This window comes from Labeo rohita, chromosome 21 (assembly GCF_022985175.1).
Source record: "Labeo rohita strain BAU-BD-2019 chromosome 21, IGBB_LRoh.1.0, whole genome shotgun sequence".
NCBI lineage: Eukaryota > Metazoa > Chordata > Actinopteri > Cypriniformes > Cyprinidae > Labeo > Labeo rohita.
In genome coordinates, this window is record NC_066889.1 from 8160408 (window position 1) to 8218175 (window position 57768).

Sequence of the window (57768 nt, forward strand, 5' to 3'; positions counted from 1 at the left end):
GACTCTCCATAGGCGCAATGGTTTGTATACTCTCCACACTGTATTTTCTATCCCCTTATCCTAACCCTACCCCTAAACCTAACCCTTACAGAAAACTTTCTGCATTTTTACTTTCTCAAAAAAAAAAAAACTCATTCTGTATGATTTATAAGCTTTTGTAAACATGGGGACCTCAAGCCAGTCCCCACAATGTCAAAAATTTCAGGTTTGACTATCCTTGTGGGGACATTTGGTCCCCACAATGTAGCAAAAACAAGTACACACACACACACACACACACACACACACACAAAACATCAAACTACACCTGTAAATGCAATAATTAATTAAATTGACTATTACAACATTTAAAAAGCCTTTTGTAAAAAGTTTAATGTAATGATTAGCTGTATACCATGTATTTACATTATAATTTCTGTAATACATATTCATGGTCATTAAAGTTATTTGTCTTGCTCTGTTGATCTCTGTATTTAATATTACATTTAAAGTATTTAGTACAGTACATGCGGCAAATATCCTTAAAAGCTGCATGCAAATATCCATAATATCACTGACATAAATATACATGCTGTAATCTGACCTGTTATTTGTTATTTGTAGAGAGCATTTTATTAATGTTATATTCATATTTCTCTGGGTGCTGTGAGTTCTTCCTTCCTGCAAAATAATTCAACACAAAAGCATTTACTCAAAACTCGAGTAAACGCGCTTTACAATCAACAATAAACAAAATACATAAAAACAGGACAAATATATTAAACAAATCAGAATACACATCATTCTCCATTAACAATCATGCTGTCTGAAGTGTGGAAATACATATGTGCAAACCAGCAGTCTTTTATTTATTTATTGTATAAGTGGCTCTTGCTATTTTATAGCACTTGCTATTTAATTCTGTATATTATTATTTTTAAGAAAATATGTAGTTGTTTAATTGTATTGCCTATACCTAATTATTGTCCTAGCCAACTCCTAACCCTAAACATACCCATTGGTATCACTCTTGAAATATTTAACCTAATTTATTTCAATATTTTCTGGTTTGCAGTTAAAACAGATCACAGTTCCACATCAATGTGAATCATTTCAAAAACTCACCAGCTCTTCTTGCACAGATGATCTGAAGAAGAATCACAGTAGGAGCAGCAAATGCTGCAGTCTCAAGAATAATCAAAATCTCTACAGGAAACATGTGTGAACAGATGAGAGACACAATCAAGGAAACATTTTGGCAAAGCACAGCAGATTAACTGTTTCAGCATTAATGAACTGCATACAAAGACGTGTCGTACCTCTGAATAATGATCCATCAGTCCAACTGACTTCAGTTGATCCTTTAAACATAACATACAGAACATAACATCTTAATAATTTACATCACATAAATGATAGGGTAAACATACCTATTAAACTTATGTACCCATTAAGCACATATGTATAACTTATTTTCCAACTTGAGGTCTTAACCAATTGATGTGTTTGTTACTACAAACGGCCTGTAATTTCAAGTCAGACCATTACACACTGAGATATGATTATCCATGTGTTCACACTGTCTGGCATTTTGAAAGCTGTTTGAAAACTCTCACCAAAAGAAGAGCCCTTTAAATTTGCATTTTTTAGATGTTTAAGCCTTTATTTTTAACCTATATTTATACTGTAAAATTAAGAGATTAATGTGTAGACTTTTGCATGTTATAATCTGGAATTTGGATGTGGAAAATAATTACAGTTAGATTTGAAAGATATTTTTGGCAACATATCGCAGATGCTATATAATACAGTTATCTGACTGACTATATAAAACTGTGTGCTACACTAATAAATTACATCACAGGCATTACTGGCTTGTACTTTTAAATCCATAATAGTATAAATGTGCAGTTTATTGCTGGTCTGTGGTCTAAATAATACGCTACTGTAGTGTTGGGTTCTATCATCAGCCTGCAAGATCACCTATACATGACATTATCATCCTAATTTATTTAATTATTTACATACTTAGTTTCATTGCCCAAAACCAACTCCAGCATAAGTCTAAAGGACGCCTAATGTTTTTAATATGACTTACTTTAACATGACAACAATTGAATAAAGACATTGTAAGTTTCTAATTATAATGCTTTTTAAAACACGTCTATGGTGCGGCTCTTACACAGAGCAGATCGCAGCACATCTAGTCAATGCTTGTGTTTACACCGTGCTGCCGCTCAGTGAAGCGTCTCAGAAGCTGCTCTCCACGCTGCATCGCTAAAGTTAGACTTATCCTCCACCTCGTCCCTACACCCACCCCAAAACCATTCAAATTTCTGTAGGCAGGATTTATTTTAATGATATTTTAATGGGTCATGTTGTTACATCATAACATCCAGAAGGAGCCGTTCATTGTAGTTCTTGAAAAGGGATTTTTTAAAAAACTAAATATCTCCCTTTGAAGTGGACTTTGAGATTTGTAACCTTGTAGATCTTTTTTTATGCCCCAGACATACACAACACACAGTCACTAAAATTCAGTGAAAAAGCATAATAGCACACCTTTGAAATAAAATTAAATATGTTTTGTGTGAGAGATTAATATTTTACTTTAACATCACTTTGTGTACCAAAGCCAATCATTTGTGCACTAAAATGTCACAATGCAGATTTTAATGAGTTTAATAGGTACATTAATCCTAAATATGTACTGGACCTGTGTGAACTACATTAATAAATGAAAATGTCTCAGCTACACACTGTATGTAACACTTATTTCCTTAATAGGGAATGAGACGCTGCGATGCTGGAACTATGGGAAACCACCTCCAGTGTGATGATTGTCTAAAGCTCTTATATCATCAAGCTGATTAATTGGCCAGTGGCGCTTTGCACTGCCTGAGATGAATAAGTCACATATGTCTCATAAGAGTGTGCTCACACCATCTGTCCTCAGAATTTCCATGATGAAGGAAGCACTTAAAGTTGGAGGAGAACAGCAATGCAGCAAATTGTTTCCTATTTAGAAAACCAGGGTTACACACATTATCAGGCCAGGGGCAAAGTCCATACAATAAAAGCTGATGGAGAGAGTCTACAGAGGAGCCTGTGCTTCAGTTGAGAATGACCAGAGAAGCATTAACATTTTGCTGCATGTTGCTTCATTTAATAGCAATAATTGTGTAGTTGTTCTTATAATGCTGAGATGATTGACAGTAGGACAAAAAACAAGTACACACACACACACACACATCTGGTCAGCTATCCTTGTAGGGACTCTCCAAAGGTGTGATTATACTGTATAATTGCCCTACACCTAAACCTACCTGGCTGTCACAGGAAACTTTCTGCATTTTTACTTTCTCCAAAAAAAAAAAAAAAAAAAAAAAAAAAACAACTCTGTATGATTCATAAGCTTTTGTACCCATGGGGACCTCAATTTAGGTCCCCACTGTGACACGAGTCCCCATGAGTCTGTGTGTATTCAGGTTTAAGTCCCCACCAGGATATATAAACCAAACCCCCCCACACACACACACACATACTCACTCATGTACGCAAACTTTGAGTATTACATTTGAGTTTTCACAAAGGTTAACTTTATCCTCAGATCAATGAGGATCAATGAGTTTAAAAAGTAATTACAAAACCTGCCCTAACTGGGAGGAACATGTTGACAAAAAGATTGGATCCAATATTTGGTGATTATATAGCGATTATATAACAAGAGATCTATAAGCTGTTTTTTGTAGTCTGGTCATTTTTTAACTGTGAGCACCAGAAGTGTGACTTTCTTCCATTTTAAATAAAATAAAAGCATTGCAAAACAAACTTACTGGTTAAATATTAAAGCACACTAGTTCATAGAAGAAAACAGCATCTCAGAGCAACTGCAAAACACTGATGTGAGAAAAACAGTGATGATGTACCTTTAGTTTTGTGTGTGTTTGTAGTTTCATGATCCTGAGAGTTTGTGATGTGGACTGGAATCACTGCTGTCGTTGTTTTATCTTGAGCTGTAAACATGAATGTTGGTTCAGATTCATCATACTGTAGAATATGACAATCATAATAATAATCATGATAATCAGAGATTCTTCCATAATAATTCATGAGATTGTTTTCTCACCTGAACTCTTGACAGTATATGTGACTGAGGTCTTGACTTGATTTCTGTGAGTAACTTCACATCTCCACTCTCTGTTGTCATCTTCATTCAGGAGTGTTGTAGTCAGAGTGATGTTACAGTGTCCTAGAGCTGATATCTGATATCTGGAGTCTGATATTGTCAGTTTAACACCAGCCTGATTCACCCAGAACAGCTGAATTCCCTCAGAACGGATCCAATCATCACAAGAGACTCCAGTATATGAATATGAATATGAATACAACTGACAGTAGAGAGTCACAGAGCTGCCTGCACTGATCTCAGTCTGTGAGGATGATGAAGAGACTGAAACACAAAATAACACACAAATCACACACTTTTCAATCATCATGAGAGTTTAAATGAACAATTTGCCCTTTTTAAATTGATCATATAATCATAAAATTACCATGAAGAACATGCAGATAAACAAGTGCATCAGTTCCTTGTTGTTTGTCATTCACATATTGTCGGCAGGTGTAAAATCCATAATCTTCTTTTATGACATTCTTGATGTTCAGAGAGCAGTCAGACCCCAGACTCAGTCTCTCATGTCTCTCTGTGTTTTTGTTCTTTTCCCCATAGGCAATCAGTTCAACCGCTGCTGAATGACTGTTATAGATCCATGTAGTTGATTTGCAGTCATGAAGATGATTATTACAGGGCAGACGGACATTTTCACCAGAACTGATGAACACATGATCATCATTCACTCCACTGGTACCTGAAACACAAGAACATTTAAATTACCATTATTTGTATATTATAATCATTAGAAAGAGAAGAGAGAGAGAGAGAGAGAGAGAGAGAGAGAGAGAGAGAGAGAGAGAGAGAGACTTTGACTTTTAAAACACTTTAATTAACATTAAGACCTCAGAATAGAAAATGTAATACAGCAAAACACTTATAACAAATCACAGAACATCACCAATTAAAAGATGCACTCCTCTCTTCACAAAATATAAATAAAGTGTGATTATTTGAAATGATTTGAATTTAATTTAAATAAATTGCCTGTGATTTGATAAAATCTATATTCCATTCTAATTCTAGACTCGACCAAGGCAGTAAAAATTTTCAATACATCTACATTTTGCCCTTCAGCAGCCATTCTACAGGTTTTCCAAATGGCTAATTTAGCTTGACCAGCTATAAAATTTGCCAACATACATTTCACTCTGTGTTCTTTAGAATACTTGCATCCATAAATAAAAAATACCTTATTAAAAATAAAACCCAGATTTCCAAGTGTTATTTCCAATAAAGCAAACGGTATCAATCTAGAACATTCAGATATATAAAAACAGTCTCTGATGCAAAGCAAAAATTACAAAGAGATGAAACATTCACATTAAACTTATTTGTGGCCAATACACAATGCAGTATTCTCCACTGTAAGTCTCCAGAACGTTTTGAAAGGGGACCCTTGTATAAAAGCCTCCAAGAAGGAGCAAGATTATCAGGAATCATAAGATATTCTTTCCATTTTGTGTCACACCTGTGCTTCATATTGTCATTACAATCTGATTTTACACATATCTGATAACACTCTCTTTTTCCAGTTGTCTCAAAATTAAGCTCTTGTAACCCTTTAAATTTCAATATCTTCCCTATATCTTCTATACAAATTAGGAGATACAAATAACTTGCAAAAACATGAAAACAATTAACAAACTGGAGCAACTGAGAGGGAAATGCAGCCTTCAACCCATCAATAAACTGCTCCACTATCCTTACTGATCTGAACCCTAGCTGACCACAAATTTCCTCAGATGATATCCATTTTCTAGAGGTAGCATCAATTAAATGTACAACTTTGGTCAGACCATTAATCAATAAATTGTTCCACATTGGTGTTAAACTTGCAATCACTGCCACCTAGAAAAGAATTATAAAACAATGGCTCATTCAAACCAAAATGGTCATACTCTTCTCTGGACTTCATCAAAACAAGAATCTAACTATAACTACTATATATATATATATATATATATATATATAGTAGTCAAAAAAAAAAAAAAAAAAAAAAAAAAATTTCCAGCTCCGGAAATATATTGTTTGGATTCCATTTCTACCACAACTTCACTTTAATCTCTCTGTCATTCTTTAATTTCAAATAATTTAAAAACAGCTTTAATGTGTAACAAGACTTCATTTTGAGAGACTATTCTGAGAAGCAATATTAAGTCAATTCCAAAATCTGAATCGTAACAACAAAATCTGAACTGTAACAAGAAATGTTTTCAGACTTTATTTACTAAAAAGAACATTGAGTTTGTTGTGCCTGTTTGTAGGGCTGCACAATTTGGCCAAAATGTTGTTTTTATCAATATGATTAATTCTGATCATTGGTTTTAAATAAAATGTTAAATTAAATTAAAATTAAATTAAATAAAAACATTAAACAAAACAATAATTATTGTTAATGATTATCAATATATTTTACAGAAAACTGCAGCATGACCAGTTAACATGACTAACTTTATTTTGACTAAATAAATAAATAAATAAATAAATAAATAATCTTAATTTGTCAGAAAATCTTATGCATTCATTGAGAGAGAGGAAAAACTTAGAGAGAAGTATTATTATTATTATTCATACATATTTTTACCCAAAATAAGGTGTTAATATATGTAATACATGTAAAATAATGTTTAATTCATACAGGAAACCCCTTATGTGGACAAAGCTATACACATTCACAAAGTTGAATAAAACTCAGATAGAGACGTTTTAACTCATGAAACATGAAGACATATCTGTACGATTGCTACTAAATGCTTTCTCTCTGTTCTTCGAGCCATATCGGGCATTTTTATATGAATAAAATATAGATGCAATGCTAATCAACTTTTATAGAATACTGTGTTTTATAGAATAATCATTTTATAGAATACTGTGTAAAATAATAATTTTGACTCATTCTGTGATGTGAAACCACGACAGATCTAAAAAGGAAGTTATTTCAAAAACTCGACTCATGTTATTAAATGAATTTGGAGGAAAATCATGTCATTAAAATGTTCTCAAAAGACACATGAAAAATCCATGCACGCGTTCTAGTGAGGTAAATTTGAACGCACAGGCTGATTTTTTGACATTTTTTCTCATATATGCCGCACTGAACAGCACTGGTGTGCGTTACCTTAGTTATGTAGTCAGAGGGTGCGTGCGACTTGAAGTTGCGCTGCACACACCGATCGGACAGTGGATGACATTAAAGTACCGCAAAAGGGATTTGAAAGCATGCAGAGCTTTGATTTTAAAAACGGATCTTTCTGTGCAGCACCACTTCAAATCGAACACACCTAAAAATCAAATTGACAAACTCGTGGCCGCGGGGCCCTATAGGCGACCGCCTGTATCGCCTGTTGGACGGGCCGGCACTGCACACACCACACCCATCTCGTCATTTTCAGCACACAAATCTTCATAGTCCTTATCAAAATCCTCATTCTACAGCTTTGAATCCACAACCTCTTGCGAAACAGTATCATGAGTCTGATCAGTTGGTTCATCGTTGCCGGTTTTAGCTTCAGTTACGGCAGAGCTCGTCTGCTTTCCCTGTCCAGGGGCGTCGGCCTCAAGCACAGGCTCTGAGTGCACCTGTTCAGCGCTCACCCCTGCTGTATAGCCTCAGCAGCTCCAGCTATAACCACTGGATCACTGCTCGGGTTAACCGACACCAGTCTCTCTTCATGTGAGCTACTCGGTGTCGATTGCACCCCGGCCTGCGAGAGTTGTAGTGGTACAGCATCCTCAGGGGTATCAGAATCTCGTGCCCTATTATCCTCCACATCGACCACCAAATCTTCATTAAAAAGACGATTTGGGCAAGTCTGTCTAAAATTTCCTAGTTCTCTGTAAATAAAACATTTCATAGATTCTGAAGTAATAAAGATGGTGTAGTCTTTGTTATCAGTTGTTAATTTCACCAAATTTAGAGGCTCACTTTGAGCGGTCAGAATCATGAAAGCTTGAGGTAGAGTTGGGGTACTCGGAGTCGAGTCCGGTCTCGAGTACAATTTTTAGGCGACTCGGACTTGTCACGGACTCGGATGCATTTTTACTCGGACTTGACTCGGACTCAAGCCTTTCGGACTCTGAAAATATCCCGAGTCCGTTCGAGTCCAGAGACAGTTGACGGAAATGTCACTGACTCGATGCATTATCACAAAAGTCTTGTCCAGTAGCTACTTGAAAGCCGACGGGTTTATGTGCGCACTAGAGATGCGCAGATGAGCTCAAACGTCACCCGAATCCGCAGCTTCAAATAAATTATCTGCCCGCCACCCACCCGCAGCTGTATTTTTCTCTGATTTAGATAACCGCACCCGATCGTCGTTTACGATTATTCTAATTCTTAGTTTTGCATGATGATATGATGAATGGATGGTTCATTTTCAACAGCAAAATGATTCAGCTGATCTGCACATCACTGCACACTTATATAAGCTTAATCGTTCGTGCTTTTAAGACAAATCCGCGCTAAAAAAAAAAAAAATAAAAATAACGTTAACTGACATCTGGATGTGACTCTCCGCAATCTCTGATGAAATCAGTTGGGTGTTTGAACGTCTACTGGATCCTTGAACAAAAAGATTACAGGGGTTCACCCAGTTTAAGAAATTTCAGATCATAAAAATCTAATTCTTTTCATTTTTAAGGTATTGTTTTCGTTGTAATGTACTGATTCAAATTAGTAATCAATAATAATTGTTAATTTTACTACTTGGCAAATCTGGTGCTGGCGCGGACTGAGCGGGCGCGTGTCAGGCGCAATAATCAAACATATTTCAAAGGAAGCCTGCGCCACATTCCCTACAGTCTTTACTGTGTGTTTTGAGCGAATATTTGCATTTATTCACATACGATTGAATTAGAAATGGTGGCCTGTCATGATTTTGGCTAATGCAGGACACTGAATGATGCGCATCAGAGGGGATTTAGAAGTGGGTTGTTACGATCCTCGCATCTGCGTGATTCGCTTTGTGCATGTGCTTATGTGTATGTGTGTGTACAGGTACCGGCGTAGCGATGGATCACGTGGTTGATGAACTTGGAGTCAGCTGATAAAAGGGCGGTGTTTTCGAAACATGGCGAGCTCATTTTTAAGCATGTGCGTCGTGGCGTGGGGAGCTCCGGATTCCAGCGCTACAACGGATCACTGATCGTTTTCTTTTGATTTGTTTAGTGTCCGCATTCTGTTAACTTATATTGTATAAGATCTATTCTGTGGTTCGAGTTACAACCCGAACCCTAGTTTGTTTTGGAGGACATTTGTTTAGTTTGCTTGAGTTTTTTGGAGCGTAGGGGTGACCTGCCCTTTTATTTTTTTGAATTGTTTTTGCGATGTGTTTTCGTTTAGGGAGTAAGGGAAGTTATCTGTAATTTTATTTTCTTTATTTACAGGTTATTTATATGACTTTATTTTCTATTGGATTTTGTTTGTTATTTTGGCCTTGGGTCACCCTGAAACCATTGCTCAATTTCTTTATATAAATATATTTTCTTATCTATTTTCATTAATAAATGACTTAACTTTATGGTTTTGTGTTTTGGTGATCTGTTGTATCTGGAATCCCGTCACTTACATGCGCACGCGCATTCAACCCCTAGACAACGGGTTGTAACAAATGGGGGCTCGTCCGACGGTACGTATACTTTTTTTTCGTTTTGCTGGTAATTTTGTAAATGTTTGATTGGCAGATTTTTCTTGTTTGGGGGGGAAAATTATGGAGTTTAATGTTGAGGAATTTCGACAGAAGCCTTCGCGTGAAGCTTTAGCTTTATGTCGTAAAGCCGATTTGTATTTGATTGCTGAGAGTTATGATATTCCAATAGTTAAAACCGCTCGGAAAAAAGATGTGCGTGAGGTCATATTAACCGTGTTGGTTCAGCAAGGTGTGTTACCAGCAGCTGAATCTGTTCACGGTATTGATATGAATGAGAACGTGGGCACGAGTGAGGAAGAACAGGGAGTAAGCGGTGAGGTGCTGCACTCACTTGCTGGTTTGAGTACTATTGATTTACAACTTGCTATCCAGCTCAAACAGCTTGATTTGGAGGTTAAGCGTCAAGAGCACACTACACAGTTGTTGCGTTTTAGACAATGTGAGTTGGAATTGCAGGCTGGTAAACGACCGCCTAGTCCGCTTAGAACCATACCTGTTCTAGCCCAAGATGCTCGAGATTCGTATCAGACCTCAGATAATTCGTTCTCCGTTTCGCCCAATTCTTCTGATTTTGATGTGAGTAGACAAATTAACCTTGTGCCACCTTTTCGAGAGTCTGAAGTGGACTCGTATTTTGGTGCGTTTGAGCGCATCGCTATAGCTTTGAGATGGCCAAAAGAAGTGTGGTCTCTTTTGTTGCAATGTCGTTTGATTGGAAAGGCTCAGGAAGTTTGTTCTTCGTTGTCCGTTGACGATAGTTTAAATTATGACAAGGTTAAATGTGCTGTTTTGAGGGCTTATGAGCTTGTCCCCGAAGCTTATCGCCAAAAATTTCGCTCGCATATGAAATCTGCCAATCAAACATTTGTTGAGTATGCCCGTGAAAAGGGTGTCCTCTTTGATAAGTGGTGTCAGTCCAGCAAAACGAATAATTTCGAGCAGCTCCGTGAACTCGTTTTAATTGAGGATTTTAAGAATTCGTTGCCAGACAAAATTGTGGTCTATTTAAACGAGAAAAAAGTTTCTACTCTTGCCGAGGCCGCCGTGTGTGCTGATGAATTTGTTCTAACGCACAAGAATGTGTTTTTAAGTTCTGGCCGGCGTGAACCGTTTCATTTTACGAATTCGGACAAGAATTTGAAGACTTCCAAGTTAATGAAATCACCAGAACAATCTGATGCTCGCGAATGTTTCTACTGTCACGAGATTGGACACTTGATTGCCGCATGCCCCACTTTGAAAAAGAAAAATAAGTTGAAACAAACGAAAAGTGTTGGTTTCGTACGAACTGTCAGTCAGACATCACAACCAAAAATTGATGATGTATTTGAACCTTTCGTTGGTCAGGGTATGATTTCCTTAACTGGTTTAGTGAAGGATCAAGTTCCTGTTACCCTGTTGCGTGATACTGGAACCGCGCAGTCTTTTATTCTACAAAGTGCGTTGCCCTTTTCAAAGGAAACGTATTGCGGTTCAGATGTATTAGTTCAAGGCATTGAAATGGGAATTGTGAAGGCTCCTTTACACAAGTTGCACCTTCAATCTAAACTAATCACTGGTTTTGTGAAGGTAGCGGTGCGATCGGAGTTACCTGTGAAGGGAATTTCCATGATTATTGGGAACGACTTGGCAGGTGGAAAGGTCCATCCCCTTCCCGAAGTTGTGGACAATCCACTTGACGAACCTTCGGTTTTAAATAAAGATCATGCGGCAGTGTTGACTGTCTTCCCTGCCTGTGCTATCACTCGAGCTCAGTCCCGAAAATTTCCTAATGTTGTTGATCTTTCTGACAGTTTTTTGATGGATGAAGACACACTGGATTCTGTTCTCTTGCAGCCTGAAGTGACTGTTTCGAAGTCGTTGTCCCCTGGCACTGGTGCTGAAATTAATTCCATTGACGTGTTACTGTCCGTCGATCGTAAGTCATTTATCGCCGAACAAGCACGAGATCCGTCACTCACTCACTGTAAGGAAGTCGCTGTCACGAGAGAGGTAATTGATACTAAATCAATTGGTTATTTCTTAGAAGACGGAGTATTAATGCGTAAATGGACGCCGTCTGTGGCAGATGAGTCAGGGTGTGACACGATTTTTCAGATTGTAGTTCCTAAATGTTTTCGAGAACAAGTATTATCTGTTGCCCATGATAAGGTTGCTGGTCATCTGGGTATAGCTAAGACACGTTATCGCGTGACGCGTCATTTTTTTTGGCCTGGTATTAATTCGGATGTGTCGAAGTTCTGCCGATCTTGCCATACATGTCAGATGGTTGGAAAACCTAATCAGGTTATTTCTCCGGCGCCACTTACACCAATCCCTGTTATAGGAGAACCATTTGACCGTATTGTTTTAGATTGTGTAGGACCCCTGCCAAAAACAAAATCCGGTCACGCTTATTTGCTCACGCTGATGTGCGCTGCGACTCGCTTCCCGGAGGCTATTCCAATTCGTTCGTTGAGAGCGAAAACAATTGTTAAAGCTCTCGTTGGGTTTTTTTCAACATTTGGCCTTCCGAGAGTTGTTCAGACTGACCAAGGAACGAACTTTATGTCACGTGTGTTCAACCAGATTTTAACTCAGTTGCACATTAAGCATATTGTTTCAAGTCCATATCACCCGGAATCGCAAGGAAGTCTGGAGAGATTTCACCAGACTTTAAAGACCATGTTACGCACTTATTGTACTGAGTCAGAGAAAGAGTGGGATGAGGGTCTGCCATTGCTTCTGTTTGCGGTGAGAGAAACGGTCCAGGAGTCTCTCGGTTTTAGTCCCGCAGAGTTAGTTTTTGCGCACACTGTGCGTGGACCGCTTAAACTTTTGAAAGAAAACTGGTTGTCCGAAGGGCAATCTGTTGTTAATGTGTTGGACTATGTTAGTTCCTTTCGGGAACGTCTTCACCGAGCTTGTGAACTTGCTCAGTCAGCTCTGTCGGATGCTCAGTCCAAAATGAAAGAACATTTTGATAAACGTGCAACAGCTCGCTCGTTTGAGAAGGGAGACCAAGTTTTGGTTTTGTTACCTCTTCTTGGCTCTGTGTTGCAGGCAAAATTCTCAGGACCTTATGTAGTGGAGCGAAAACTTAGTGACACGGACTATATCATTCGTACTCCCGATCGTCGGCGAAAAACTCGGGTGTGCCACATAAACATGATTAAACGTTATGTTGTGCGAGGAAAGGAACAAGAGTCGAAAAGCTCTATTATTCCTTCTGCTTCTATTTCTGTGGTGCCGCTTTCTTGCACTGACGAGGATAATGAGGAGCTGTGTTTGCGAAGTATGCCCACGTCCAGTGTTAGACTGAATAACTCTGAAGTCTTGTCTGATTTGAATTCGTATTTGTTGCACTTAAGTGATGTTCAGAGAGCAGACGTTGTGACATTAATTAATTCATTTTTGTGTTTATTTTCTGATGTTCCAACACAGACTAATGTTGTTAAACATGATATTGAGGTATATGGTCATCCACCTATTAAACAGAATGCATATCGTGTGAACCCAACTAAACGAAAGATCATTGAGTCTGAGGTGAAATATCTTTTGGAGAATGGTTTGGCTGTTCCCAGTTCGAGCGCTTGGAGTTCACCCTGCTTGCTGGTTCCGAAGCCCGACGGAACGCATCGTTTTTGTACTGATTACCGTAAGGTAAATGCGATTACAAAGCCTGATTCGTTTCCTTTACCGTTGATGGAGGATTGTGTTGACAATGTTGGTTCGGCTCAGTTTGTGACGAAGCTAGATCTCTTGAAGGGTTACTGGCAAGTTCCCTTGACCGAACGTGCAGCCGAGATAGCCGCATTTGTCACTCCTGATAACTTCCTCAACTATACGGTCATGGCTTTCGGACTTCGAAACGCGCCAGCTACGTTTCAACGTTTGATGAACTCAGTGTTAGCAGGGGTACAGAATTGTAAAGCGTATTTGGATGATATTGTGGTTTATTCGTCTTCTTGGAAAGAGCATGTGGACACCTTGACTACTGTCTTCACACGCTTGCGCGATGCTTCTCTTACATTAAATCTGTCTAAGTGTGAATTCGCAAAAGCCACTGTCACTTATTTAGGGAAACAGGTTGGTCAAGGACAAGTGCGTCCTGTTGCCCAAAAAGTGCAGGCAATTGTTGATTTTCCCGTGCCTCAGACCAAGCGTGAACTTCGCCGTTTTCTTGGCATGGCTGGTTATTATAGAGCATTTTGCCGAAACTTTTCCGATGTTGCTCTACCATTGACTGACTTGCTTCGTTTGTCTCAAAAGTTTGTGTGGGATGCTGCATGTCAACATGCTTTTAATGCTATTAAAACTTTGTTGTGTAGTGTGCCGGTTTTGGCCGCTCCGGATTATTCACGTCCTTTTAAAATTGACGTTGACGCTAGTGCCACGGGTGCAGGTGCAGTTCTTCTGCAAGATGATGCTGATGGAGTTGAGCATCCTGTGGCATATTTTTCGAAGAAGTTTTTACCGCACCAAAAAAACTACAGCACAATTGAGAAAGAGGCATTAGCTTTGCTTCTGGCATTACAGCACTTTGAAGTGTACGTTGGATCAAATCCTAATCTTGTGCGTGTTTTTACCGATCACAATCCTCTGGTATTCTTGACACGTATGCGTAATACAAACCAAAGAATTATGCGTTGGTCTTTATTTGTTCAAAATTTTAATTTGGAAATTTGTTATAAAAAGGGTAAGGACAACGTATTAGCAGATGCATTGTCTCGTTCTTTTGAATTTGTTTAAAAATCAACTATGTTGATTTTGCTTTGTTTGTGGGGATGTTACGATCCTCGCATCTGCGTGATTCGCTTTGTGCATGTGCTTATGTGTATGTGTGTGTACAGGTACCGGCGTAGCGATGGATCACGTGGTTGATGAACTTGGAGTCAGCTGATAAAAGGGCGGTGTTTTCGAAACATGGCGAGCTCATTTTTAAGCATGTGCGTCGTGGCGTGGGGAGCTCCGGATTCCAGCGCTACAACGGATCACTGATCGTTTTCTTTTGATTTGTTTAGTGTCCGCATTCTGTTAACTTATATTGTATAAGATCTATTCTGTGGTTCGAGTTACAACCCGAACCCTAGTTTGTTTTGGAGGACATTTGTTTAGTTTGCTTGAGTTTTTTTGGAGCGTAGGGGTGACCTGCCCTTTTATTTTTTTGAATTGTTTTTGCGATGTGTTTTCGTTTAGGGAGTAAGGGAAGTTATCTGTAATTTTATTTTCTTTATTTACAGGTTATTTATATGACTTTATTTTCTATTGGATTTTGTTTGTTATTTTGGCCTTGGGTCACCCTGAAACCATTGCTCAATTTCTTTATATAAATATATTTTCTTATCTATTTTCATTAATAAATGACTTAACTTTATGGTTTTGTGTTTTGGTGATCTGTTGTATCTGGAATCCCGTCACTTACATGCGCACGCGCATTCAACCCCTAGACAACGGGTTGTAACATGGGTATATGCAAAACCGACGGATTAAAAAATGGGTATCCGCAGGTACTGCACTACACCACTAAATATTACCCTACTCAATAGCACTAACACAGGCGTAACTCCCTTCAAACTTGATCTGGAATGTCTTTTTTCTGTCACAACTTCTCGAAAATGTGAACACACACAAAAATGAAATCGTTTGCCTGAGAAAAGTATTTAGAACAGGTTCATATTTTAGAAAATGTAGTTAATATTTGCCTCATTATTGATTCATCTCATCCACCCGCGACCCACCCGCAAATAATCAGAATGCATTTTTTATTTCCCGACCCGCGGATATAAACCGCCATCCGTGCATCACTAGTGCGCGCACACTCAAAGCGCGCTCACAGAACGCGCCTCTCAATCAGTGTGTGAATGCCGAGTTCTCTTTCGCTTTTATTAGGTTCTGTTATTGCCACACAGATGCTCGTATTGGAGACTATTCATGTAAATGAAGTCGGTTTTGTCTTAAGTAAACCTGAACAGCTGGGAGAAACACTGACGCGTCAAAATATTTGATCTGTGCGTCAGATCTTAAAGCGACAGCAGCGTAAACCTGCAGCAGCAGATCACATCAAACAATAATCAAACAACAAAAGAAAAGGAGAAAATCACTCTGTTCTTGACTGAAACACTTATTAACTGTAATAAGAATTATCGTTAATGTATACAGTGAAGATTTTGCAGTGTTTTATTTTAACACTTATTACTTCATGTAATAGCCTTTATATAAACCTACATAAAAATAAAAAAATAAAAACTTTAAAAATATATAATTTTATATATTATGCTTGTAAGTAATACTTGGTGTGTTTACTTGCCTTGAGCTCGAGAATGTTTTACTTTTCTGCACTGAAATGATTATTATTTAAACATGGTGGCAGTTTCTAGCTTAAAAGAAAAATTATTTTTCTAACATCTTTGCAGCAACAGTTTTTATGGGTCCAAAACCATCTTGAGTGAGTTTCTAATAATTAAATGGCCCATCATCAATTATTCCTTATATAATGTAATTTATTGTAATTAATGTAACTATAAATGCATTCAAAAATAAAACAGGTGTGAGTTTGCTGTGACTTATAAAGTATATGTAGGGCTTTATACACAGTGTGTGCCATTGTAAAGACTAGGTTTATCCCTCACAACCTCATTTTCATTCAAGAAAAAAAAAAAGTCATATACCACCCAAAACACACACAGCCACAATCTGAAATAAAAGAGGTGCATTTTCTTATGGTCCCATTCACCAAGATAACTACTCCTTTACCCCCACCCTTGAATTTATACATTTACTACATCTATGAATAAGGTCAAGTCCCGCCCTATAATTTATCACATTCTAAAACCTGTTTCACTCTAAAATATGTTACATTACGTAGATCAGCCATAACTTCTGTTACATGACTTTAAGTTTGCTAAGCAGAGCATGGACACTTATGAGATGATGTGAAATCAAAAATCAAAATGGAAATATCCACTAGAGGTTTCCTTTTCTTACATTTCAACTGACATTGCATTTTTCTAGTTGTAAAGGTTAAAAACAGGGGTGCCCAAACTCAGTCCTGTTCCTTGGTTTAGCTCCAACTTGCCTCAACACACCTGCCAGGAGGTTTCTAGTATGCCTAGTAAGAGCTTGATTAGCTGGTTCAGGTGTGTTTAATTGGGGCTGGAGCTAAAATCTGTAGGACACCTCCCTCCAGGACCGAGTTTAGGCACCCCTACAGAAAGTAATAGTAAAATAGAGATTTCCTCAGAAGAATAAAACTCTAGGGAGCTACAAACGCACAACACTCTGCAACAGGAGGACAACACTCTGCAACAGGAGCAAGGACAACACTCTGCAACAGATTAACGTTGACACCGTGTCCTCAGTCATGACCAGAGAAACTGTTATGAAACGTTTCAAAATTTCAATGTTTAAGAAGAAAAACTTTCGGAGCTTATTATCACCTCGTTGCAGAGTTGCAACTTGATTCCGAAAAACATCTGAATTACTTTCGGATGTCAGCGGAACAAATGGAGGAGATTCTGTCTATTGTCGGACCCGACCTGACGAGCCAGACAACCAATTTCCGTGATCCTATCGAACCCAAGCAGAGGCTTGCCATTACACTCAGGTAGGCTTTTTATTCTCTGTATAATATAAGAACAAAAGACAGTTCAACAAGAATACTTTTTTTTAATAAACAATTGAACATTATAAACGTTTAAATAACAAAACACCATTCTTTACACTAAAACAGATACATTATTACACATAATGTTAATTTTCAAAACTGAACTATTTACATTTAATGCCATTATTTAAAAATTGTGGTAGCTGTGGGGTAAAGGGTCAGACAGATTCTCCGAAAATGTCCTGGGAGGGTCATCTTGGGGAGGAACAGGATGATATTGGGACCGGGCTTGGAATGTGGGGCTGTAAGGGTGAAATGCAGTGGAGGTGGAAGAGTGGCTTCCTCTTATAGGACCTGGGGTGTTCATCTGTGCCAGCTGTCTGTCCTCCAGTTCAGTGAGGTATGTCAAGAAGTGAGTTTGGGCCTGGGCCTGTGCCTCACGTGATAGCCTATTTAGCCTAGGCACCAAACTCAAAGCAAAATAGTACATCTCCTCTTGCGCAGTAGGGACATGAGGGGGGACATTTGAAGTTGGAATGGAGATGATGTCCAGTAGCTGTTGCTCAGCTTCACTTACTACTTGTCTTCTCCTGTCACGTGCAGGTCTTGTTTGAGCTGAAGTGCTTTGTCTAGTCTCTGACAGAATAGCTTGAATGCGGGGGTGGGCTGGAGTGGGACTAGCTCGGGAGTGGGGTGTTGATGTGATTGGCCCAGATGGTGGGGTTGGGGTGTTACACCTCTGTGATGTTGGAGTTGCAGTGCGCTCCACATCCTCCTCTATTGCGCTCAAATCAATGGGGTCCTGTGTGTCTTCCAGTGGTTGTATTGGATCCAGTGAACATCTTGAGCTAAAATAGATTAACAGTGGTCCTTGTGATAATTAAGTAACACTTAACTTTATACAATTTAAAAACAACCTTTGTGTATAATGTAAACAATTTAATGTTTTGTCCTAAGAAGTTATTAAGTATCTCTATAACCAAAACAAGGAAATTAAAGTACATACTAACCTTCTTGGATTCAAATGAGGCAGTAGAAATGACATTTCTACCTCGTATTTCCATTCCTTGACTGTCCCACCTGCAGAGCCACTGGGAGGATGCTTTTGTTTTTTATGTTTTACAAAAGCATCTCTCAGCACCTTCCACCTTCTTTTGCAATCATCACCTATGAGGAGAAAATATAATCTCATCAATACTACTAACACTTTGTTGTAATATTATTACTAATATAATTACTCATATTGACAATGACATATTTTTCTTTCTGACACAGATACCTTGCAGCAGGAGAAAGCTTTGCTAGCCTGGCCTATCAATATCGTTTGGGGGCAATAACAGTGTGCTCATCTGTGCACATGACGTGCAGTGCCATTGAAAAAAAGGATGATGTCAACCCACATTCCTCCACCAACTGAGGACCAGTGGAAAGCCATTGCTTCCAAATTTTGGGACAAGTGGAAATTTCCAAACTGCTTGGGTGCAATAGATGGGAAGCACATCACCATCAAAGCACCTCCCAATTCTGGAAGTCTGTTTTTTAATTATAAGAAGACATTCTCTATTGTTCTTCTGGCACTTGTGGATGCAGACTACAGGTTCACCTACATCCAGGTGGGAGACTTTGGCCGGGCCAGTGACGGGGGGGTGTACGGCTCTTCGCGGCTTGGCAGGGGCATGGAGGCCAAAACACTGAATGTGCCCGAAGACAGCCCTTTACCAGGTTCAGGTGTGCAGGGTCCCATGCCCTATGTAATTGTTGGAGATGCGGCATTTCCGCTGAAAACCTACCTCATGAGGCCTTTCCCGGGTCATCGTCTCCCAAGGTGGCGAGAAAATTTCAATTACCGACTGTCTTCAGCCAGAATGGTTGTTGAGTGTGCCTTCGGCATCCTCACTGCGAGATGGAGAGTGCTGCTTTCGAGGCTGCAGATGGCACCACACTTTGTGGACACTGTCGTTATGGCTTCGTGCATCCTGCACAACTTTCTCACCAACCCAGCGCAAAACCGGAGATGGCAGGATGAGGCAGAACATACAGGAGACATGTTGCCTATTATAAGGAACATGGGAGGGAACAGAGGCAGCAAGGATGCCTATGGAGTGCGTGAGAAATTCAGCGCTTTCTTCAATTCTCTGGAAGGGAGCATGTGATCACATCACAACATACATTCATTGTACATAATTTAACAACTTTATTTTCTATTCCTGTATATAGTTTGTCATGTTTGTTTGTAATTTGAAATGTTCTGCGTGGCACCTCGATTGATGACAAATATCCTTCAACTAATATCCTTTTTATGTTAATAATTATAATAATTATCTTAAATAAAGACTGACATGTTGATCTCTACAAAATTACTTATTTTATTTATATTATCACAGTCAATACGCCTGCATTAAAAAAAGCTCTGTTTTGTAGTCTGTTTGGTGACTTGTGTTTTGAAAGGTTTTTCTGTGGTATGTGGCAGATGAACACATCACTTCAAACTTACGTTTGAAATGCTAATTATATTGTTAGAACAATGTAATGGTGACAAAAAATAACACAAATATAACAACTGGACGTTAAAATGTATATAAAAAGATTTGTAGGTCAATTAGGTATTTAATTATGTATTGAATGGATTTATACATTTATAAAAGGCAAGTGCAAGTGCAAGCAGGAGACAGCAGTAAAGTGTGTGCTGGTTGACAAATAATAATGGAGGGAGGGATGATAACCGACCTGAAAAGATTAGTAGGCTATAGAAATTTTTTTTATACACCCTGCACCCTCAAACTTCGATTGGACCACATGTAGGCTATCGGTAAGTTGCCTATGTAGGCAATATATAGTAAACCTACCATTATATCATTATCATTTTTATTTAATGCCATGTCAGCAATCTGAGCTATCTTCATGGCAGAAATTCAATTACAAAAACACAAATATCATATAAATACTAAACCTACCATTATAACCAATAGCTGTAGCAACTGAGTCCCATGCTTTCTCCTTTTTTCGTGGATCTTTATAGCAAGGATCCTGTGGATCGTACAATTGTCTGTGTTTCTCCACCTCTTCAGACGCTGAGACGCTTACGTCACGCATCCAGTGTGTCACCGGCCTAAACCTGCAGCCACCGACCGCGTCATAAATATCAAACAATAATCAAACAACAAAAGAAAAGGGAAACTCACTCACTGTTCTTGATTGAATCACTTATTAACTGTAATAAGAATCATCTTTAATGTATACAGTGAAAGTTTTGCAGTGTTTTATTTTAACATTTATTACTTCATGAAATATTTGTAGTCTATTTCTGTAGTAGCCTTTATATAGACCTACCTAAAAAATATATATATTTTTAAAAAGATTCTAATTTAAAAAAATATTATTTCATTTGTATTTTTGATTCATATATTTATTAATACGTTAATACTCTAATGTAAGTAAAACATAGCTTGAGAATGTTTTACTTACATTAGTTGATTAGTTTTTTCTGTATTGAAATTAATATTGTTTAAACATGGTGGCAGTTTCTAGCTTGAAAGAAAAAATGTTCTAACATCTTTGCAGCAAGAGTTTTTATGGCTCCAAAACCACCTTGGGTGTGCATGATTTTCTAATAATTCAATGGCCCATCATCAATTATTCCTTATAAAATGTAACTTATTGTAATTGATGTAACTATAAATGCATTCAAAAATAAAACAGGTATGGGTTTGCTGTGACTTATGGAAAGTATATGTAGGGCTTTATACACAGTGTGTGCCATTGTAAAGACTAGGTTTATCCCTCACAACCTCATTTACATTCAAGAAAAAAAAAGTCATATACAACCCAAAACACACACAGCCACAATCAGAAATAAAAGAGGTGCATTTTCTGCTCTTAAGGTCCCATTCACCAAGACGCCTACTCCTTTACCCCCACCTTTGAATATATACACATCAATGAATAAAGTCAAGTCCCGCTCTATAATTTTTTACATTCTAAAACTTGTTCACAAACCTAGTCACATCACATTGGTCAGCCATAACTTCTGTTACATGACTTTAAGTTTGCTAAACAGAGTATTGACACTAATTATGAGATGTTGTGAAATCAAAAATCAAAATGGCAAGATCCACTAGATGTTTGCTTTTCTTACATTTCAACTGACATTGTGTTTTTCTAATTGTAAAAGTTATAAACAGGGGTGCCCAAACTCATTCCTGGTCCTTGGTTTACCTCCAGCTTGCCTCAACACACCTGCCAGGGGGTTTCTAGTATGCCTAGTAAGAGCTTGATTACCTGGTGCAGGTGTGTTTACTTGGAGCTGGAGCTAAAATCTGTAGGACACCTCCCTCCAGGACTGAGTTTGTGCCCCCCTGGGTTAAAACAATGTTAATATACTAAGAAACAGTAGTGTTTCCTTGGACTCGGACTCGACTCGGCCCTTTGAGACTCGGACTTGAGTCCGACTTGGCCCATTTTGGACTCTGACTCGTCTCAAACTTGATTGGTTAAAGACTCGGACTCGACTTAGGTGGACTCAAACCCAACACTACTGATATTATATATATGTATATATATAGTTATTATTATTACTACGTATAAGTGATCTTTGTTTGCTTTAAGTAAAGTAACATGGCAAGATATTATACATTATAACGATGAGAAATATAATCAGTTGTAACAAGCGGATGCAACATGTTCATTATGTATTATAAATCATCATATTCTTAAAAGTTATAACAAAGAATAAGTAAATACTATAATACATGAAAACTATTTTTAAGAATATTCATTAAATGATACAACATATAAGGTTGTAAGGAGAATGCAGGAGTCATGGAATACACTTGAACAGTCTTTAATGGCAAAACACAGGGGAATATCCAACAGAGGAGATACATGAAAACCCCATGGGGAGAGCCAGGTCCATTAGGTTCTTAATATATATTTGGCCTGCCACATGAGCGGCCAGCTGACTTGAGCGGGCCGCAGCCGGTGGTTCCGGGCTGAGGAAGCGGATGGATCCTTGAATGATGTGGGGTCGTTTGGGGCGGGGTAGGCGGTCCGAGCCGTTGGCGTGGTATGTGGAGGTTCCCGGCCAGGTGTGAGCCGAGCCGACACGACGCAGCGTGTTCCAGAGGGGGCCGGACGAGGAGACATGTAATCCTCCATTATTTCTTCGACTTCGAATTTAGAACCATTTAAATAAAGGACGAGATTAAACAGTTCGATCAGGGGACACTCACACACGGGAAGATCGCAACCAGTAGTCTCATCGTCCAGCCCCAGCTGAAAACACACACCTAGAGCAGCGTCGTGCCAGCTCAGCTGGTTAGCAAGCTCGAAGAATTCCTCCACATACTGCTCCAACTTCCGACTGCCTTGCCGCAAACCCCACAGATCTTCCTCAGCCATCATCTTGTTTTGGTCCGATCTTCTGTCAGGATGTGTGTATGAAGGAACACTCACATAACGTTAAGATCGGACAGGAACAAAAGAACTGAATCAAACTTACACTGTAAGCCCGGATTTTGTATCTAATTAAACCATTTAATTACAATTGAACACAATATTTAAGTTTTACTGCATTGCTTATAAAATATAAGTAGATTCTACTAATTTGTAGACATATTTGAACCTGTGAATAAACTTAAGTTAAATTAACTCGTATTATGAAATTTATCTCCTGACCACGCCTCCTCCACCGGTGCTGCGAGTAACAGCGCCATTTTGTCACTGTGATTGTGTATGAATTTAAGCTGTGGATGAATGTGGAAATTTAGATTTATATAGTTCTATTGGCATTGTTTTCCGCCATTTATCTTTTATCACGTCCCTCGAGAAACTCTTTGTGATCGGCAAAAGTTGTTGTTCGTCTAAACGACGGGACATTTCTCATCCGTTGATAGCTAGTGTTCTCACTCGCCTGCGCTTGAACCCCTGACTGGCGAGTTCGACTAACATTTTTTGCCTTTTTCTTTCAATGATTTCTTTTTCACTCGAGGAGCTGTTGTTTGTGAGGAGTGTAAATTTAGTTTTACTCATACAGTAGCCGCGATTCCAGCCGAGGAGCGACAAAGGTGGAGCTAATATGGTGAGTGCAGTACGTTAATGTACCACGTTTAATTTAGACATGGCTATTGTTTGAAAGCGTAAGTTTTCGTTAATTAGCGGTATAAATACAAAGGCAGATGAATATACTTCTGTTCTATCTAGGTTCAGAGTCCTCTTAACGACTATCTTGTTTTGGAAGAAAGAAGAAATGGAAGAGATGCTTTGAAAGTGTAAGTATGATCCTAATAACTGATAAGAGAGCACTGCTATTTACACATTTTCCTCCTGGTTTCACAGACAAGGCTTAAGGCCAGTCTCAGAATAAAATAACATGTTTAATAACATGACAAGGAGTCTTTACTGAAAATACCTTGTAATGACATATTTTAAAATATGTCAGTGCCATTTTTCTTTTCTCAAGATGCACACCAGTAATGTTTTTAAGGTGTTTTTATAAAAGCTATTTAAGTATCTTAATTTAACTAAGGCCTAGTCCTGGCTTAAGCTAAGCCCTGTCTGTGAAGCCCTGTCTCTTTGTTCAAACATGGAAATTATTCAAGAACAAAACAATTTCCTTGTTCACATTTATGCCACCTTCACACCAAAGTTCAAGATCAACTGTATGTCGTGGGTTAACTGAGACCTGTTCTGAGGATGATCACTTTGACTAGCACAGTGTGTGTCAGAAGATTATTCATAATGATGATGGTGTGAGTCTGTCCTGCACTCATTCCTGTTGTTTACAAGCTTTCCTGAATAACACCGATCTTCCTGACCATATGCCAGTAGTGTTTGTATGTGTTTTTTACTTTAAATATTCTGTAGATGTACAATTAAACGTAAACCCTAAAGTCTAATTACCATCTGTAAACTGGAAATTTTCTGAGAGCTGTACCACCTAACCACTGTATCTGACTGCTCCAGATTAATTTAGACATTGATAGTGTTGCCATAGAAAAGCGCAATTCCCAGTCTATTGACATGAACAGCTCACAAGCTGAACATCACAATGTTGTCCTCTCAGAATTAAAGTAATTATGACATGGTGTGAAGGCAGCATATGACTTTGAGTATTTAACAACAGCATTGTCTAACTGACTTGATAATGTATTTGTCGTTCTGTTTCTTCCTCTGTTAGGAGGCAGCTGACAAGACAGACTTCAGTAAGAATCCTCAGCGTTGATCAAGAAAGTTCACAGCTCACCTCATCTAGAGTGGGAATCATCTTGGAAGAAAGCTTGGTAATGGATGAACTGACCAATCTCAGGCCTTCTATGTCCATTGTTTTCAGACTGATTTCCCTGCCTACACCTGGACTATCCTAAGTGTATGAAAAGTATTTTATATTTTTTGTCGGGAAAAGGTGAGCTGACACCTAAAATTCAGTATTGCCAATAGTGTGAACTCAGAGTGTGGAAAAAACATATCGTTTTGATGCTGTTTGTTGCGATTGAGGAAAACTTGTTTGTGTGCTTAACGATAAGTTAATTTGTTGAACTAGTATCTTTTTGAACTTTTTTTCTCCCATGTTTTATGGGGAAATGTTTTCAGGATATGAAAAAATGGTTTTGTTGTGTTTTCAATTGAATATTTGTAATTGAATTGATTTTAAATAAAAGGGAAAATTGCATTAATGTTCCTTTATTTGTTTGCTTTTTTCTTAATTTTCTAGGTTAACAAATTGGAAAAATAAAACATTTGATATAGATTTAACTTGGAAATTAGTATATTTGACTTAAATATAATAGTTATAATAATTGCAAATGAAATGATGTTACAAAACATTTTAAGTTAAATGAAATGACCTTTGTAATTCATATTACAAAACATTTTAAGTTAAATAAACTTTACATTACTTAAATTTTTTTAGGGCAACCAGTTTCCTCCAATTTTTTAAGTAAATTCAACTTATCCGGGTTTAGAGTGTATAAAGGGTAGCCAACCAGACAAAGACAGGTGTAGATAATTAACCAATAAAGACTTAACAAGAAACGGAACAGGAAAGACCATATAAGGGCACAGAAGGGCTAAACCAACAAAACAGTCCACAGGGGTGTGACAAAATTAATCTTGTTTAATGTTTATGATTTTTGTTCACAACCAGCTGTAGTTGCCAGCACTGTACTGTAAAAATACAGTGTGCTACTGTTTTTGAAATTAACAGCAAAATGCTGTTTTGTCATCTACAGTATTCAGCTGTAATTTAGCAGCATATATGTTAAATAACATACTACTTGTAACTCCATGATCTCAATTTTCAGTGCATATCATACCCTGCATTTTCTATTTGACTGTATTACAAAAGAGAACAAAGTCAAGTTATGTTTTGTTATTTTATTCTGATATAACACTAGATAAACTTTTACAATATTCCATAAAACAGGCATGCATACAAACATACAAACATGCATAAAGTCTTTATTTGTTCATAAAATACAAATGTACTCTCAGGCTTCAGTGAACACCAGCTAATGTTTTTTTATTGTTTTTTTTTTTTTTTTTTTTTTTAACAAATTGTTTATGAAAGATATCAGATGAAATGACTGGTGTCTTTAATTAATCATACCTTTATGTTCCTTATGGAGCTCAAAGGTTTGGTTCCCATGTGTCTTCTATTGAATGGGCTAACATTTCTCTATGACAATATCTTAATTTGTCCTCTAAGAGAAAGTCCTACCGGTTTGAGACAGCAAGGTTGAGTTAAGGATGATATACTTCTGGACTGATGTTCCTCTTCATCATCTTAGGTCTTCTTCTGCAGTTTTTGCAGTTTTTTAGACACCTCTTTTCTCCATGCAGCTTTGATCCTCTTTTCTGGATTTATTCCAATAAAGTATCTGAAAAATAAGAGAAGAAAATCTTCAGAACATATTCTTGTGTATAATTTGATTTGGCAAATTAAACTTTCTAACTAAAAACTAGTGGATAATCAAAAGGAGAACTCCACTTCCAAAACAACAATTCACAAATAATTTACCCACGCCCTTGCCATCCAAGATGTTCATGTCTTTCTGTCTTCAGTCGTGAAGAAATTATGTTTTTTCAGGAAAGCATTTCAGGATTTTTCTCCCTATAATGGACTTTGAACCCCGATTTTGAACTTCCAAAATGTAGTTTAAATGCAGCTTCAAAGGGCTCTAAACTAGGGGTGCTCCGATTGATCGGCTACCGATCATTACCGGCCGATAATCCCTTGGGAAAGTTTGATCGGCGGTCTCTAAAAAGGCCGATCTCATAAACCAACCGATCATCTAAAGCTGATGACGCGCCTGCCGTGAGAGGTTTGGTACAACATGCAGGCGCTTTTCGGCCCGGGTAAAACAATTATAATGCTTAAGGTGAGGTACAATTAATATTTCTTCATTAAATAACTTATAGAGTAATCTGAAAACCTTAGGTGAGCCGTAATTTCACAAACAGCGCGAGTGAATGGCCGCGCTCTCTCTCTCTTTATCTACCGAAAGTGCGCAAATGGCTTCCAATCATCACATCCCGTCTGTCTATAAGCGAGCTGCACAGTTGACACAGGAATTGTTACTTGCACAATAGAATTAGTGTCGCATCATCGCTAAAGTTTGTAAACTGCTTTTCTTTTTAATTCTTTCCAGTGTTTAACCATTCAGAGCTCGCGCGCTCTTCTGGAGACTGGGCGCTCATGCACACTTGAAGCTTAAACACCTAACGCCACGTTCACATACCTCCGTTTGCAGTGCGTATTTTTTCCGCTCTCATGCTAACGGATTAAAGCGTTCAAGCTGCACACGGTTGCGGTGTAGTAGTGCGTTCCAGGAGCAGTTCGTCTGCAGCAGTGTAGAGATCGTTAACGAATTAAAGTGACAGACAGCGCACTGGTTGCGGTAAATATGCTGAAAAGGTATTTTCAATAACAATGTTTGGATTTGAAATCAAAATAATGAAGTCCCGTTTTAATCAAATGATTCGCGATACGCGCTTTAAAGTCCCGTTTTGAATCAAATGCAGTCCCCATCGGGATAGAAAAACCCGAACACACACACACACACACACACACAATATCCCGGCTAACACAGTTACGTCGTGACAACGTTACTGGACCGGACCATATTCGTCGCAGCGACGTACCAAATAACGTTCCAGCGACGTAACTTTGTGATTCCCATATTCGTCGTAGCGACGTTATTTCGTACGTCGCTGGAACGTGGTGAGTACGTCTCAGCGACCAAGGACCAGATTGGTCGCAGGGACGTCTCAAATAACGTTCCAGCGACGTAACTTTGTGATTCTCATATTCGTCGTGGCGACGTTATTTCGGACGTCGCTGGAACGTGGCGATTACGTCTCAAGGACCAAACTAGCACGTTGTGAGGACGTGACTCTAAAGGACCAGATTGGTCGCAGCGACGTCCCAAATAACGAACCAGCAACGTAACTTTGTGATTCCCATATTCGTCGTGGTGACGTTACAATGTTATGTTGGTGGGACGTGACAAATACGTCCTAACGACCGAACCAGTACGTCCTGACAACCAAACTACCACGTTCCTTATATTTAAAATTTTTACTTCTCACCTTTAGTCTGGTCCAGAGGATGTGCTCGTACCACCTTTAAATAGGTATATAAATGACAAACTCATAAACATTTTCTGCTATAAAAAAAATAAAACACTTAATTCTAATGTTTTTTAATCGTTATAGGAGATTTTAGTGAATATATTCAATACATACATGCAAACCATTACAAAAACATTACATTCTAAACATTAAATGAGCAAAAACAGTGCATTCATTTATTAATCAGCATTTATTTAGTGTTATTTCTACAAACAGTAAGCCAATACATTTTGAATATTACACCTATTCTTTAACCATGCAAAGTGTTACCAAGTCATGAGCACAGATAATTCAACACATCAATACATAAATCTTGTAAATTTTACTGAATTGTTTTAATGTTACTGAAAAGTTTCTCATTACTGATGGGTATAGTTAACGATTTTATTGGTAAAAATGATCAATAATTAATCAATACTCATTGACAACTCCCTATAATCTGGTATAAAAAAAAGACACTGATAAAAAGAAAGGAAACAATTCAGTAGTGACTTCTTTATTACTTTAAGTTAATTTGTTTCCTGAGTGTCCTGTGTATGAAACACCTGCTACAAATATCTGATGGTGATGTGTTTCAATACTGCTTCACTATCAAAACCAAAACCTAAACAATATTGTCATTACCAAAGGACCATAGTACCCGAGTACTCTGATGTCAAATATGTTCTTCCTCCTCTTCGCCATCCTGAGCCTGTACTGCCAATATCATTCTCTGGCACCTGAAAGGGAGGATCACCCTGTTAATGTTGCTCATGTATGTACACAATCAGTCAAAAATCTGCAGTCTTTGTGTTTCAATGTTTTTCGATAGAAGTCTATTCAAGTCCATTTAATCAAACTTACAGTACAAAACTGTAATATTGTGAAATATTATTTTGAACAATGTTTTCTAGTGTTTTTCAAATACACTTTAAAATGTATTTCATTCCTGTGAGGCAAAGCTGAATTTTTCAGTAGCCTTAACTCCAGTCTTCAGTGTCACATGATCATTCTCATATGATGAATTGATGCTCAAGAAAGATTTCTGATTATCAATGTTGAAAACAGTTGTGCTACTTAATTTTTCTGTGTAAATTGTGGTTTTTCAGAATTATTTTATGAATACAAAAATAAAACAAAAAAGCTTTTTTTTAAAATCTTTTGTAACATTATAAATGTCTTTACTATCACTTTTGATCAATTAAATGCATCCTTGCTATTAAAGTCTTCCCAATGAAAAGAAAATCTTAGTGACTCCAACCTTTTGAACTGTAGTGTACAAAAAAAAAAAAAAAATGTAGGCAGCACAACTGTTTTCAACAACACCGATAATAATCAGAAATGTTTCTTGAGCAGCAAATCAGCAAATTACAATGTTTTTGAACACTTACAACTGGAGTAATGATGCTGAAAATTCAGCTTTGATCACAGAAATGATTTACATTTTAAGATTAATTTCAAAGTTTGTCCAACAGTATACATTTCTAAATTTAAATGAAAACACATCTTATAATAAACAATGCACACATTCTCAAAGAACTTACGTTCTGATGATTACTGCCTTCCCTCACAGCTGCCTTCTTCAGTCATTCCCAGACTTCCTCATTTTTCACCTTTCCTTTGAATCTACACAAAAAAATAACAGAGAATTTGGATAAGTCACCCCAGACTTTTTTTGATGGTGGCCACAAACTGTCAAGGTGCCTTTTGAAATCTTAAGTAGTTCTTCAGCTTCTTTTTGGCCCTCCTGGGTAAGATTTGAGGAACCCTGGCATAGATTTTCTTTTTTGTTAAATTTACACACTGTGCATGGGTTGGAGCTCTTAATACTGAACTCTCAAATTGCACCAGATAGACAAATTTAACTTTAAACTGTACAGTACATTATTTCTTACACAAGACCATGGCCCCAGATCCCCCAGGCAGACCAAGGTCCAGCTATCCTCCATAGTCTCAAAAAAATCCTGCGGGAAACACAGCAAAATGATTTTGTGTATGATTTAGGCATGGGGAGAGTAGGGCTACACGATAAATTGCATGAAATTATCACGCACGTATAGTCAGTAAAGCCAGTTTCTTTGATTAGTAGTAAATTTCCATCACCTGCATTCAGCTGGAACGGCAGTTTTTACATGGAGTCGTAAATCACTCACAAGCTACGCAAAATTGTGCTCATAATCGCAGATGAATTGCATTTGATTATGAGCGTGATTCTGCGTAGCTTGTCAGTCATTTACGACTCTGTGTATTAATTGCTGCTCCAGCTGAATGCATGTGATGGTGATCTACTACTAATCAAAGAACCAGCTTTATTGACTAATGCGTCTGACAATCGCATGCGATTTTATCGTGCAGCCCTAGGGGAGTCTTCACAATGGTCAAATTCAGGCCAACTACATTTTTTTTTTACACATTTAAAAATGGCCAGGAGCTCGGGAGGTGCAATACAATATAAGTGCAATATAAAAAGAAAAAAAAATAAATAAATAAAGTTTAAGTGCATGTACTATACTTAAAGGAGAATAGTCATCCTGAGGTATATGTGTTTGTATACATATTTGTAAGGAGTGTCATAAGAAATTATGTTTTTTGAAATTATGACCCAGTCTTTGCAAAGTGAACAAGCAAAGGAGATCAAATACCCATAAAAAAAAGGTAAAACAGCGATATAGGATGATTTTGAAGTTGAGAGAGAACATGAGATGGGAGTTTTTCAACACACCCTAACTGTCATGTACCGAAAAAAGAGTTTAGGCAGAGCAAGACAAGACGAGCATTTGACATTAAAAAGTATATAAATTGTATTATTTTTATGAAAATAACTGATCGTTTCACTAGATAAGACCCGTCTTCCTCGCCGAGGTTGTTTACAACCACATTTGGGATCGTTAACAAACTCGGGGCACCATAGAAGTCTACTATATAAAGAAAAATACTGAATTGAATCCTCAAAAAACATAATTTCTTTATGACTGAAGTAAGAAAGACATGAACATCTTGGATGACACGGGGGTGAGTACTAGGGATGCACCGATACCACTTTTTTTCAGTACGACCGATATTGATGGTTTTATTTTTGGTACTTGCCGATTCTGAGTACCGATATCAATGTTTTTTAATTTACCGGTAAATTTATAAAATATTGGGTACAGAAACTAAAAGAATATGTAAAAATGTTAGTTGTTTAACTTCATTTATCAAATAGATACAATCAAACCAAAATTTATTCAGACATCTTTTCTCACATTATCAGACAATATTTCTCTGCAAAATGGAACTTATCATTTTTGATCCCAAGTAATCAATTTTACTGTATGAAATTTTTTTGGGGTATAATGTCACACTTTTACTTTATTTTGCTGATTTACATAAATGAACTATAGTGTCCTGCCCATTAATTAAAAAATAAATAAAAATTATACTAGTGTCTGAATAATTTTTGATTTGACTATATCTTTCAGTTATATCTACACTTAGTTTTTGCTTAACACTTACACCTAAGTTTTCATTACTTTCACTGTTCATTTTTTGCTCTATGGTACATCATCTTTAATTTATTAGCAGTAGAGCTGCTCCATTGCAGCAGCTACTGTAATCACACGTTTTGTTGTAATAATGCAGGGAACTATTTGTTATAAATCTCCTAACAGTGATATTTTCGCCAATAAAGTTGTGTATGCTTTATAGTGAATGCCCCTATAAATTTTATATTTCCAAATTAGTTTTAATCCAAATTATGTGTGTGCTAAGTGAGCGAACATCAATAAAGATCACGCAACAGAATTGCGCTCCCCCGCCCCCTCTCTCTCCCTATCTTTAGATAACTTGTGCATTGTTTTACTTACTTATTTTTGACATATCTGACAGAACTACAAACTTCTGAGTAATGTCTGTGAGAAAACAATATTAACTCGTCAAGCTCATACAGTACCTCATACCGGTATCGGTGCACCCCTAATTTTTGATCTGGAAGTAGACTTCTCCTTTAAGTGGTATCTATCTAGTTATGAGTAAATTGTAAAATCCAACCCTGTGGATTACCTGCCTCTCCTCCTGAGCATTTTGTCGTGTGGGTCCAGGAAGGCTTCTTGTATGTCTGGATATCGATGCGCAACTCTTTCAACCATGAGAAATGCAGTTCCAGTGTGTCTTCACATCTAGGGCAACAGAATGATCAGGCAGGCCTGAAATATAAACATATAAGCCACTAAAATCAATTTAAATCTATAGTTAGTGACACTAAAACAATGAGGTTTAGTTCTTCACCCAGGATTCGCTGATTCCTATGAAACAGTTTTCATGACGGATTATCTCATGATCCTGGATCCTTGCAGCCATTCATTTGGAGATGGTTTGGATGATATGCAGTTATTTCTAAAGAGGAAAGAATCAACAATACAAAAACACCAATAGCAGCACTGTTGGTCCTGTAGCTTATGTCAGTTTTTCAGTACTGAACAAGTCAGGAGCCAAATCAGTACCTGTTCTGATAATCATCCCTACTCATAATCATAATAGTTGTTGGCTTGGCGCTGCCCAGACTATCTCTCCACCTGCTGACAAAAAGTATGTTAGTTTTACAACAATGAATAAAATATTGAGTCTACTAGGTAGTAAGAAATTGGGCATCTTTTCTAATAAGCAACTCACTGAATCATTGCCTGGTTCATTGGCAGTCAGGACCTAAAGAAAATTAACCACTTGTTTATTAAAAGAAAATTAACCACTTATTAAAAGAAAATTAACCACTTGTTTATTAAAAGATTTGTTAAAACGAACGTATCAGATCTTATTTGTGAATGAAAGGTAACTTAACTAGCATAAAAAGCAAGCATGTAAAAAACACCTTTAACACCAATAGTGAGCAAATGACAATTTACAGGTCTGTTGCTCGAGGGGAAAATGCGGAAATTATTGTTCCCACATACACTGAAGGTAATTTCGCTAGCGTCTAATTAAACGTTTAAACAGTAGTTTATATTCAAACTTACAATATGGCTAGCATGAGCAACATAAAGCGAGAGTGGCAGGCAGTCAAACAAACTATTACGGTTGAAGTTTTAATTTGACAGTGAATACTGTATAGTTTATTGTGTTACATTTTAAACTTAACTAAAAAGAAGGAATACAATATCTCTTGATTTTAGCAGTTAACGTTACCTCAGACCGCGACATAACCAAACATGGCGTTTATTTACGAAATTAATATAGAAAACCTACAAAAATACAAAACACTAATCATCTTACATGATATCTAACGTTATATCATCAAAAACGATGAATAAAAATAGATTTATAGCGCTTACCTTTTCCTTCGTGTCCGTCTGCTGGAAGTTGACCGTTAAAGTGACGGGCACGCGCACTTACGCAGCACTCAAAAAGTGAAGTGCGCTGGTTTAAATGTTCACTTGTCCGATGCCGTTTCTCAATAAATTTCTTCTGTCATTCACAAGCATGAATTATTGTTATTTGCCAACAAACTATTTGGTTTTGTTTTGTCATTAATTTGATGACACATATATATCTACATTTTAAATGACGGCATAATTATTATATTTCTATAACAATTCATGCCATCATGCAAAATGCTTGATTAATTCAGTATATTTCCCTTATTATAGGCTATCCAAATGGTATACACCTTAAAAAGATAGGCCAAATACATGTAGTGCAATAATATGAAAAGTTATCTGCAGACCAGCTGACCACGTCGCTACAACGTTCCCATGCGACTAACTAGCGACGTCTTTTGAGAACGTGCACAGGACGTTTCTGGGACCTTAGCCAAAATTCTGAAAAATGGAACGTTACCACGACGTCCTCACGACGTTGTCAAGTAATGTCACGCTGACCAAATGACGACCAACCGGCGACGTCCTCACAACATACTGTGTATGCTGGCTAGAGACCATGGGATCACGTCCCTACAACGTTCCCCATGGGACCAAATAGCGACGTCTGTAGAGGACGAGCCCACGACGTTTCTGGAACGTCAGCCAACATTCTAAAGCCTTGAATATCTCTCTAGCATGTATAAATGGAATGTCAGTCTTGACGAATAAATATCTAACATTTTAAATTGTAAGCATTTTATATTTATCAATTGTAAATATATTGTAAATAAAATACTGGTAGACCTATACTATAGAGACCAAGGGACCACGTCGCCACAACGTTCCCGATGGGACTAACTAGCGACGTCTGTTGAGGACGTGCCCACGACGTTTCTGGAACGTTAGCCAATATTCTAAAAAATGGAAAATGGAACTTTGTCGCGCTGACCAAAGGACGACGAACTGACGACGTCGTCACAACGTACTGTGTTTGCTGGGATATATATATTTATGGTGCGATTTGTGGAAAAAAGCAGAGGGGGGATACTTTTGAAAACTCTCACTCCATAGGCGGAGGTTGACCAAACTGTTAGTGTAATCTGGTAACAATGCACATTATATACCAAACTGCATATTATATGGAAAAAAACCTTTTGAAAACTTTTTAGGCAAGTACCAGGTAATGAGTGTCACGTCATGAAATGTTTTTAATACGACTGAAACTGTCTAACGTGATCACAATTGAATAAAAACATTGTAAGTTAGGCCTATTAATTGTAATGATTTCATTTCAAACAACGAATAAATTATATAGATAAAGCGAGCAAACAACACGGTATCAAGGGAGCTTTTTGAAACTCTGAATCAGTAAACCACGCGCGTCGCAAAATGATTTACTGTTTCGAAGCGCTTCAATCGGATCGCGAATCAGTCGATTGAGAACTGGACTTTAAAGCGCGTATCGCGAATCATTTGATTCAAAACGGGACTTTAAGGCCACATTTACACATAGCCGGGTATTTAGAGAAACGAATATTTCCTCCCCTCCGTTTTCAATAATAACACTGTGCACACAACATCGTTTTCAAAAAACTTGTCATTTATATCAACCCGCATAAATACCCCATCGAGCGCCATAATAACTATGCCAAACCTATGGGCGGCAGTATAGGGAAAAGAATAAAGCCATGCAAGCCAATCAAAATCCAAAATAAATAGGGCGCTCACATGACGTTAAGCATTTTCTGGCGCATAATGTGACGTTTGAGAACCTAAAACCCCGTTTCTCCCAGAAATCTTCTTATCAGAAATCTCCACTTTGGCCGGAGTTTTTAGAAATAATCGTTTTCTGTGATAAAAACGGGGTTTTCGTGTAAATGAGAGGCCAAACCACAGGGAAATATCTGCGTCTTCCCTTCGTGTAAACGGAGCCTAAAACAAAGTCCCAAAACGGGACTTTAAAGCTGGTATAGCGAATCATTTGATTCAAACGGGACTTTAAAGCTGGTATAGCGAATCATTTGATTCAAACGGGACTTTAAAGCGTGTATCGCGAATCATTTGATTCAAACGGGACTTTAAAGCGCGTATCGCGAATCATTTCCCCGTCCCCATCCCGGCGGTAATGGTACGGACCAACCTTGAGCGCAAAACACACACACACAAAAAGAAAAAGGAAAATCAGAATAACGAGTCATGTTTTATGTTTGTTCAAAAGTCTTATTCGGATGCCACAACCTAAACTTGTAGACTAGAAAATTAAACAGAGAGGCTTTTGAAAAAAACAGAAAATGAAAGTTTGAAGCCAAATTTTATCTGGTTAATTTTGATGGTGAAAATTGAACAAAGAACTGCAAACCGTTACACGGACCTATTGTGCAATAATTGCACAATTCTAAAAAACAAAAAAAACTTTAAAGTCCCGTTGAAAGTCAATTAAATCTGTGTGTGAAGGGAAAAAAAAAAAAACAAACAGATGTAACCCCCTTTGTAATCATTACTGTTTTCAGAAGTAACTGTAATTTAATTACACTTTTTTTCTTAGTAACTGTAACTAATTACAGTTACATTTATTTTGTAATTAAATTACGTAATTCGTTACATGTAACTAGTTACTCCCCAACACTGTATATATATATTATTTTTTTAATTTTATTTATTTATTTTTAAGTCTAAAAAATGCTTCCCTCCACCCCTCAAATTAAAAAAATACTTCCCTCTCTCTCTCAAAAAAAAAAAAAATGAATATCTCTATAAATAATTCTACATGATTAATAGGAGGCTTTAAAAAGATCGGTATCGGTAATCGGATTGGCAGATACAGCTTCCTGTGATCGGCGATCAGTAATCGGCCTCAAAAATCCTGATCGGAGCACGAAATAAAATTTCTATACTTTTTAAGCACAAAGGCTTGTGTAGCACAGGCTCTGGGATGCACGTCCACGATGCTACATACTACTGAATCACGTCGAAAGGTCACATGGAATGTAGGCGGAACTACAGACCCAGTGTTTACAAAGCTAACGCGCAAAGACTAAGAAAGTGTAAGTCAAACGCTGTTTACAAACAAAAAGGTACAACAAAAAATCAGATTTTTTTATAAATAAGAGTTTTTCGCCATACTCTACCTTATTGAGCCGGAGTACAAAGACAATGAACTTAGACATTATTCGTAGTAGTGATTGGAAGTTCGGATCATTTTACCGGCTCGGACCTTTGAGTCTCGTTCAGCAAAATAAAAAAAACCAGAAGACTCGAAACAGGTTAACTAATTCCAGTACAGAACATAATAGGATCTTGCGCATGCGTGACTGAACGAATGACTCCCCGAGATGTTCAAAATGAACAAATCATTCAAGAACAACGCTTCACTAATTCGTAGCATCGTGGATGTGCATCCCAGAGCCTGTGCTACACGAGCTTTTGTGCTTAAACAGTATACGAATTTTAAATTTTCGAAAAAAAAAAAAAGAGCCATCGTTTCGCTAGATAAGACACTTCTTCCTCGGCTGGGATAATTTTGAGCCCTTTGTATTTGCATTTAAACTACATTTTGGAAGTTCAAAATCGGGGCACCAATGAAGTCCATTATATGGAGAAAAACCCGGAAATGTTTTCCTCAGAAACCATAATTTCTGTACGACTGAAGACAGTAAGACATGAACATCTTGGATGACAAGGGGGTGAGTAAAATATTTGTAAATTGTTGTTCTGGAAGTGGACTTCTCCTTTATCTGAAGTCTCGGAATACACTGCACAAGTCATACATGCTGCATTTATGATAAATGGATTCTAGTATGAGGCAGATTAAGGTGGATCTTTTCCTGATAATAGAATCTAGTGTCAGTCTGGAGCGTGAGCTTTGTTTTAGTGACATATACTTACCAAGAAGGATCAAGCTAGGAGTCACAGGCAGGTTTCTCAAGGTCAGAAGGAGTGGCAGACATCTATTAGTAATGAAAAGTATTACTAATATGCTACTTATTGCAATATTCTACAGAGGCAATAAAACTATTATACTTAGAGTAGAATTCAAAACTGATAATTTTCTTATTTACTTACCCGTATGCTGATTTAAACTCTGATGATGCAATAGATTTAATGGAGATGAGATATCTGTTTGTCCCTACAATGCAAAAGAAAATAGGGACCAAACTTTAATACCAACAGATACAGTCTTCCATATGGGCAAAACAGACATCAGTTCTCCACGACAATATCTTTATTTGTCCTCCAAGAGAAAATCATATGAGTTTGAGACAGCATAAGGTTGAGTAAATTGTAACGCCAAGCCAGCAGAGGGAGCCCTCACCCTAGAACTGCCTGCACACTCCCTCTGCTGCTTCTACTGCTACTTCCTGTTTGGCAGTATTTAAGGACTCACCATGTGCTCAGACGTTTGCGAAGTATTGCCAGTTTAACCTGCCTTACCGAGCGTTTATTTACTCTGTTGGATTACCTGTTGCTGTCTTGCTTTGCTTTTGGTTATTGAGTTTACGGATTACCCTTGTCGGATTGTTTGCCTGATTGGACTGACTTCATTGTATTTGACCCACTGCCTGTGTTATCACTCTGCCGTTTGGATTACGTTTACATTTTGGACTGCTTTTCCGGTTATTGACCCTCTGCCTGTTTCATCGTGTATGTTTGCTGTTGTTTGTAATAAACTTCTGCAATTGGATTCTACACTGCCTCAGCGTCCACGTTACAGAATACTTCGCCACCCAAGAATCCAGCGGAAGTTACAAATACACAACCAACCATGGACCCAGCAGATCGTCTCATCAGTCTCCGACAAGGAAACCATCCAATAGAGGATTATGTAACCGACTTCTGTGATCTGTGTTATCAGGTGAACTTTAACGATACATCTCTCAAAGATCTTTTCCGGTTTGGTTTAAGTAAGGACATTTCACGTCTCATGCCACGCAATACCCCACACTGGACTCTTGAAAAATACATAGACTTAGCTTTGCGTTTAAGTGGCTCACCTTTTACTGTCGGGATTGCGGACGAGGGACCCCGCAATCCTGCAGTAGCTATCCCACCACAACCAGCTCCCTTCACCTCAAGCAAACCAGAGACCCGTCACATCCCAACCTTCATGTCCGGTATCGTCACCATCACGCCAGAGGCTCCTCAAACCAAGCCTGCCAAGCCAAAGCCAGCTCAAGTCACATCCACTAAGCCAAGGTCTGTTCACGTCATGCCTGCCAAACCAAAGCCTGCTCAGGCCACATCCACCAAGCCAAAGCCTGTTCACGTCATGCCTGCAAAGCCAAAGCCTGCTCACGTCACGTCTCCTGCTCCAGGGCCTGCTCACGCCATGCCTGCCGCTCCAGGGCCTGCTCACGCCATGCCTGCCGCTCCAGGGCCTGCTCACGCCATGCCTGCCGCTCCAGGGCCTGCTCACGTGATGGCCGCCATTCCAGAGCCAGTCCACAAGATTGCCGCCTTCCCCGAGCCAGTCCACAAGATGGCCGCCATCCCAGAGCCACTCCATAAGATGGTCGCTGTCTCCAAGTCACACCACATGATGGCACACATACTGGACTCACCCCTCATGGCTGTATGGGCAGCTAAAATGGCAGCTACCCCTGGTTCCAGTCAAGTTGCAGCTGAGTCAAGTAAAGTCACAGCTGTGTTCCACAAGCCAAGCCAAGATACAGCTGTTGTTCTCCATGAGTCAAGCAAGAACACAGTTGTTCCCCACGAGTCAAGCCAAGTCACAGCTGTTCCCCACGAGTCAAGCCAAGTCACAGCTGTTCCCCACGAGTCAAGCCAAGTCACAGCTGTTCCCCACGAGTCAAGCCAAGTCACAGCTGTGCCCCACGAGTCAAGCCAAGTTACAGCTGTCGTTCCTGAGCCAAGCCATGTTGTTCCTGAGTCAAGTTACGTTGCAGCTGTGTTTCCCGAGTCAAGTCAAGTTTCCAAGTCAAGTTACAGCTGCGTTTCCTGAGTCAAGTCAAGTTTCCGAGTCCAGTCAGGTCACGGCTGTTGTTCCACAGTCAAGTCAAGCTGCAGCTGTTGGTCCAGCGTCAAGTCATGTTAAAGCTGTGTTTCCTGTGTCAAGTCAGGTCAGAGCTGCTCTTCCGAAGTCCAGTCAAGTTACAGCTATTGCTCCTGAGTCAAGTAAAGCTATAGCTGTAGCCCTCAAGTCAAGCAAAGTCACAGCCGTGGTTCCTGAGTCAAGCAAAGTCACAGTTGATCTTCATGAGCCAAGTCAAATTGCTGCTGTTATTCCCGAACCAAGTCAAGCCACAGCTGATCTCCCTGAACCAAGCCACACCACAGTTGATCTCCATGAACCAAGTCAGGTTACTGCTGTTGCTCCTGAGTCAAGTCCGGCCACGGCAGGCCTCCCTGAGTCAAGTCATAAAACTGTTATTCTACCAGAATCTCACCAGGCCCCCTCTGACCTTCTCAAGCCACCTCACGTATCAGCTGACCCCGCAGAGCCCACGCTCCCAAGCCACGCAGAGCCCACGCTCCCAAGCCACGCAGAGCCCACATTCACAAGCCATAAGTCCATAGCATCAGCACCCTCGAGGTCAACAGACACCCCACTATCTACTGTGCTGCCTGTAATGGCCATCGCCATTTTCAGTGTGTGGGCAGCACGCTGTGCTCCAGAGACCTCGTCTATCAACGAATCTGGTTCAGAGGCCTCGTCTGTCCATGAGTCTGCTCCAGAGGCCTTATCGGTCCACAAGTCTGCTCCAGAGGCCTTGTGTGTCCACAAATTTGCTCCCGAGGCCTCGTCCATCCACAAGTCTGCTCCTGAGGCCTCGCCTGTCCACGAGTCTGCTCCCGAGGCCTCGCCTGTCCACGAGTCTACGCCAGAGGCCTCTTCTGTCAAAGAGTCTGCGCCAATGCCCCCAGAAGCAGCAGCTCCGGCTGCAGAATCTCCTAAAAGGGCGGCGTTTCCCCAAGGACTCTCTGCCCGTCCTGTCACGGCCATGAAGGCCATTCATGACTTCCCTGCCTCACCTGCCCAAGCATCTGCGCCCATGCCCCCAGAGGTGTCAGCGCATGCTGTAGATCCTCCTATGGGGGCGGCGTCCCAGGATGAACTCTCTGTCTGCCATGTCGCAATCAAGAAGACCAAGGAAAGCATTCATGTACACACCGCTCTGCTTTGCATGTCATTAGTCCCACTGTGGATATCTCTGCTCCTGTCTGCTCTGCCTGCTCTGCCTACCCTGCAATGGCTCCCTGCCTGCCTCGCCATGGCTCCTTGCTCTGCTGCCCTGCCTGCCCTGCCTGTTATGCCTGCTCTGCCTGCCTCACCATGGCTTCCTACTCTGCCATTGCTCCACGGCCCAGGCCCTCCAGTGTTTCACGGTCTGCTACTGCACCACGGCCCAGGCCCTCCAAGGTTCCACTGTCTGCCATTGCTCCACGGCCCAGGTCCTCCAAGGTTCCACTGTCTGCCATTGCTCCACGGCCCAGGTCCTCCAGGGTTCCACTGTCTGCCACAGCTCCACGGCCCTGGTCCTCCAAGGTTACATTGTCTGCCACAGCTCCCCAGTCCAGGTCCTCCAGTGCTTCACTGTCTGCCACTGCTCCATGGCCCAGGTCCTCCAGTGCTTCACTGTCCGTCCCTGCTCCACGATCCAGGCCCACCTGCTCTACATGGACCTGGCCCTCCACCCCACCCCCTGTTTAGCCTCTGTTCCCCCACCCACCTGGACTGTTGTTGTTTTGAGCGCCAGGAGTCGCTCCTAGGGGGGGGATTCTGTAACGCCAAGCCAGCAGAGGGAGCCCTCACCCTAGAACTGCCTGCACACTCCCTCTGCTGCTTCTACTGCTACTTCCTGTTTGGCAGTATTTAAGGACTCACCATGTGCTCAGACGTTTGCGAAGTATTGCCAGTTTAACCTGCCTTACCGAGCGTTTCTTTATTTACTCTGTTGGATTACCTGTTGCTGTCTTGCTTTGCTTTTGGTTATTGAGTTTACGGATTACCCTTGTCGGATTGTTTGCCTGATTGGACTGACTTCATGGTATTTGACCCACTGCCTGTGTTATCACTCTGCCGTTTGGATTACGTTTACATTTTGGACTGCTTTTCCGGTTATTGACCCTCTGCCTGTTTCATCGTGTATGTTTGCTGTTGTTTGTAATAAACTTCTGCAATTGGATTCTACACCGCCTCAGCGTCCACGTTACATAAATAATGAGATAACCATGTGGCGTTAGAGTCATCTGCTTCTCTACAAAGTCAGCCTTTGAACTACCAGGATAAGGAAAACATAATGTAAAGAATAGACAGCTTCTCTAGTTGACTAATTAAGGACATCCCCCACAAAAAATAAAATAAAGTTTAAAAATAAAATAAAAACCGACAGATTCTTTGTCCATCTGCCGCTATTTTTGCAATCTCTAGCAGCGCTTTGAGTACGTTCACAGTAATCATGCAAGAATTATGAATTTTGTTCATACAGGTGTATCTTTTGCTTATATGAAGTTTGGGACATGTTTCAGTTACATAAATTGTGTGATGGTAATAAATAACGAATCAAATGCAGTCGGAGCATATGCTAACGATGTTATCATATCTTACTCGGTTACCGTTCCATGATTAAAACATGCTATCCTTTCATCAAATTATGCTTTGCTGGCTCATTATAATGTTAATATTTAGAAGTGTACTCGGTAAGATAAAACCAAAAGTGTGGTTGCAAATATAAGCAGCAGATGGTTTAAACCTCACATTGAAATTGTAACCACAAACAAAACATCATTCCACAGTCATTTTTTACTCAGATAAAATTTAAGATGTGCGGGTTAGAGGGGGAAAAAGTTTCTTACCAGTTGTGTGTTATATGATGCCAGTCTGTACAAAGGGCTGACACTCCTGTGGTAACTTGCTGATTAAAACAAGGTCACGAATCCAATTTAAATCCCAAAAGCTTAATTGGATGTTTAAACATTAATTTGTAAAAGTAATAAGTACTTTAGAAATAAAACAATAAAAGGCAGAGCAGAGCAGGGAAAATATGGTATTATGCTGATTAACAACAGTGTCATACTGTTGCTGGTCAACATATCCCACAATGCATTGCAAAATACAGTAACTTACTGTTATTACATTTCCTTGTAAATTTACAGGATTTTTTTACACTGTAATTACAGGGAGTATTCAGGTGGTTCTTGTTCTGAAAGCAAGATAGAGAAGGAGAAAAACACAGGAGAAATGGTTAAGCGATGCTCTATCACATATCAGTCCTGGGGCATAGTTGGTCCTCCACCACACAGAGTGCTTTTACAGTAAGAACTACAGAAGTACAATAAATATAAAATACAGTAATAAAGTACAGGTTTACTGCGATTACGTTTATTAAAGATGAATTTTACATACACCCTCAAGAATCTGCAAAATGTTAATTATTTTACCAATATTAACACAGTATTAAGAATCAAGTGTATGTAAACTTTTGAACTTGGTAATTTTTATAAGTGTAACTATTATTTTCTCTTATGGACTATATGTAAACATCTTTTATGTGAAAGATCTTATTCAGGTCAGTACTAAATAAACAATGTTTAAACATGTTTATTTTGGCAAAATGAACATTTAACAGTATCTGCAAGGTCTATGTAAACTTTTGACTTCAACTGTATACAGTAGTGGTACATCATATTTCTGGTCATTTAGCCTAGTATGATTCTGAAATGAAAACTGCCTGCCTCTTTTTTTTTTTAATTCTTACTTAGGTCCATCAGGATCCTTTGCAATAAATTTAATTCTAATATTTACCTTTCCACCAGCAAAAATCACATTTAAAAGCCTCAATTACACAACAATGAATGAAACTGCATTAAGAGAATGAATAATACCCCCTAAAAATACCGGTAACACTTTACAATAAGGTTGTATTAATTAACATTAGTTAATGCATTAGTTAACATGAACTAACCATGAACACATTCTCTGTTCAGCATTAGTTAACGTTAATTAACGTTAACTTACACATATAATAATGCATTTATTCGTTAACAACTTAATTAGTTAACTAAATTAGATTATGACTAATCGTATAACCCACCTATGTCATGTTTGGTCTCTTTGAATTCGTATTTTGATGATCTAAAAGATGCAGTATATTATATGTTGATACCTATGCAACATATTAGTGTTTTAAAAATTCTTAGTAGTTTTGCATCAACACCCAATCAAATTACATATGCAAAATACCATGCTCACAGACAGTCGTAAATTTTCCTCCGAAAGTGAAAGTGAAACTCACTATTGGCTCTCGGACCACCTGGAGGTGTAGCTTCCAGAAACCTTAAAAGCATCATGCACATGTTTCCCCTCTCTCTTCCCTCTTCTGCAAAATCTTCCGATTACTGCCCGTGTGGTGGAATCCACGGGGAGCCTGAGCTGACACGGGGTGTGCCTGACGGGCCTGACAGGCCCCAACATGTAGAGCTGTGGCTCTTGACCTCAAAGAGCCAGACATTTTCACTCAATCCTGGAATTCATCTTCATGACTCGCCTCAGTCAGTCACAGGCTCTTTTAGAACCTAAGAGGAGATGAGCTAGAACTCTTCAAGACTTCCCTAAGCGTGCGCCAGGCCTTGCGGCCTTGTCTTTTCATTCCCCAAAGATCACAGGACTTTAGCTGGGTCCCTCTCAGCTCTTGGTACTTCTTCACTTTTCACATGGGAAGAAACTCCTAGTCACCATCGAGTCAGAACATCTTTGGAGTTCATCAACCTTCAGACCGGGGAGAACGTGATCGCGATCCCAAAACCACCACTGCTCCAAACCATCAAGACATTCACCCGAGACTGCATTTGGACACTTGTTCAGGACCAAAGCAATGCAAGTATCGTACATTTAACTAAACAAAACAGAGATTTAATATAAGCTGTAGACAGCACTGATGGTTTCACTCAGGTGGTTAACTGACTCTTTTCATAGCTTAATTTCCTTGTCTCTCTCTAATGGGTTTTCACTGACCATTCCCCCATGTATGAGTGATTTCATGTTTGTTTGTTTAGATTAGTTATGTGTTAGTCCTTCGTTAATAAAACTCTTGTGCACAAATTACATGAATTTTAATTCTGATTCTGCCTTGCAAAATTAATGTCCCTTTACGATTCTGATTCGAGCTACATGCTCTAATGCAATAGTACTTTAAGAAAGTTATTTTCTGTGGCCAAGAACATATCATTTCTTAGAGTTGATATAAAAATTATACTGAATGTTAGCTGGACGAAGAGATTAGTTGATGGAAAATTAATTCTGCTACAGTTACTACTGGCAGCTGATATAAATAATTGTAATTAATCATAATTAATCGTAATTATTTATATACATTTCCCTTTTGAGCTAAATCGCAACATCAGCTTAATTTGTTAACATTAGTTAACATGAGCTAATCATGAACATTAATGGTAAACAGCTTTATTTAATTTTTGATAATGTAGACTTGCTGTACATATTTACATTAATGAGCATATCAGCTGATACGCAATAAGAATCAACAATTTTAACTCACCATCTTAAAGGTACAAAAGCTTGTGTGTAACTTATCAACTTTATTTAATAATAAGGCATCAATTTGGGCTACTGGTAAACAATTCTAAGGAGGAAACCATCAACTGATATGTTATTCATGTTCATGGACTCTTTATTATTATTACTTATATTGAACAAAGCACTTACTAATGGAATTTGTGAACCTTATTGTAAAGTGTACCCTACTTCAACATTAACTGATGTTTTACTAACATTTGTAGACTCTTTATTACCATGACTTACCATTAACAAAGCACTTACTAATGGAATTTGTGAACCTTATTGTAAAGTGTATGTGGCCACAGGAAAATAACACACAGGACCAACAAATAGAGATGGGGTCTGTATTTATTCCTTATAATTTGTTAGGAGGTTTATTTTCTTTTTTTAAACACCTGGGGCTGAAAATCCAAAACAACAATATTATTTAGTACAATTTGCTGTCGTTTCTTGTGTGCAATAAATCAGATCAACGCAGATAGTAAACCACTAGTATTAATAATAATAATACGGTAGTGGCACTCTAAACAAAAAGAAAACACATCATCTTAGAACTGCACAAACAGTTAGAAACCAAAAGTATTCTCAAAACACATCTGAAATAACTGTAGATTTTAAATTGTACTCACTTTTCTCCTTGTGTTTCTTAGTATACTCTCCAATATACCAGTTTCTTCTATGTAAACAACCTCATCGGTACATGCAGTGCGCTAGCTCAGCCACACTCGCACTTCAACACAATCCTGCGTCAACATCCAACTGAATGATATAAATCACATTCAAATAAATCTTTCAGTACACAGCAAATGTACACTTTCATGACAACATTATACATAGTGATCTGTACCTGAATGATATCAGGTTACACTTAAACACACCACGATCACACACACATGCGGCAGCACTCGGTGACTTCCTAATTTGCGTGCTCACGCCCGCTTACTTGTACGCATAAGCGATGACGTCACCTACGGTTTTCTTAAAGAACCTTTTACTTCTTTTGTCTGCACCTCTGTGATCATTACCTTTGTAATAAGTTTAATCCCCCTTAACCATCACCCGGTTACATTCTCCCCTGCAGCAAGCGTCCTCGATTACTCATTTAAAACCAGAGTACTCTTAACCTCTTTTACTGCTTCCCTAAAGAGAACTGAACTCAGATCAGCCAATATCTGTGAAACCGCTGCCGGACTTATAGCAGTACGGTCCAGGACAGACCGTGGCTCACGGTACACATTTGAATGCTGTCCTGCATTTGGTCTTTTACTATATCTGCGTGGTGCAGCAACAGGAAGTGTCAACACATCGGTAGCGGTCCCCAGCCTTTCCTCAGTCCCCAAAGCCTCAGCAGGCTCTGACCGAACATTGGCACCATCAGAATCCACCAATTCTTGGCTAATTATCACATCAGGCATATGCCCTCCGCTTTGTTGGCCAACTGACTGGGGGCTAAAAGGTCTTACTGCAGGCTCAGGAGATCTCTCTTCCCTCAAAACTATGCCCTCATCTGAATCCTCAGACTCCACTTCACTAAGGGAATCTGACGTCTCATCCTGTGCCTTTGGCTTCCTCCGGGGGGCGGGAGTAGGAGGATTCACACAAGGCCTAATGTCAACCCTGTTAACCCTTTTCGTCGGCCCTCCTTCCAATGGTTCCACTGTGTAGGTGTTGTCCATGATCCCTACTACCCGATGTACAATTGGGCCCCAGGCATCCTGGATCTTGTTACGGCCTACTGGCCTGTTCCTCAGGTACACCAGTGCTCCGACCGCGATCTTCGGGCAATAGATTTTATCTTTCTGCAAGGAAATGCGCTGAGTAGCCTTCTGTTCAGAATATTCCCTTGCCCTGGCATGAGCATCATTCAGACGCCTTTGGTGGATGAGCAGCCAGTCGTGTTTCTGGTCAAAAACTTGCTCTTGACCCAGTAGGGCATCAACTGGCAAGTACGGTTCAACCCCAAACAATAAATAATATGGCGAATACCCAGTAGTCGCATGAGGTGTTGCATTTTATGCATAAACCAGCTCTGGTAGGTATTCGGGCCAGCGGTGCTTCTTTTCAGGTGGCAGCGTCCTCAACAGGTCATGTAGCGTCCTGTTGAACTGCTCGCATTGAGCGTTGCCAGTGGGATGGTATGGTGTGGTGCGGCTTTTTTTCCCCCCTTAAAGCTTACAAAGTTCAGCCACCACCTCACTCTCAAAATTGCGGCCCTGGTCGGAATGCAGACGTGCCGGAATACCATACCTCATGAACCATTCCCTAAGTAGCACCTTAGCGGTGGTGTCTGCTTTTTGATCTCGTGTAGGGAAGGCCTGAGTGAACTTTGTGAAGATATCAGTGATTACCAGGACGTTTTCCCGACCATCGGACGCTGGTTCCAGCACAGAATAATCTACAGCAATTACCTCGAGCGGTCTAGAAGCCAAGAACGATTTCATGGGAGGGTGGACCCTCGGCTGTGGCAACTTAGTCATCACACAGCGTTGACAATCTTTTATCCACTTGTCCACATCATTGTGCATTCCAATCCAAAAGCACCTGCGCCTCAGCAAGTGAAGGGTACGCTCAATACCCTGGTGTCCCATAGAGTTATGCACATACTCCAAAACGGGCTTCTTCAAACTGAGAGGTAACAACAGCTGATAACCTTCCCCATGCCGGACATCCTCAAAGACACGATACAGTAGGCCTTGACGCTCCCTGATGCTTTTCCAATGCTTCAGCATTAACTGAACCGGTTTCGGCAGAGTTGTTAGCTCCTTTCCATGGGGCCTTCACTTTTGATCCCAAAATTTTCTGAATCTGCTAATCACCAAGTCTTGCTGTTGGAAGGCAATTAATTCATCAGTTGAGTAACCTGGAAAGGTAGGGGTATTTCCCTGACCTAATTCATCGCCATCATTTGAATTGGTCACTACAGCTCGCATTTGCCTCACTTCACAGCTGTTTATCCCCGCAGCCACAAGTGCCAGGTCCAAGTATATACCACAGTGAATCCAGCCACAGACTGCCACGCACCCTTCATACTCAACATCCTCTGAGGCTGGCTTCGGCTCCCCTGCAAGCGGCTGTCTAGATAGTATGTCAGCAACTGTGTTTTGATGCCCTGGACGATACTGGACGTCAAAATCAAAGGCAGATAGCTGTGAAATCCATCTTTGTTCAACCGCTCCAAACTTTGCCATTTTCAAGTGGCACAGAGGGTTATTGTCGGTTATCACAGTAAATTTGGACCCCAACAAATCATCTGTCTCCGCAATAAAGGGCTTTGAATAGTCGGCCACCCCTAAGACAGGTGCACTAGTCAGCTTATCTTTTAGAGTGTCAAATGCAATTCGACATTTTTCAGTCCACAGACTCCCCAAAAGGACATGAGTTCTGCTTGAGCTTGCAGTCGTCAGACACGAATTCACCACCTCATGCAGTGGGCCAGCTATCTTGGAGAACCCATGAATGAACCGTCTGTAGTAACTACAGAGTCCAAGGAATGATCTCAATTCCCTCAGTGTTGATGGGACCGGCCACTGTTTTATTACTGCTACTTTCTGAGGATCTGTGCCAATACCATCGGCAGAAATTCGATGTCCCAAAAACACCACCTCCAACTGAATAAAGTGACATTTGTCTAACTTGACCCTAAGACCAGTGTCCTGCAGCCTCCTCAGTACAGTTTCCAACCTTTCAAAGTGCTCCGGGAACGTGGATGAATATACCAAGATATCGTCCAGGTACACTAACAATATCTGAAAGACGAGATCATTCATGGTGGCCTGCATCAGTCTTTGAAATGTTGCGGGTCCATTGCAGACCCCGAACGGCATCCGCAAGAATTCATAGAGGCCAAATGGGGTTGAGAATGCAGTCTTGTGTCTGTCTGCCTCTGCCACAGCCACCTGATGATAGCCGCTTGCTAAATCAATTGTCGAGAAGTAACGCGCCCCCTGCAGAGCATCAAAGCTCTCATTAATACGCGGTAAAGGAAAGGCGTCTTTTCTTTTCCTATTTTCTGATTTAGTTTACGGTAATCTACACATAGTCTGATACTGCCATCTGCTTTACGTACCAGCACGATTGGCGAAGCATAGGCACTGTTACTCTCCTGTATGACTCCTTTCCGTAACAGCTGTGAGATGTGATCCTTTACTTCTTTGTACTGATTAGGAGGAATCCGACGGTAAGGCTGTGTGACTGGCTCATTATCAATTAAGTGAATTTCATGTGTAATTTTGTCCGTGTAACCTAGGTCCTCATCCTCTAGGGCAAAGATATCAATGTACTTTGTCAACAATGACCTGAGCTGAGCCTGTTCATACTCACTCCCTCCTACATCAATCTTAGTCAAGATTTCCTGCACACGGTCTCTGCTTTGCCCATCCTTCAAAGTTAGAGTCACCTGTTCAAGGTCAGCCGAAATCCTTTAAAAACTGTGCTTCATACTGCTGTGAAGTGTCCACGGACTCCACTTTTGACAGAGTGCCCAGCCGGGTTCTGGGTGACAACCACACGTCCTCCTGAGAAAAATTCAGAATCTTAACAGGGATGCAGGGGCAATGTGTGTCAACAAGAGTGGGGATGACTATCAAACCACCCGGCAATGGAGTGCTGAGAGGTTCTAACAACATAGGTCTCCCCTCCCCAACACCCCTGTGGAAGCCCGTTGATGTAATTGTCACGACTGATTTTGCCGGTATGTGCTCCATCCATTTTCCAGCTACACGCACAATGGATCTTCTGTTCACAGTGCATGCCTGTACTTTCTGGAAAACACATCTCCATTCGGAATCTAATTTCCCCCCTAAGGTGGTATCAAATTCGGCCTGGACCTGCTGTCTACATTGGCTGATTATATTCATTCCTATGATGCAAGGTACTGTGTTTTCAGGGCGGGAAATGTCTTTGACCACTAAAAACCCACAATTCGGAATCTTGATTCCCATTGTCTCCACCTCAACCTCTAAGAAACCCAGGTAGGGTATGTCAAGCCCGTTGGCCGCTGTGAGCTTTAGCCAACCAGCCGTGGAGAGAATGTCATCATCTTTACCATACAAATGATTTCTGAAAAACTTCTCAGTTATGGTGCTCACCTGACTACCTGTATCCAATAGGCCTTTAGTAGTGACACCACAAATCGAAAGCTCTACCATAGGACATGTACCAACAGCACGTTGCAACAACTGGTCACAGGTAGAAGGTACGTCTTTCGAGTCTGTCAGGCCCCCCCGAATTGCCCGACTCACAACAACCGGGGGTTCTCGTTTCCCTGAGAATCAGAAGATCCAGGTCTTGCTGCTCTAGAGCTTTGCTTCTGAGGGCAATTCTTTGCCACATGACCTGCAACTTGACACTTGAAACGTATGGGCTGTCCATCTTCAGTAAATTTTGGCTGTAACTTAGACCTAGAGGTCTCTACTCTTGTACTACCACTCCTGGCAGCCAGATTCTTTACAGCTTGAGTCAGTTCACTAATTGCTTTGCCTTGTTCGGCTACAACATCAAGAACATCCTCTAAGGTGACAGGTTTTCTTTCCTGCACCTTGAGGATGGAACACTGTGTCATATTACTACAACAGCAAGATTTACTCATTTTTGAACTTGCTGGGGGTTCTTCTACAAACCAAAGCTGGGCTTCATCTCGCACGTCAATCATTGTACATCTAGGGTGGTCCCGCACAAATTTGCAAAGCTCCCTTCGAAGGGATGGATCACAGACCCCTTCTACAAATTGGTCTCTTAACGCCACCCGTTCATTCACAATAGCATCAGCGGAACATTTCACAACAGAACTCAGAGCTTGTGACAGAGCATGAGAGAAATCTCTTATATTTTCTCCCTCAAGTTGTTTGCGACTATAAAAACTGTGCAGGAGCTGAGGTATACTGCGTCTGTCTCTAAACGCCTCCCTGAGGTACTCAAACAAATCGTCAACCCCATCATCAGTAACGCTGCGAAGGCGGACCTCCTCCAAGGCCGTGCCCCTTAGCAAAGACATCACAAAATCATATTGATCTTGGTCCGACTGATGTCTAGCACACAGCACCCGTTCAACTTCCTCTATGAAGTCATCAACTGACCTGCCATCTTTCTCCATATCGCCACAATATGGTAATATGTGCCTTTCTCTTGGAACATATACGTAAGACCTCTGATTCAGGGCGGAAATCGCAGCCATTGTTTGTTCATGCTTACTTTGCAACTCTCTCATTTGCTCTGTTAAGGTAGCTCCGCTGTGATCATCATCTCTCATTTGCTCTGTTACATTAGCTCCTCCAAGATCATCATCTGTGGCTGACATTGTGAAATCAAGTCCTTAAATGTGTCTATGCAAATCTTTGAAAAGGATAAGTGCTTGAAGTCCTCTTGGTTTGTTGTAACAGTGGTCAGTCTTTTGGCTGTCCAGCTGGTGAGATCTCAGTGAGTCTCCGCGATGCTCTACGATTCTCTGCCTCCCTCCTAGCTGCAACTGCTCCTCTTTCCTCGTTCCTTCTGGCCTCCAGGAATCTTCAGTCTGTTCTTCACCACTACCGTATTATTGATTGCACTTTATATTGCACACACAAAACCCTTGATTCTCCTAACTCTGTTGGAATAACCCCACTCCTGGTACCAAGAATTGTGGCCACAGGAAAATAACACACAGGACCAACAAATAGAGATGGGGTCTGTATTTATTCCTTATAATTTGTTAGGAGGTTCTGTTTATTTTCTTTTTTTAAACCTGGGGCTGAAAACCCAAAACAACAATATTATTTAGTACAATTTGCTGTCGTTTCTTGTGTGCAATAAATCAGATCAACGCAGATAGTAAACCACTAGTATTAATAATAATAATACGGTAGTGGCACTCTAAACAAAAAGAAAACACATCATCTTAGAACTGCACAAACAGTTAGAAACCAAAAGTATTCTCAAAACACATCTGAAATAACTGTAGATTTTAAATTGTACTCACTTTTCTCCTTGTGTTTCTTAGTATACTCTCCAATATACCAGTTTCTTCTATGTAAACAACCTCATCGGTACATGCAGTGCGCTAGCTCAGCCACACTCGCACTTCAACGCAATCCTGCGTCAACATCCAACTGAATGATATAAATCACATTCAAATAAATCTTTCAGTACACAGCAAATGTACACTTTCATGACAACATTATACATAGCAATCTGTACCTGAATGATATCAGGTTACACTTAAACACACCACGATCGCACACACATGCGGCAGCACTCGGTGACTTCCTAATTTGCGTGCTCACGCCCGCTTACTTGTACGCATAAGCGATGACGTCACCTACGGTTTTCTTAAAGAACCTTTTACTTCTTTTGTCTGCACCTCTACATTACCTTTGTAATAAGTTTAATCCCCCTTAACCATCACCCGGTTACATGTACACTACTTCAACATTAACTGATGAGTTACTAACATTTGTAGACTCTTTACTAAACAGTCACATTCACACATCACTTACATTTCCAGAACCTTTATTACATCACATAACTGTGGTATCAATTAACAATTTGTATAATTTGTGTAAAAATACATTGAAAATTGCACAGCTGTAGTGTTTTATTATTTTAAAATTAGCAAGAAAAAAGAATCTTCAGCAAAATAATGTACAAAAAAAAACATAGAACTATCAATTCATTAAGAAAAAAATGTAACTAAGGAAGAGGTGTTTCAAAAGAGTAGAAGGATCTGGGAGTGAGCAAGATGGTTAAGTTAGGCTGGACAAATAGTGGGTAATCACATTTGGAGTGATCGCCTTCATGTTTTTAAAGGTGATATTTTCTGTGAATGTCTTTGAATAGTCTTCCAAGAGGACCATTTCTGTGCTGGTTTCCCAGCCAGTAAGTCCACTCTATCAGTTTTAGATGTTGTTTTAATAGGTCCTCTGTCCTATTTCCTCTAAGACGCCATATTTGTCCTTTGTAAGTTAACCATGCTCTTTCCAGATTCTGTGCATGACTGCCTGTTACTGGATCCACAAAACACTGATTGTGCTTCACAGGTAAGTGGTTATAACCAAGACGGGTTAGTACCCCTCGGTAAGCACGCCATTCATCACTAAGTATGGAACTTCCAGGATGCACATGCATGGGATGAGGTGATTTTGGGACCTTCGATGAACAAGTTTTAGAATTGGCTTACTATTTCTTTGTGCAACCCCCAGCATTCCAAAGACCCACTTTGTTCTACGCCAAGTCTTTGCAAACCTCCCACGACCATACTGAAAAATAATTATACAATACTTAAAAACACAAAGTTTTCAAAATCATTTAAGTCCTTCAAAATGTATTCACAATCACACACTACATAGACAGTTTGCTAGTATGTAAAACCAGGGTTTGTGCAGATACTGTATAGTCTGCTATTATGTAAAAATACAAGTTCACTAAGCTAACTAAGGATAAATAATCTAAAAAAATGGCATAAATTATATGGTAATGTTTTAATTACCTTTCACTTGTGACGAAAGTTGCTTTCATCAATCATAACAAACTGCCTGGGGTGCCCTATCATTTGACCCTTCTGGCATATGACTTGATGGAATCTTCACAAACAGCTCAAACTTTTTTGGTCAGGCTGCTGAGTGTGTATGAGCTTCCAGCAATGCCATCTTCAATCATGTCGATTTGTCCCAACTGAAGTGAAGTCCTTGAGAAAACCTTTGTTAACAAAAGTGACAAAAAATGTAGTGTTGGTAGTTTTTGTCAAATACTTTCTAAATATGTTAAAATCTATATATTTTTTTATGTATGTATTTATTTATTTACATACCGATATATGAACTTCATCCAGGAAAATATTTTACACTTTGACTTTGCAAAAAGTGATCCTGACCTCACTGACTTGAATCTTGTATGCTTCTTCAGTGAACATGACCTTTAAACGTAATAAAAAGTTATAATAATATAATAAGTACAATCCTGTGTCATATTTGTTTAAATTTTCCTAATACCATTGTAGATATGTCTGGACAATAACATTATTACATGCAATCATTAAGCAAGCAAGCTTTGGTCATGAAAGACAAACAAACAAAAACTTACCAAACATAGTTGTCTGCTTTGTTTGTCTTATGCGTCAGCTTCATTTTATGCTGGTGTAAACGGCACTTCATCTTTGTTTTAAGCAATTTTTTTCTGGAGCCATTTAATCAACTTCAATTTCGTCCTCTTTGTTTGATGTCCTTCAATAAGTGACAGCAATTTTTAACTTAATACCCGAGCCATGTCACCTTAGGAATACATAAACAATTATTATTTTTAGGTTTTTAAAATAATAATAATAAATTAAGAATTAGTATGCATGTGACAAAGGGTTCAGTCACACTCAACATGTAGAATAAAAACATTATTGACTGTAAACTGTCAATGCCTATTTTTTAATAAATATAACCATTATTAGCTATATTAAAATGTTCATTTAAATAAAATATGCCTTTTTTTGTACTCGTACTGTATGCATTTAACGTTACTACTGAAAAGAGAAACAGACATAATGTAATATTTATATTTGTTATTAGTAAACAAATCTTACATGAAGTGTCACTGGACGGTTCATCACGTTTGCGTTGCATTGCTTCTTGAATGGCACGGGCGCGGCCTTTTCATCAGGAAGTAGTGTTGCGGAAGTAAAAATCCCAAGAGGTTTTAGATATTAAAATTTTAAACTCTGCAAGACAAACTTATCATGAACCTTTCTTTAACTGTATAGAAGCCACGAGTCATTGTGATTATAACTTTTAAAAGTAAAAAAATATATATATTTATTTCTGCGGTTCATTTAAAGGAAAATTACACTACCCACAATCCTTCAGCACTTTGCGAAAAAAGCATGGCCCAGTTCTGGTAATGTTACGGATCTGGTCGGTGAGCTGCGGACCGCTCACCACCAGATGTCGCTCTCACCTTGCACCTCACTGACTGTTTCACCACACCCTGGACTACATTCCCCATCAGCCATTGCACTTCACCCACGTCCAATCAGAGACACTATTTATACCCCGATCTTCCTGTTACGCACTGCCGAGTATTGGTTTGCGTTTAGCACTGTTTGTGTTAGCAACTTTACGGAGCCTTAGTCAATCGTGTTTCCTAGTTTAAATCTTGTTCCTTGTCATCCTAGCCTTGAACCTTCGCCTTGTTATATCGTCCTGCCTGTCTCGCTGCCTGCCTGTCGGAACTCTCGCCTGTCTGAATACTCTACTGCCTCGCCCAAACGGATTACGTTCACCGCTGGATTGACCCTCGCCTGTGTTACGGATACTCTTTGTCTCACTGTCCATATACCTGACTGCCTTTGTTTGACCCTGCCTGCCTTGACCATGTTTCTGTCCTGTCCTGTTAATAAAAGTATGCACATGGATCCGCTCGCCTCTCGTCTCTCCGTTACAGGTAAACTGTGCAGGCCAACCGCTAAAGCAAGGTCGATAATTTTCTCTTTTCTCTTTTTGTCTCGGGATGAGCACACAAAAAATTCCGGTAAGTTGTTCACATGTTTATCAGCTAGCTAGATACGTTAGTAAGTTTTTCAAATGAAACTGTGGAGAATACAGTTGATCCTAGTTTGAGTGGTAGTAATAACTGTAAGTTATGGTTAAAGCAATGATTTTGGTTTTTAACCAAGACAAACTCCCTCTCTCTCTCTCTCTCAAGTTCAAGTTCAAGTTTTTGTAACATTCTGTTCTGTAACATTTGTGTTACAGTATTGCCAAAGCACTTTAGATGTGTAAAATACAGAATATAATTACACCCTCAAAGCAATAGAGGAGACAATAAAATGAGTAATAAATGAGAGAAAATAAATACATACATACTATAAAAATGAAAAAAAAGCAAAAAAAAGTATTTCTAATATTGATTATAATAATTACAAATACATGTAAAATAAAGCAAACAAATACAATGAATTAACCATTTCGTATGGTGTGTATGGTGTATACATATTTTGCAGCTAGTTTGACTGCCATGTCATCCTCTCCTAGTATATAGCTGTCATGAATCTGGTCGGTGACCTGCGGTCCGCTCATCACCAGATGTCGCTCTCACCCTGTCCTTACACTCAGACTGTTGCTCTACACCCCGGACTATATCTCCCATCATCCACCACACTGATTGCGTCGTCACCTGTGGCCAATCAGAGGCCCTATTTAAGCCCCGGACTTTCCCTCGGTGAGTCACTGAGTATTGTGGAGTTAATGTGGAGAACTGTGTCGGTTGCATTTAGCGTTCCCCGAGTGCTAGCACCTTTACAGTGTTGTTCCTTAGTTTCCCTGAGTTTCCTAGTTCCTAGTTTCCTAGTTTCCTAGTTCCTGTGTTCCCTAGTTCCTGAGTTCCTTAGTTTCGTATTCTCGCCTGGCCAAGTCAAGTCACTACAGATCTTCACAAGCCAGGTCAAGCCACAGCTGGTCACCATGAGCCAAGTCCACGAACCAGAGTCAAATCACGTCCCGTCTGACTGCTCAGAGCCAGCTCACGTCCCGTCCGACCGCCCAGAGTCAAGCCACATCCTGTCTGATCGCCCAGAGTCAAGCCACGTCCCGTCTGACCTCCTAGAGCCCCATCACATCTCTTTTGTCTGTTCAGAGTCTCGTTACGGCATGTCTGATCATCCAGAGTCAAGTCAGGTCTCTCAAGAGGGGCCTCTCCTGTCAGAGAAGCTGCGCCAGTGCCTCCTGAGGTGTCAGCACTCGCTGTAGAACCTCCTAAGGAGGCAACGTTCATCTATGAACTCTCTGCTTCTCTCCCTATTCTGTTTGCCTCCTCTATCCCTGCTCTCCCCAGGTCCCAGGTCCCTGCCCTGGAGGGCTCCTGCGGCCCCTGCTCTGCCTCCTGCTCCGCCCTGGAGGGCTCCTGCGCTTCCTGCTCTGCCCTGGAGGGTTCCTGCCCTGCCGGTCCTGGCTCAGTTACCGGGTCCTCCGCATGGACCTGGTTCTCCAACCCTCGCCCTGTCTCGCTCCCGCCCCACCTCTCCCCTGGTCTGTTGTTCGGTTGGAGCATCTGGAAGCCGCTCTTTGGGGGGGGCTATGTCATGAATCTGGTCGGTGACCTGCGGTCCGCTCACCAGATGTCGCTCTCACCCTGTCCTTACACTCAGACTGTTGCTCTACACCCCGGACTACATCTCCCATTATCCACCACGCTGATTGCGTCGTCACCTGTGGCCAATCAGAGTCCCGTGTTCCCTAGTTCCTGAGTTCCTTAGTTTCGTATTCTTGCCTGGCCATCTCGTTTTCTTCTGTCTTCTTTTTTTTATGTCTTCCTTTTTCTATTTCTAAGTCATGTTCACTGAGTCGATATTTTGAAAGAATTTGTCTTTCTTTCTTTTAATTGTTTAATTGCTAAGTAATCTGCCAGTTCTGTTTAGGGCCGAATAACACAATAAGTTTGGTTTGAAGATCGAATTTGTCTTTTAGTTTTTCATCGTAATTATACTTCAGATTTTTGTCAATTTCTTTATGAATATTAGGGTTGTGGTTGGAGTCCGACTGGTTGGAGTCCGCTTGATTTTCATTAATTAGTTTAACCACGAGTGCATTTAGAGGATGAGACACTGTGGGGGATTCACTGGCAAGAAAGGCTTTATATTGAATAGATTCAGTGTTGGATTGAGTCAGGTGATGCCAGAATTTAACAGCTCTTTTTTATTTCAATATGTAAGGGATATAAGCCCAGTTCAGCCCTACAGGCATCATTAAAAATGCCTCTGTTTACCCTTAGAATGTTTTTTGCAAATTCCATTTGTGTTCTTTCTATTAAACTTTTATCCCAATTTTCAAACTTTAATATTGGTCCCCAAAATTCACTCCCATATAGTAGAATGGGTTTAATGATTGCGTGATATAATTTCATCAATGTTCTAATTGGTAGTTTTAATTGGCCAAATTGTGATTTTATGGCATAAA

At 39.6% G+C, this 57768-nt stretch overlaps 2 protein-coding genes and 2 long non-coding RNA genes across 10 annotated transcripts; 1 reads left to right on the forward strand and 3 right to left on the reverse strand.

Annotated features, from left to right (window-relative positions):
- Positions 1-967: 967 nt before the first annotated feature.
- LOC127152802 (uncharacterized) lies at positions 968-5168 on the reverse strand. Its single transcript, XM_051093650.1, has 7 exons — positions 5141-5168; positions 4536-4850; positions 4109-4432; positions 3909-3995; positions 1299-1340; positions 1105-1185; positions 968-984 (listed from the first exon to the last, which is right to left on the reverse strand). The coding sequence occupies exons 1-7, from the start codon at positions 5166-5168 to the stop codon at positions 968-970; spliced, it is 894 nt and encodes a 297-aa protein (XP_050949607.1).
- A 12259-nt stretch (positions 5169-17427) lies between these two features.
- On the reverse strand, positions 17428-20372 carry LOC127152615 (uncharacterized). The gene is made up of 3 exons (XM_051093380.1): positions 20344-20372; positions 18400-18556; positions 17428-18237 (listed from the first exon to the last, which is right to left on the reverse strand). The coding sequence occupies exons 2-3, from the start codon at positions 18432-18434 to the stop codon at positions 17577-17579; spliced, it is 696 nt and encodes a 231-aa protein (XP_050949337.1). The 5' UTR covers positions 18435-18556; positions 20344-20372; the 3' UTR covers positions 17428-17576.
- Positions 20373-22870: 2498 nt separating this feature from the next.
- LOC127152616 (uncharacterized) lies at positions 22871-24907 on the forward strand. Its single transcript, XR_007825106.1, has 3 exons — positions 22871-23465; positions 23588-23655; positions 24564-24907. It is a non-coding gene; the product is annotated as an uncharacterized LOC127152616 (long non-coding RNA).
- A 3022-nt stretch (positions 24908-27929) lies between these two features.
- LOC127152617 (uncharacterized) lies at positions 27930-34204 on the reverse strand. 7 transcript variants are annotated; one of them, XR_007825113.1, is made up of 8 exons: positions 33301-34201; positions 32645-32677; positions 32476-32547; positions 32261-32368; positions 32036-32178; positions 29890-29958; positions 29539-29620; positions 27930-28734 (listed from the first exon to the last, which is right to left on the reverse strand). It is a non-coding gene; the product is annotated as an uncharacterized LOC127152617 (long non-coding RNA). The 7 variants fall into 7 exon arrangements; XR_007825109.1 differs by having other exon boundaries at positions 32476-32550; positions 33301-34200; XR_007825112.1 differs by having other exon boundaries at positions 32261-32547; positions 33301-34204.
- Positions 34205-57768: the final 23564 nt, after the last annotated feature.

What these genes read in the sequence shown, in the direction of transcription:
- LOC127152802 (XM_051093650.1), bottom strand. Translation starts at nt 5,168, where the DNA reads ATGGAATATAGATTTTATCAAATCACAG. An exon ending in TAGATTTTATCAAATCACAG is followed by an intron (nt 4,851 to 5,140) that starts GCAATTTATTTA and finishes CTTGTGTTTCAG; the next exon opens with GTACCAGTGGAGTGAATGAT. An exon ending in AAACACACACAAAACTAAAG is followed by an intron (nt 1,341 to 3,908) that starts GTACATCATCAC and finishes TTATGTTTAAAG; the next exon opens with GATCAACTGAAGTCAGTTGG.
- LOC127152615 (XM_051093380.1), bottom strand. Translation starts at nt 18,434, where the DNA reads ATGTCATTTCTACTGCCTCATTTGAATCCAAGAAG. An exon ending in CCTCATTTGAATCCAAGAAG is followed by an intron (nt 18,238 to 18,399) that starts GTTAGTATGTAC and finishes AATCTATTTTAG; the next exon opens with CTCAAGATGTTCACTGGATC.